Source organism: Ostrinia furnacalis, unplaced genomic scaffold (genome assembly GCF_004193835.3).
Source record: "Ostrinia furnacalis isolate ACB-3 unplaced genomic scaffold, ASM419383v2 OfSCF2780, whole genome shotgun sequence".
NCBI classification, from domain to species: domain Eukaryota; kingdom Metazoa; phylum Arthropoda; class Insecta; order Lepidoptera; family Crambidae; genus Ostrinia; species Ostrinia furnacalis.
This window is the reverse complement of record NW_021133019.1, coordinates 451,836-523,924: the sequence shown is the minus strand read 5'-3', so window position 1 is coordinate 523,924 and position 72,089 is coordinate 451,836. Positions and strand designations below refer to the sequence as shown.

General features: G+C 35.0%; 1 protein-coding gene across 1 annotated transcript; it reads right to left on the bottom strand.

Annotated features, from left to right (window-relative positions):
- Positions 1–52,868: 52,868 nt before the first annotated feature.
- Positions 52,869–54,608, bottom strand: LOC114356321 (cytochrome P450 6B7-like). Its single transcript, XM_028309426.1, has 2 exons — positions 53,220–54,608; positions 52,869–53,132 (listed from the first exon to the last, which is right to left on the bottom strand). The coding sequence occupies exons 1-2, from the start codon at positions 54,556–54,558 to the stop codon at positions 52,969–52,971; spliced, it is 1,503 nt and encodes a 500-aa protein (XP_028165227.1). The 5' UTR covers positions 54,559–54,608; the 3' UTR covers positions 52,869–52,968.
- Between the last annotated feature and the right edge of the window lie 17,481 nt (positions 54,609–72,089).

Here is a 72,089-nt window from a genome sequence, read left to right as displayed (position 1 = left end):
GGTAACTGTCAATCAGTTATGTCATGTCAAGTGTGAGCAAGCGGCTACAGGTTATCTTTGAAAGCGTATTGAGTTTGGTGGAACGTTAAATTGTAGGGAAAGTGATTGTCAATCATCCAACATATTCACTTAACTCCTTGCCCGCTAACCCACGCCAATGGAGATTCCACCCCTAGAGTTCCTTCTGATAGAGACCCCGTGCCTTTATACTTATGAACGGTCCGCACTAGCTGCATAATAATATTAAGTACATATCCTAAATGATAGTAAAAGGTGTAATGATATTACAGCAAGTACCTATGTTTAGTCTGATGTGTCGTACTAACCCAATGGGTACCATAGGCTCACTAAGAGACTACCTACAAAACCTAATTAAAACATTCTCCTAATAATTCACCAGTCATATTTTTCTACTTACTTTTAATACGAAACCTTTTTAATTTGAATTATATTTTAAAAGCAAATTAAATGCTAATGATAAAAATCCATCAAGGAAAATTAAAAAGCTCTACTAATGAATTTCTCGGAGAAAACGAACATAATTAATTTAATGTTAAATCAATTAGGTGCCTTCTAATTGGCTTTCGTGAGTAACCTATTGCTATGCGGAACTTCTCGTTAACCTGCAGATTAGGCTCGTGTCAATGTCAATATTGATAATCATTAGTAGAAGGATTATCTTAATCCTACTAAGATCATAAAGGCAAAAGTCTGTATTGATGTTTGTTTCTCTTCCACGCGAAAAATTCTGAACGAATTTTGATGAAACTTTACATCATAATTGTATAAAGATCAGAATAAAAAAGCTATAATTTTTAACGATAAGTATTGACTTAACAAACCTGCTGGGGAAAGTCGGGTACCTAATCTTATGTCTGTAAAGAAATTTAACCCAAACTGCAGATCTAAAACGAAGATTGGACTATATTTTTTTTTCGTTTTTTAAATACTTAGTAAGTTTTAACATATTGTTAAAAATAAAGTACCTACTTACAAAGGCACGTATAAAACGAACTCATTCTTACTCACGCTTACTTACTAGAGTACCATTATTTACCACCTATGCTACTAGCGATACTTAGATATTTGTTAGGTAATTTCCACACGAATCTGATGACAAACCCGAGGGAGGCATTTTCATTTCACACATCAACTAACAATGAGATTGTGTTATCACTCCATTATGGCATTATGGGTGTCGTCTTTCATACAAAATTTCATGCTCCTAGTTTTATGTTGATTAAAAATCTAATAATGTCAGACAACAAGAAAGAATAGGCGTTGATTAATGTTAAGATTATTAAGTAGGTAGATTGAAATAGTATTATTCCTAGCGGATTTTTAAAAAAATAAGTAGTTTTTCAATTCCCAAGTCGTTTTTGGTAGTCTATAAAAGTTGAATTATTATTTTTCTATAAGAATAATAAGTAATGTTTAAAGATTTTTTTGCCTAAGTAATCTAGACGTTGAACCACCTCAAATCAAAACATAATGTAGTAAAATAATTTTATTTTATTGTGTCGTTGTAAATACATAGTAAACTACACGTTACTTATAACGGTAGTAACGTTACTGTTATACCACGTTACTGAACATACTGTGTTGCATGGAATAATAGTTCATAATTTAATAGCTTGAGAGACTATTTCACGACACCTGAGGGGCCAATAACCAAGATATTTGCTATCATATTTTAAAATAGCTACGTCGTTCAAGAGCTTAGATAGCAAGATACCTACTCGTTTAGTACTTTGAAACTTTACGTGCCTAAATTTCGATAGCTCTGGCCTTTGTTGAACTCTACGAAATAAGCTAGCTGAGCAAAAGTTTAATGAAGTATCTAAGCTTGAAACTATATGAGATCTAGGGGTCTATTAAAATTAATTACTAAGCGTTTCAGATCTTAATTATTATAATAATAGCTTTTGCCCGCGGCTTCACCCTCGTGAAATTTAATTTGTCACAGATCGTCATAAATTATAGCCTATATTATTGTAGATTATAAACAATAATATTGTAAAGTTTCGTCAAAATCCGTTCAGTAGTTTTTGCGTGCAAGATTGAGTACCTAACAAACATGTTGACATCCAAACATCCATACAAACTTTCGCATTTATATTACATAGTAAGATTAACGAAATAAAGTCTAAGATACACTTACCTACAATGACTAAATTACTAAATTATGCTCTCCAGCTGGATTTGTTCCGAGTCTACTATATTTAATACTGTTAGCCTAAGCTTATGAACTTATTCATTATTTCAAGACATTAATTTATTTTATTTTTTATTTTACTTATTTAGGATATTTTGTGAGTAAAGATAAATGGTTAGATATTGTATTTTCAATGCACAAAAATAAGTCAATATTCAGTAAGTTGACAATTGAAGAGCACTTTTACACGTCCCAACATTTTTTAACATCAACCACTGCTTCAAGACACTGAAGAAAGGCTGAAAATTAGTCTGTGCTGTCAGCCTCTTTTTAAAAAGAATTACAAGATCATAATATATCAATGAACTTGACAATATAAATCCCACATTGCCATCCCAAAATTGAACAAATTAAAGATGCTTGTTACATCGCGTGGTTTATTGAACTCTATGCGGTAACGAGCGAGCGTCAAGCGGTTGTTTTGGGCACAGCAGCCGCCGATTGAGCACGTTTGCACAATTCCGCGTTATTAATGACTGTAGACGTCGAAACTATTGCAAACTCATATGTTTATGGGATTAGAGAGATACAAGCATCTGTCCTCTCGATACAGGGATACCTACTCGTATGACTTATAAGTCATAACATATACTTATAAGTATATGTTGTCAGTTTGATTAAATTGACTGTACCTACGAGTACCTACAAAAAGAATTTGGTCTGATCGAGCCGTCAAACGCCTTAATCACGGCACATTCAGCCTGACATCAGTGTTGTGACTTCAGTTGAACGAATCGTATGGTAGGAGAACAAAAGTAATTGAATGATTCTATATGACTGTTTTACGCATCGCATTATAGAAAAAGATTCTAATTTTATTCTACAAGACTATTTACCTACCTAATAAATTAATGGTCTTATTTATTAATATTGTAATGATAGATATTAAATAAGTACGTTACAAAACTAACGGTACTTATTGAATTATGCGGTAACGAGCCCAAATGTCAAGTCGCTCTAAGTTACATCGTCCACCGATTAAGTCTTAAGTCCGTTTGCACAATTCTGCTTTATTATGGAGTTTTGTAATAAAGCTCATTTGCACGAAGGTAAATAAAGATATTATGTTAAGTCATATCTTTTTATAAGGTTTACCTACCTAATTGTGTTTTGTTATCCTTATACGATACACAAAACAAATCATGGAAAGGGAAATCCTAAAGTTTTCCATTATTGATGTTTATGATGAAAATCTATAGCAAGAGCAGTGAATGTATTTCTGACTTAAAAGGGAATAATAATAATATTCTGGTAGAATACACGATACTGACCGCATACATTTTTCGTTGTCTAATGCAAAAGTACTCTAAACACCTGAAGCTCTTTGCGCTGCCGCGCTGTGATCTTCCTACCAAAAAGGCAATATGCACCAAAAGTAGAGTACCCACGTACTGGTATCAAATCATGACATACACTGGTACTCAATCATGTACACTTTCCCGAAAATTTTGCACGTTCTCTTAAAAAATCGGTCCATAGTTGTGTTAGTAACTATGTTCACTATTGCATGTATTCACAAACATTACTATGAGGTCTCACAGTGCGCGTGGACATACAGGGTTACACACGAACCAATCACAGAGCTTTATTCAACGCTGTGCGTTCGATTTGCTGCTTCATTTAAGCAAGGATCGTTTTGAATAGTACGGGTGTTAGCCTAGGTATGTTAGTAAGATACAAAAGTTATAGGACATAAACAGAAGCGGGAGCCGCTTACATAGCACTGATGACGTGCTGAGCCAGCGTCCCAGCAGCGTCAAGTCCCAATATTACAGTTCTCTTCCTTTAAAAATAAAGGAATGTTTTCTTTGAGTAAAATTTTCTATCTACAGTATTAAGAGTACTTTGCCTCCAGGTGGCATTACAAAATTCCACCCTGTAGATCTTCCTGAAAGCATACGGCAAAGAGCGAGTCTATGATGATACAATGCCATACATTTAACCGTGTGCATAACGCATACCAACACTAAACTTCACCACCGAACGGGTGCAAGCCATAATATTGGTTCAAACGTTAAAATTCAAGTAGCGAATCGTATAATCAGACGTTTTATTGAGCTTATGAAATTCATTTTTCATAAAACATTGAACCAGGTCAAACTGGCGTAGAGCTCGAATTCTTATGAAAGTTTTAACTGAAACCATTATAGAACATCTTAAAGATTGAACTGTAATTTTTTAATCAAGTTGAAGGTTAACGTCTAATGCGTACCTACGTTTTTTACTTTTATGTGAAGCAAAAACAACTTTTTCGCAAGATTGCAATAATTTAAAATTGAGCCACTTTTTAAAAATCTTTTCAATATAATAAACAGATTTTTTTTAAATTAAGGCAAACCTAACTCTAAACAAAATAAAAATATAAACTTATTTATTACTCAAAAATATACGTGTGTCCGTGAGGCAAAGAGGCGAGGATGCTGGCTGCATATTGTACTTATTCAATAATAACAGACTAAATTTCCATCACAAGATGTTTCTTTAAAAAGGTTGCTTTCATAAAAATTCAAAAACATAATAATTTATTGCTGTAATAATAACAGCTCTATTCCCTAAGACACAAGCGCAAGAATGTTGACTCCTTACAAAAACATTTTAATTAATATTAGTTTAGGATCTGTTTACCCAATGTCCGTACATTCCTACCATGGACTTACGCAAGTTATATTATTTGTCAGGTTGTGGTCATGTAGGCTTACAAGCCCTTGGTAACTAGGTCGTAATAACGTTGTGCAATACAATTAACAATTAATTTTGTCGCCTGTGGTTTTAATGTTTCGTAAATTAAAGTACTTTTCCACCTTTTATTGTCTTTTTGACCTGGAAAAACCTTTGAGAAAAAAAGTACACTGGCTGGTTTTGACTAGTAAGTTAAAAGGGGAAAAAATAACGAGACTCGTTCGTATTCCAATTATTTCACTTAAATAGAGCATTATTAAAGTTCTTACTTAAATAATTGTGAGACTTCTAAATTACTTTACTTACATACGAGTATCTCTAATGGATGTTTATTAAACGAGCGATTCGTAAAAATTGTGTTTGTGAAAGACAAATATTATATACCCACTTGTCTTATTTGTCTAGCACTCTTCACAGCATCTTTATATTTTGGGAATCATTTGAATACCAAGGTCAAGTTCCATGTATGGCTTTGGCTCATGCGTATTCTAAATCTAAACTAAGTAAAGTAGTAGGTATCTACTATTAATATTACATATTTAATATAATTACCGCAAAATATAGGCATATTTTTCTACAGCTGTCCCGTGGAAAAATCTTGCCTAAAGCGAGTCAATTTTCAGATTTAATTTTCCTCAATTATCTCTTCTTCATTTCAGTATTGTGATCCATTTTGTTGTGACATAATAGACATAATGAAAGTAACTATTTTGAAAACACAAGCACCCAAATTGCTAAGGAATATTTGTTTCCAAAAATAGATAATCATGTAAAAGGTCTAAGATTGAAACAATTAAATCAGATCTCAAATCTTTAAAAATGTATTTCCCGATAAGAATAAAAACTTTTCTTAGTGCGGTTGTCGTACTTAAAACTGTTAGTAGAAAAGTTGGGAGTCAACATCAAAGAAACAATTTTATTCTGAGGTACCGATCAACGAAGTGAAGGAAAAAGTAAAGTAAAATGGAGGCGTAAAAGTGAAGTTTCTAAGTGCTTATGATTCTTAAGAAGTTTATAACAATGTTTATGATAATCGAGCATGTGATTATTCGTGAGTGGCGGTAAATGGAGGGGGAAAAATTTCGTCACATAAAAATACGTTTTCCCGATTATTTTCATAACGTTTTAGAGGCTTACTTTCTGCGACACCCACAGACGAACATATTGCTAGGCAATATTCCATCATTGTGATTTATATATTTCTGCCGAAGTATGCTTCTAATTCGAGAACTGGTTGAATTTGGTAATGATTTCGCGGAACTTGACTATAAATACCTCAACGTTTTAAATTCAAAGAAGGGCTTGTAGACCTGAGATGGGTTAAAACGTATCTCCGTTGAATTGTGAGATCGGTCACACAATGTAGTTTTACTAATATGCTCTAACTTGTAAGGTACTTAGAGAGCAAAACCGCGTAAGGCTCCAAATGGTACAAACGTGATCCTCATCAAATTCTAAAGCCTCATGGCCTCTACTACGCAGAAAACCCTTAATTTTGCAACAGCTCTGACATATTAATTTGTCACTCTCACTCATTCTGTGATGCTGGTACGAGTAAAGGAGATAAGTAAGATAATTATATCGAAATCGTTTAGCGCGAAGTAGACCGCTAGTTTCAAATATTCGAATGATCGCGAAACTCGACTGCATCGCGCTAATTTCTGCAAATCGCATAATACTGGAACATGGTTTAATTCAGTATGCTGTTGATTGAGCGCCAAATTACTGCATAGCGCAGTGATAAATGCACAATGCGTCATACTTAGCTATCATTTCTGGAAATGTGGTCGGAACTATCAACGAGATTGGAAATAAAATGTTGCCGATCTTTCCAACAATGGCTTCCGCAGAATATCAGAATACAAGTGTTATGTTCTGGGTTCTGCCTCAGAGCGTGACACATGCTGAGCGGTTGCCATTTTGGTTCTAACAACATAAATTATTGTTGACTTATGTTTTTAAACTGTGTTACTTAAAATTTTACATTACAAACCAAATAAATGTTTAATTTCTTTCTAAATAGTAAACAATTGGAAAAAAAGCGACCCCTTCTAGAAAACTCGGAGGGAGCATAATTGTTTCCCAGTAGAGAGGCAGTGGTAAATATCGAATAACCTTCTTTCCACTTATGAAATGACTCTAAAACAAGTTTAATTAATAATCAACTCTCTCATTGCATACTTAAAGCGCTGTTTCTCTTATCACTTAGTTTTCCTTCCACTGGAATAATAATTGCTTAATATTTTTTGCTCCATCCAATTTGTGTCTGTCTGGTAAAACCCATGCTTTTTATATTTTTATCGTATTTTTCTATTTAAATGATAAATTAAGTGATTCATAAACTTGTTTTCAGACAAGTTATCAGGAAATGGACAAGTTTCCAAAGTTAATTTGCTCAAATTGCAAATGGCTTAAAGATAATATTATTAAATTCGTTATTACTTACCTACTTAGATCCAAAATCGTCATCTCTTCGTCACGTCTCTAAAAAATTTACCTACAGTAAAAATATACGCAAGGGTGATTCAGCTCTACTTAAAAAAAAAGGTAAAGTGCATAACTAGCAACATTTTCTACTTAAATTTCCCGAATGAGAATCTTAGAAAGTTTCCATAGTTTTTCAGTTTACACGTCGTATCTTTTGTAAGCACCCGGCCCATTCATTCCGGAGTCTATCACAAGTTTTTGTATGGATGACAGTCAAGCTTTACGTTTTGTTGCAAAGTCGCCCCTATTGCAACGAAATAAGGTGCCACGGTGATTACCTTGATGTGCAGTTGTCTGTTCTTCAGAGTTGAGGAATGGGTTGCTGGTGAAAAATAATATGTACAACTTTGTCAGACTCGCTAAAACAAACTCTCTGCTTACATTAAAGTAACTTTCAGTATTACCATCTAGCTAAAGTTTGGGAAAGTATGGATGATAAAGGTGCCTGAATATAACGGATATTTTAACGGTTCGTTTATTTTTTTGGCGGAAAAGTATTGTTTGTTCTTTTTTGTTTGCAAGTAGGTTTGTAGTATTAAAGGTAATAAATAGGGATACAAAAAAATCTGTTTGAACAACGCAGCCAATATGGCAGCACAGACAATATGGTGCGAAATAGTAGGTACAAGTGCGTGTCTTTCTGACGTTTTGCAGGAATTTATTTCCGAAATAATAATAATAGTAAAAACTTTATTTCCGAAAGATACACAACAAATTCAAAAATTTTTTTTTTTAATTTATCTGAAAATTAAATAAGCCAGGATTTCAGTTATCATTTGAATTTGAAAGCTTTCCCATGGAGATATCTTATTAATTGCAGGATCCCGTTAAGTAGTAGGTATTTGTGTTTTAAAATAACAATCACACACCAACATTCCGTTTGCAGAGTCCTGCAAAAAACCGAACCGTTCGAATTTGGAATTCGAATTTCAAACTCACACAATCTATGTTCACAGGACAGTCCAGTTTTGCGGGATACAGTAATGCAGGATCGGGCTCAAATCAGATGTCAAGAAAAAAGTAGCAAGCATGCAATGTTCGAAAATTTCTACAACATATTACTAAGTACAAGCCCTCATTAGGTCAACATCTTAATTCCAACATCAAGCCTCAGCTTTTGTTGTTAGCCCTCAGTGCAAAGGGTCATATTATAAGTCGTGATTGTCCGGGCGAGGATAAAACGCGAGAGGTCTGAGCAAACAGAGTGGGAGGAAGTTACCCTCTTGAGCACTGGAGTGTTGAAAGGGTGTAAAGGACGCGACCAGAACAATAAACATGGCTCAAGGGATGTTATAGTCAAGTGAACCGCAATCATGTACGATGTAAGCCTAAAATCGCGTTTATTTGGGATTCTCATTCCATAGGGGACTGTACAACTGGTCATATTTATTACGCAGTTACTATTGAAAAGTTTTTGTGTCCAGTTGTTGGGAACAAAAAAAAATTAACTTAAGTTTTATAGCAACTTAGGCTGATGTTGAAAGGCGTAAAGTAACAACCAAGTTTTAAGTCAGTAAATATTTCTTGCTCAGTAAATTACTTAGTTTCGTATGACAGCTTAGCGTAAACTTAACCTACGAAGCGTGCCAAAAGTGCCGGCCCAATTATTAGAGCACACCAAAATCAAAATTGCACCAACAATTTTTGGAGAATGCTCTACTCTTACAAAACTTCTACTGTACGAATTTAAAGGGCAATATTTCACAACTTTAAATTGAACGAACAAAAGTCCACAACAACAACACAACAACGTCTTCTGAACTAAACAGTAACGCAACTTGACTAAGCTAATGTTAGCCCAATCATTTCGAAATCAATACCGATATTAGCCAAGTATTTAGATTAATTTAACTTGGTGACAGTCAAGATTGATATATTGCTGAGACGCGTGCAACTTGCCCAGTTATTCCTCTAGCGAATACATCGTTCTGCCTAAAGTTTGCTTAAGTTCAGCAACAGAGTCGCCTAAAGCCGATGGGCTAAGGATTATAAACTGTGATTATTACGAGACCGCAGGAGAGTACACCTGCTCCGACATCTGGTCCGTATTAAATTGCAATACACAGTTTAGCCGGATTATAATTTTGCCCAGCGAAAACGTCGACAAACACAATATTAATTTAGATTCCACCAAGCAGACTGTGGCTATTTGAAATTCAATTCATGCTGCAGAATTAGGGCTGGTGCTTCCATCTGAATTCTGAGAGCTTAGGTTGAGACCTAAATGACTTTGGGCTAGAAAGTCGGTAGTTAATTTTTAAGACTCTACTATAATCAAAGATGTAACGGTTAAAAAATAACGCTCCTAATTTTGAGTTACACCTGTCACAATATAACATTCATATAAGAAGTATTTTATTAGACATGCGTATAGTTCACTTATAGATGCCGCTGACCGCACAGGTTTATTGAATATCATATTAATAATTCTATATTATTTTCAGTCTAATCATGATTTTCCAGTATATAATTTCGCTAAAGCGGTGCCAGGAATCGTTGAAAAGCTTTTCCGTAATGAGCACATCGCCCTTACACGCTGAAATGGGGTTTACAGGCTGCTAACGTGAATTGTATAAATATTTACACATAAATATTTTTAACGCAAAAAGCAAATAAGACCTACATAGTCAGAGTAACATAAAATAAATGTACCTAGTCTGTCATCTTTAACATTAAATAGATAGCGATAGGTACTTAAGTAGGTACGCGTCGTCTTTCACCAAGTTAACAATACCTAAATGATGCAGTACAATCATTATATTTACATCCTTGATTGGGGGAGTGATAAGGTCCTTTGAATTATACCCAAACATGTTTCAAACAACAAAACAAAAATAGAAAAAAAAAGCCCTTAAAATATCAAATTATTAATTCAGTCCTTATCAAATCGCTGCAAAGGTCTTTTATCAAAGGTCTTGAATTTTTTATCAACCAAAAAGGATAATGTTCAAGTTTTTTCGTAACTGGCGTCATTGGAAACTTGCTCGTACGTCACGAATATAATCTGGGCTATTGACTTTTGCAATCTTGCGAATAACTTTTCTTACACTTGAACATAAATAGCTAGGTATATCTAAGTTGGTACATGAATGAACTGTTAAGGGCGTCATTAAGAAATGGCGTATCCCACCAAAACTAAGTTTTTGTAACCAAAAGCGCAAAATAAAGTTTGCGGCTCTTGCTACCCAATCTAATTGGAACATTCCCGTGCAGTTTTCACTTTCCTTATTCACTTGGGCACAAAATCCAATTTACAGAACGCGTGCCAAAACTGGTCCTTGCTTACTTCCCCGCGGAAAGGTCGACATAAGTATTTTTCCAATCCCCACTTTGGAGGTCCGTTAAGTCGTTTCCCTCTTGTCCAAATATATTGTCCGAATCTGTTTTGTACCGTCCGGTGCTTGAAAACAATCCGTCCGAAACTAAAATTTGTTCCAATGTATCGGCGCACAATCTAAGTTAATGAAAAACTTTTTGTTTAGATTTTTGCTGTGTTGCCAAACAACAAAAATGGGGTTTCGTTTCTGTCGAAATGTATCCTCCTATTTTAGTTTCTAACATGCGTAGGATCGTCGCCTACTCGTATTAGTTTGCTCCAACTCTGGTACGAGTACACGAGTAGCTTTTCCAAATAATAAAAGAGCGTGTGGATTTTTTTCATTTTTACACACCCGTTTTTATCCTAATATCTCTTGAACAATGCTACGAATATAAAGTCTGTGAATAGAACTGAAAGTGGCCTTAATAGAACTGAAAGAAAATGCTTAGTTTAGTCTCCATAAGCAATTTATAAGTTAACAAAAAAGCCCTAGTTTTTGGATGTACGCAAAATGCTGTCCCCGTGCATTTCGCGTTAATCCTCAATCTAGTAGGCGCTTCGCACGAGAACAATAAGGGCCTATTTTCCGCTTTCTAATAATGAGGATGAATAAAAATAAGGACGCAGTATATTAAAAACTTCCCGGGTAAGCTTCTTCAAACTCGTGTAAAAAAGAATCAAAACTTATACAGCTGCGACGACTCTTGCTAATTATGCTTATTGTTTATGCATAGCATTAAGTATACATTTGATGGTTGTTTTTCGCGTATCTCGAAATAACTCAGGTACTTGAGATGAGATTTTCGAGAACACACTGTCATGGTTCAAAGACTTTCCTTGGGCCCACTCCAGCCCGTGTGGTCTACTGAACACTGAGCAGTGAATAATAACGCTGACCCGTTTGTGTACAGACGACAGCACATCAACCTGAGCACTGCAGTATCTTATGTAGTCGTAATTTTTCCTATTTTGCAACAAGTAATTATGTGCTGTCGACTGTACTTGCTCTGAAAAATACGACTCGTGTCGTTTTGAGGCCACGAATACTTTTATACTTAAAGAGAGCATAAAGAACTACCTATGGGTTGGGTACTCGAATCAACTTGAAACAGCACAAAAATTATTATCATTTTATACACTTCACTAAAAACATTATTTTTATTTCAGAACCGTAAACTAGTTCGCTATTTTATTTTTGTAGGTCATATCCAATAAAAAATAAAATATTTTATCGTTTGCTCATTTATAATTTTGAAGCTACATTTCTCGTTATTAAAGTGATAGCATAAATCTCCTGAAATATTTTTTCTCATAATAAATGTTCAACCATAAGTAGTGCAACATTAAAATTTTAATAGTGTACTAATTATAATAATGTTTGGTATTTTTTATTTAAATAGTTAAAAAAAGAAACAAAACAAAATAAGTATAGTTTAGTCTAACCCACAACAAAAACAAGTCTAGATTCCCCAACATTTGATAGTCATCAAACTTTGAAAGTAGAAATCCGGTGAAGTTGTAATACGATGTGTGTTACGATCTTAGGAATAAAAACGACAATGAAAAGAATAATAAAAACTGGGAAAACTAGATCAAATACCGCTAGACCGTACTCGTATGTTATACGGAAGGCTTATAAGAAAACTAATTTAAGAAAGAGAGTTTCTGCTAAGTCATTGTTTTCACTGGTGCGGGGCGAGAACAGAAGGCGTAAAGGCACTAATTAACATAAGTTTAATTGGCTCAATGTGCTTAATCATTGTGTCTGGTTCAGCAACTTTGCTTGAATATTTTGTTAATAATATTTAGAATCTATACTTAATGAACTAGAAACTACTATTTGCTTGAACGCGATAATCTTAGGAACTATTGGTCCAATTTGAACAATTATTTTTTAATTTGGATTTCCCATTTATCAAGGAAGGTTTTAGGCTATATACGAGTACATACACCCTACAGCTAATAGGGGCGGAGCAGTAAAGAAAGATGTTGCAAAAACGGAAAATATTATTCAAACTATTGTCACGCGTACGAATTCGCGGGCACAGCTAGTAGATTATATTGGGTTAATTCAACGTTTATTGTTATAGGCGCTGTTGATGGAGTGAAAAACACGAATGACAAGCAGCATTAATATGATAATGTTAAGCATTTGAAATGAACAAGAAAAAAGGGACAAGGGATTCGCGGAGTTTTATTAACGTAATTACATGAACGTATGTCAAGTACTTCATGAATAAAAGGACGAGTCCGTGTTTTGCTTTTCGTAACGTTAATATTTTCACAAAGTCGTTAGGTAAAGCCTAAGCGGTCTGCGGGAGTTCGGCAAGGGTCCCGTCACATTTAATTATGGATGACATAAATCATGCACTTTGCCGCCGCCTAAAAATAATTACCCACAGGTAAAGTTAATAAACACCCTTTTATTCGGGTGAAACGCCCCGTAACATATTGTTGAAACAAAAAATCTTGTCTTTTATTTTAATTGTATTTAAATAAAAAAAATATCCCATACCTTCTAATGTCAATGTTTTAATGAAAGTTTGTTTTAGAAGAACACTTATACAACAAAAATGTACTTCTAGAATATTTATAACTTATCAGTTTGTTTCAAGTTTTATTTACCTTTCTTAAACTAGGTTAAAGTTAAGTTTCAGGATTGCTTAAGCACAATTTACTCAGAATGTTTTAATTTACTGTAAGATCTAAATAAAATGCCTACGTATTTCTATTAATCGGTGTTAGCGAAATAACCGGAAGGAATAAATAATAATCGAAGCGGAAACAGTTAAGATTCTAAGGAAAGATTATAAGAAATACTCAGCGGTTTTGCCCTCAATTCAATTTAACAGAAAATAATGTAGTTAGGTACTAAAATATTTTCAGCAAATATCAAAGAGCTAGCCCAGTCTAGGTCTTAAAAAAAGAAGACGGAAATTTCTCTATTAAGTATCGGAAGCCTCAGTGAATAGCCAAGCCTTAATAAAAAGTAATTAATTTCTTCATTAAACTACTAGTTAGCACAATATTTCATACCCACTTGGCTTTTCCTGTTTCGTTTTATTGTTGACTACATTTTAATAAGTTTTCAAAAAAATATTATTTGCGCTTGTTTCTAATTATTACAATTCCCGTTTGATATTCAGCATTTTAAAAATTATAGATCTATGTTTATCAATGCTATGTTACTAAAATCATTCTGGGAGTGGGTAGTCAATGCGAAAAAACGCTCAACGGTTGGAATGTGCAGGTGTCAAAATGTCCATACGGACCGGCTGTTAGTGTGGCAAAAAGTATGAACGTCAAAAAGTCCCAGTGTCAAAATGTACATTATTACCATGGTAACAATGGTTTAGTGACAAATGGTACACATCACAAAATACAAGTACAACAAAAGGTGTGATAGATAAAATGATCAACTGATATATTGTGCTCAATGCTCATGATTAAATTAATAAAATTAAATGTCAAAATGTTCAATGTTTTTGTAGTCCAGTCAATAAAGTTTTTTTGGACATTTTTACCTTGATGCATTTAAACACGTGTTCACGTTAGCTATTATACAATAAGACGCTTGTTCGAATAAACCCGAAGACATTGTAACTTCAGATCATTTTAACCATTGCTCATTTCGACGTTCATACTTTTTGCCACACTAACAGCCGGTCCGTATGGACATTTTGACACCTGCACATTCCAACCGTTGAGCGTTTTTTCGCATTGACTACCCACTCCCAGAATGGGAAGAGTGGTTGTGGTCCTATTCTACTCTTCTGGAAACACAGGACATATTTTTACACCCGTATTCACAAACATTACTATGAGGTCTCACAGTGCGCGTGGACGCCCAGGGTGACACACGTACCAATCACAGAGCTCTACTCAACGCTGTGCGTCCGATTTACTGCTTCACGCAAGCATCGTATATGAATACGGGCGTTAGTTAAAGCAATTCTGTAAGTAATCGTTTAGTAACCTACTTTACCATAATAATGTTTTTGTTCCTGAAATTAAAACTTAAGTAGACTATTTAGCACGAAAATTACCCTTGTAGAACAGTCTGGTTTTCATTACCAGCAAATTGCTAATTGAGATGTACAAATAACTACGATTTTGTTTTATCGCGTTATTAATTACTTTCCAGATAAGGCAAGAAATGTTTCGCGTAATTTCCTTAACTCGGTTCTGCTATTTTCAAAGATTTTTCGTTTTGTTCAAGCACTTGAAAACAATTAAGGGCCCTGTAATTGCCACTTGTAATACTTTACTTTTATTAAACAACTAGCTTTCCGCCCGCGGCTTCGCCTGCGTGGAATTTTCGGTTTTATATAACCTATGACACTCAGCAATAATGTGGCTTTCTATTGGTGAAAGAATTTTTAAAATCGGTTCAGTAGATCCCGAGATTACCCCTTACAATTTAACAAATATACAAACACACAAACTTTATCTCTTTATAAATTAGTAGGTATAGACTAGCTTTTGCTCATAGCTGTACGCCTTAAGTAATGTAACAATTAATATAGCCTTAAACTACGATAAGCAATATTAAATAACTACTATTATATACCAATTATTGTTTATTATGTCCCAAAAGCGTACGTGGTTAACGCAGTGGTATTGTAACAGGATGTGTCATATTTTAGTGTTGACATTAACTGTAAAAGTTTTTTGTAGACATGCGTGTGATGCAAACATTAAAAACTATTAACTTTTCCTTCATAAACTAGTGAAAAGATAAACGTTTTCATATTCGGCAAACTTTTCCCCTTCTTGATCAGTTCATCTTCGTAACAAACGTTTGTGAGAATACCAACACGTGCTTCCTCAAGCTAAGGTTTGTGTTACGTTTTCATTTTTGTGCTTTTTTTTTTCAAATAATTTTCATCAATTATGTAGTTACCTCTGTGAAAAACTGGTAGTATTGTTGCAGTTCCATACTGCAAAATCGGCACAAAAAAATTGCATATTTCCACTCAGCGTGTAGTTGTTAGTTAGTTAAAAAAATGTCTTTTATCTTAAGTAAAGTTCTTGCAACTCACAAACGCGAGTGAGCTCTACTTGTGTGTGTACGGTACGTGTACATGCACATAGCGATAATATAATGTCTATCAAAATGTTTAGCGAGCCACCACACATGTAAAGCTCACTCGCCTGCGTGAATTGCAACAACTTAAATTTAAAAAATGTGATACGCCCTTATTCACAAACGATGCTTGCTTAAGTAAAGCAGAAATCGAACGCACAGCGTTGAATAGAGCTCTGTGATTGGTTCGTGTGTCACCCTGTGCGTCCACGCGCACTGTGAGACCTCATAGTAATGTTTGTGAATACGGGCATTGGATACAAGTGACCACGTCCTTACTTAATATCAAATATTAATAAAACTTTACATAGTAAGTTACATTGCAGATAGCAGGTACTAATTGCATGACAATCCTATCAGTCCATCACTGCTCCCTGATAAACTATTTATGTATGAAGCCACAAGGTGCTTTGGTCCCACATGCTGTGAATTTGAATCAATAGAGAATAGGGAGAGGTGTGATGCACTTCGCCGTCGAAACGGCAACATAATGGTATACAGACTAATTCCGTTCGACGCTTGCATAAGACGATGCTATAAGACTTCGCAGCATACTATGGCACCTTTAGTCTACATCACAGCATCTGCACGCTTTGTGTGACTTTGCGATCACATAACGCTGAAAACTGAATTCAGTGTCAGTCATAGATTCAGTCTTGACTAGTCTCAACCAATTAAAAGCGTCAATTTATGCTTGAAATTGAAACGAGTTTCAAACTCTAAGAGCGTTGTGAATTGTGATACAATTTCACAAATTAATACAGGATATAAAACCACGCTGTGATAACGCACGCTATAATGAAAATATGTCAGCGAGCGCCAACACAGCACTCGTGTGTACGCACTGATGAAACCTGTATTTTTAACGCATTCAGTTAACGCATTCAGAAACATCTACCAACAATCACTCAGCCGCGGTCAATTCATACAGCCGTCTAATAGCAGCCATTAAATTATGATGTCACTGCGCACTAATGTATGTGCATTTTGACGTGCATTCCGCTTTCGAGCATTCGAAACAAGGCTGCGGTAGACAGGCGGGTCCAAACGAACTCGGCTTAATGGATCTGATCGGTTTATTGACAGTAAACTGACATTATGATCTCTAAATTGGGGTGCACCAATAAAGCTTGCGATAAAACTGCTGGATGAAAGGTTATAAAGACGCTGTTGAAAAGTTTTGATGGTCAGAAAATGGAAAACGAATACCTAACTTAATTTAATAACAAGGGCAATTGGTTAAGTCGTTTTCTTTTCTGATGTTTCTTCGTAATAAGTAATTACTCGTACCTACTCACATTAGCTCGTCGTAAAAACGTACTACCTATTTGATATTAGAAACTTTTAGTAAACTAGGTAAGTACTTATTAAGAACTTTATGCTTTCGCTTAAGGTAGCTTTTTACCAATTCTTTTTCATAGTTATTTTAGTATTTTCGGTTTCAAACTGCTGCTTATACTACTATTATATTACTTCCTGGCTAAGCACAAAAACTAAGATTTAAAAATTGCAAGAAATCCAAACCTCACCCCTCAAGTTTTGTTTAATATTTTAATGCTTTCCAGGACAAACGGTAGATCTCAGCATTCCTTCGCAACACGTTTCACTGTACAAAGTGAAGTAGACCTCCTTGGAATTTTACTTTGAAAAACGGAGTTTCTGTAGTAAGTAAGTGCCACAATTTTTCATTTAAAATGAGAAAAACAGTTCCCAGTGCACCCACAACCGCAGATTCAAACTTTTCTCTATCCATTATCTTTCTACTTTGTTAGGTTCTTTAGGGAAATTCCTCTCTATTTCGCATTGTGTCGTACACTTCAAGGCAAAACGACAAAACAGTCTTTTTGGTGCACTTTAACGAGGATATAAAATAGGCAACAATTTAAAAGGTAAAAATATTTTAAGTTCGCTAAGTTAAGTGCAGTGAAGTGCAATGAAAAGGTACTGAATATTAGAAAAGTAACATTAGATGATTTTTTTTTATATTTCATCAAAACGCTGATTCACTAAACATCCATCAAAACGCAGTTGATGGATGTTTAGTAAATAAAAATCTTGACTTGTTACCATCCCATAAACATGAATTAATCAGCATTTAGAGACTTCGTGAAAATGTTAATACCAGGTAATTCCGCGAGATAAATAATGAAGCAAATTCAAATTAACTGAAAAAAATAAGTTGCTGAAAGATGAAGGACTTGTGTAATCTACCCAGCACTGAAGTTGGAACGGAATCTGAATTTCAGACGGAGGTGTAATAAATTATAAATTATTTGTATGAGATGTCGCAACCGTTATCAATCTTCCGGGCATTCGCAAAGGTAGCATGACCTGGACATGGAAATGCCGGTTCATTTATTTTTCTGCTTGTTTTCTCTTAAGAATGTTGTTATTAATGATGATTATGAAATGTGCAAAAAAGTTCATAATATATTTTTTATGCAGGTTGGAAGGTGAAAAACGCAGCATCGACGTCTTGGACATCCGTTCACAAGGTGGCCCGACGGCCTCAAAAAGGTAGCAGGAAGGCGCTGGATGCAGGCTGTTACCAACCGGACGATGTGGAAATCATTGGGCTCCCCCAATAATTGACAATCCGCCTATGTTCAGCAGTGGACTTCCTGTGACTGAAATGATGATGATGATGAAGACAGGTATTTAACTGCAATCATACCTAATGTTAAGTGACATGCAGTCTATGATGGTGTACACCTGCCCTGTGAGTGTCTATTCACTCTCGCCTTGAAGAGGCTCGGCTTATAGTGTTGGGGAAAGACAGCAACAAGCAGCGAATCCCAGTCCCTAGCTGTTCGCATTAAAAGTAAGTTTTATGCTAATCTACAAGGATACTTTAAAATATTTTAGAAGCAGTTTCTTTGGACTATTATAAACGGATTAAAAAGAGAAGGTAAAAAGAAAAGGAAAATATAAGTACTTTTACTCTAAGAGGCAGCGAAATCACCTCTGAGAAAACATGACGGCTATAAACTTTATCGAAGTCGAACATGGATAATAATATTTAAGATCAAATAATAAAATAACTATGCAGTGGTAGGAAAATAATAATTACCTACTGTAATGCCATCGAATTGGTAAGAAAATGTTAGTAACACAGAATATTAGGTACCCCTCCTCCAAATACGTCGACATCTTGACAGATAGTGTTATTAAATAATATATCCTACCACTCTGTGATCCTTATTGGAATTCTAAGCTATCAAACATCCGCTACCGAACTTAGTTTCGTACATTGTAGGTAAATGTAAATCATACTAAGTTACCCGGAGTTTACAAGAGCATAATTTAACGGTGGCTGATGCGTGATACAGGCGACTTGTGCTCTTGATGTCTTTGTATTTAGCTCATAAATATGACAATCTAAAGAGATATTAACAAATCTATATATTAAGAAACTATACCTAATAAAGCCTCCAGAAACATTAGAAAGGACAATGGACCATTATCTATCACTTATATTCATATTTCATAGATTAGTGGCTATAAATAATAAATTGGTCTTCGCCAGGCAGATATTGGCTATCAGAAACACAGCTTCACCTAATTGAAGTTAATGTGAATTTGATGAAGTCTAATTACTATAACTACTTTAGAGAAAGATCGTACCATCTGTCATTATAATTATAGGTAACCTAGGGTCTAAAATCACATCAATTAACCAAGTCATCATTTTAGATTTTTCATTGAATATAATTGGTTCGTCATCGCTTGCAAAACCAGGTATTCTATAACGGTCTTAAATTTTTGTTCTATATCAAACTTTGTACCAAACTCAAGTCCCCAAAAGACAGGACTACCTAGTTTGGGGACTACTAGTAAGTCACCTGAATTCCTATTAGTATAACTACTTTGTAAACTTATGTAACTAAAGTGCATTTTTCTGGAAATAAATTTATTACCATTTTATTCCATAGTAATCGGGATAGGTTGTGTGATTCCTTCAGGCAGTGCATTTTCGCATGTCGCGTGCGCTATCGAAACCGCTGGGAAGGGGTATCTTTGTTTAGCAATTACGTCGAAACTAATAGACGTAGACTAATAAATTTACATTCGTTTTGTATAATAGCTCAAATACTAATAATAAAATGCAAATAAAACATACCTTAACGACCTGGTTTTTCTTGTGTTGGAAAATAACTGAAAAAGAAGTGAAAAAAGTCATGTTTTTTTCTAATTAAATCCATTCTTACTCCCTTAAAATGTATGAAACTTGTATCTGTTTTCTAGTTCTACTAATAGATAATTTTATTGGCTATTACATGATATAAAATTTTTGCTTATTAGTGTTAAGCTACACACGCTATCACTTGTTTTTGAAGGAAGAGGTGAAAACTTAAAATTCAAAACTTAAATCCTTGTAATTTTGCGAGAAATGGGTCAAGCCCCAAATTTGAAGTATTTTCATCGATAAAATTGTCCATAGATTACGCCCTTAAAGTTTGATCATTACATGCCCGGACACACTGTATATGTATAGAATTCATATTAAGATGTCACTAGAATTTCAAATCTAATTTTCCTTTGTGTTGTGTGGTCCATCTGAGAATCGCACCCAATGACTAACAGCTATCAATTCAGTCACCACACTAAGCCATAGAATCTTCTGTTCATACAAATCCCCTAATCAGAAACATATTGATCGCTAACTGATGACGGACTAATCAAATCTTGCTTTCCGCATATTATGATGATGTTTTGATTCGTGGAATACTGATTTGGCTCCGTAGCCTACTCTAATTGGAAAATATCGTGTTTGAACAATAATAACAGCAGACCTAGCTTCATTGTTCGCTCGTAGATATTTGTATTAATTATTATACCTACAGGTTTGTACGGAACCCTCGGTGCGCGAGTCGGACTTGCACTTGGCCGGTTTTTTATTCATCAAAACACATCATCAAAATACAATGTCATCAAAACAAATTATTCGGGACATAAGATGTAAAGTCCTGTTCTTTTTCTTCATCGTCTGCATTTTCTTCTAGATTTTCTCGCCAGTTCCTCATTCTGAGGGCTCATTTCCATCTAACGTATTGATAAATCATGTATTGTGACTATTAGATGCTTTTTAATCACTAAAACCATAAACATAACCGTAATATATAAAAAAACATACAATAATCATAAAATTTGGACACCGCGGAAGCTACTTAAGCGCACAGCACTGTATTCGCGTATTGAAAAATACAAAACAGTTTCACATGGAGTCCCTGGGACCTAACATGCAAATTGAGGGTTCAATGACAAGTGAAGAAAGCCGAAGTTAAATCACCATCATTAAGCACTGCACTAGCCAAGCTTCATTATTAACCATTTCACACTAGCGATTGTACCGTCAAATGCGGCAATATCTGCGGACGCGTCCCCCGGAGCCGGGGCAGCACAAAGTCAAAGTCAAAATTTCCTTATTTGTTTAGACTAATAAATAGTTCTTACAAATCGTCATTTTGCTCTTAAGGAGCCTCTACATGTCTCATAATCTTTTTACCCTACCAGCACTACTTTACAGAGCAAGCCCGCGAGTCACTTCTATTAATGATGATCAATCACAAGCGAAGAAAGCATTATATCATTAAGCACTTCACTAGCCAAGCTTCATTATTAACCATTTCACACTAGCGATTGTACCGTCAAATGCGGCAATATCTGCGGACGCGTCTCCCGGATCCGGTGTCAGCCAGAGCAAGCCCGCTCGTAGTCACTTGTATTAATGAAGATTTAATCACAAACAAAGAAAGCCTTATATCATTAAGCATTTCACTAGCCAAGCTTCATTAACCATTTCACACTAGCGATTGTACCATCAAATGCGGCAATATCTGCGGACGCGTCCCCCGGAGCCGGTGTCAGCCAGAGCAAGCCCGCTCGTAGTCACTTGTATTCATGAAGATTTAATCACAAACAAAGAAAGCCTTATACAATTAAGCATTTCACTAGCCAAGCTTCATTATTAACCATTTCACACTAGCGATTGTACCATCAAATGCGGCAATATCTGCGGACGCGTCCCCCGGAGCCGGTGTCAGCACAGAGCAAGCCCGCTCGTAGTCACTTGTATTAAGATTCAATCACAAGCGAAGAAAGCCGAAGTTAAATCACTATCATTAAGCACTGCACTAGCCAAGCTTCATTATTAACCATTTCACACTAGCGATTGTACCGTCAAATGCGGCAATATCTGCGGACGCGTCCCCCGGAGCCGGTGTCAACCAGAGCAAGCCCGCTCGTAGTCACTTGTATTAATGAGGATTGGGATCTTGGGACGCGCACCATTAATGATTTATTACTCTAGTGCACACTGCACAGGAACACACTAATTTATATTCATATGAATAAGGTTTGTACGATATAACTAGGCTATCAGTGGCAGAATAAACTTTTTACTTATTTACTTAGTATGAAAAGTTTCTTGAGGAGCGGAATTTCAACTAATTTCTTTACACTCAACATCAAGCTAATCTATTTGAAAACGTATTTAACGTACACATTTTGGAATTTAAAAGTATTTTTTTATTAGAGCCTAAGTTAATACTAAATTGAGGAAAATCAGGATCTTAAATTATTACGTTGTCTTCTTAAAACACGTTTAAAAAGTCGTCTTCACAATTTCTCCGTCATTTCCAAAGACACTAATTACTCCTGTCCACAAAAAGAAACACCGTTTTATATTAATGTACTTAAAACGTCCTTAAAAACTTTAACAGTCGAAGAAATTATTATTCTCATAATAACCGCTTTTTGCGTAACAGAAAAGCAACGGGCATTTTAAAAACGTAACTTTGATTAAAAATATTCGAGAAAACGCCTTGAGGCTTTTCCGTTGACGTTTTTCTCCTGCGATTTGTCTTGTGAATTAATTCAAGGCTTCAGAAAAACGGCCGGAGATCGTTTTTTGCTCGAATAATCCTGATACCTATTTGGGACTTTGTTTTGTCATATTCAAAAACTAGACGATGCTGTTTTACAAACTTTTTATGAGGATCGGATTGTTTGATGAATTTAAATGATATTTGTATAATTTAGTCTTGTGACTTGTGTTGTGGGAATAAATGTCTGATATTTGCTAGTAAGTATAAAATGACAGAAATAAAAATGATGTTTGTAATGAACTTTAAATTCTGATAAGATGAAAGAATAGGAACTATACTGTCACCAAAATAAATGTCCATAATTTTGCTAACTACTAAAATCTGGTATAAATATAGGTCAAAAGATAACTTTACAACTTTTACTAAAACTGCGCTAGTTCAGTAGGATTTAAAATATCCTCCCCGTATATTTGGGTTGGAAAAGAAATCAAGAGAAGCCAATCATAAATACTTGTGAATCACAGGTATAAAATAAATCATTCAATCTTATTGGAGCAGATTTCCACAGCATTATCCTTTTAAAAGTTGATTTTATAGCTCCATAGAGTACCTGGACTAATAGAAGCCTTTGTTGTGTATTTCTTAGGTTGAGTTCCACCACCTAACTTTGACCGTAACTTTAACGTTAACGGGTTTTTTTTGTATGGAGTTTGACAGATTTTTGACGTTTGTCAAAGTTAGTAAGATGGTGCAACCCAGCCTAAGGGCAAACGTGGAAACACAGTAGCCATAGAGGAGAAGAAGAAGAAGAAGTCTACCTAATGACGTAAATAATTTACCTCGTTTTAAGCAAATCTTTTCACAGTGTGTTCTTCACTCTGTGAAAAGCTAATAAAAAAGGCTAGATAGTTGCAATTTTGGAAACAGTATTGTTATGTAAGTATACGGAGGACAAACTTTAATGAAGCACTATTGTAGTGTAGTCTGACATGGCTCAATGCGATTGACAGCATCATGTAAATGGGTGAATATCCCAAACACGTTTTTTACGCGGCGGAGCTGAGAATCGATGGGAGAAATGTAACTAGAGCGATGATTTTTTTTCTGTATATAGTTTATACAGCGTTTTACACGATAGCAAAGTCTTCAGGACAATAGGTAGTTATTTTATGTACTAAAAAAATTTTCAAAGACCCAAAATCTAATAGCGGTGGCGCGTCCTAACTCTATTTCTACTCATAAATTGTGTTATTCCTTCTTTCTCGGGAATTCTAGTAATTTAAAAATAGTATAGCCATAAAATACATTAAATAAGACTTCCAAATGATATGAAAGAAATGTGATATTTCATATTTTAAGTGTTTTAAATAGCCTTTCAAAACTGTCCCACGAAAAAAAGCAATTACAGTGGCTCAATTTCGACACTCTCTTACTTCTCCAAAGAAGCTTTGAGAGACGTAGAGTTCTTCTTCCCTGCATCACTCAACTGTGTCCTCCTGATCGGGCTATAAAAACTTGCGACTTGTGGTATTGTTTTTCCAGCAGACCCATTTGATGCTTTTTTAGGGTCACAACACAGGCCTGAATATTGTTTTTAATTATAAACATCTTTACTGGATAATAATACTTAATTGATTACAAATAAATAAGTAATTTGAGACAATCATCCGTAACATTCCGAAGTCCGCTGTATAAATAAATTTCGGTGGATTGGTTCTTAATTCCGGTGGCTCAAATACAATTTCGGTGGCTCTTGATAATTTCAAATTGACATATCTCGAGAAGTATTAATAATATTTTGATCTCTACCATATCATTGAATAATACAAGTTATTTACTATTATTTCTGCCACAAAAAAGTTTTGGAAAGTGGAAATTAAAATTCGCCACCGGAATTAGGCAAAAAACCAGTTTGTTGATATTCACCCAAATAATTTCTCTAAAATACAATTGGCACCTAACTTTATTCAATGCCAAATAAACGCAACTCCTACTTAACGTCACCTTCATAATTTCAATCTTGATTTACCTTTCCAATGCCGTATTGTATTACTTCGTCTTGTCTGTGCATCGCTTCCAGCGGTTTACCGTTTCCGCCTTTACATTTCAGTTCCTCGACAGATTTGATAAAACAGCGACTCAAAGGTGAATTTTATCGCTGTTTGATGTTATTGTTCTGTCAGAAAATCTGAATTTCTGCTGAGCTGGCTTCATTTGTCTTATTCTCTGTGAAGTAGTTATCCTCAAGAAGCAAAATCAATAATTCAAAAACTATTAGGTGAGTAGCAATCGAAAGTAGACCAATAATTAACTCTAAATAATAATAGTATGGATACGTGTTAACAGCTGATTTGCGCGAGTACATTTCCCAACAGACCAGTGAATTGGAAAATAACGAACCTGACGCAGGAATCGAATTAAGCAGTTACTGTCAACAAGAACAGCGCATTCACACTTGTGCAGCGATGACAATCATAGCATTCTGCATTTTATTCGTAACTCGTGCCCTATCCTAATCAACCGGCACTGCTCGCATCAATGTAACGCAGTAAACGCCCTTCTGAGCTCGCGGCTAACCGAAACATGTGATAATTTCGTTATTTATCCTCCTTATAAGATAAGTCGCAGACGAGTTCATGCTCTCACGGGCACCCGGCCACGGTTCTAGCGGGTTCCGCAGACAAATTGCACCGGCCCACTCCGGATTAATCCAGACACTCGCTGACATATTACCGGGATATTTCTCGCTGGATGTTCAAAGATACTGAAACTGAGATAGTTTAAAAGTATTTCGCTTTTCATTGTGAACGAAACTTAGCGAGTGGCTTCACAGATGTGGATTTATATTATTCTTCATAACAGACATTCATTGAAAAATGCAACGTACTCGTACTTCTAATTGAAGCATATAAAACTTGATGTTAATCCACGTAGTTATGGTAGTCCAATCACTATCTAAAAAAAGAAATATAAATAATTCCCTAAAAAGAGAGACGATTAAACAAGTATCCAATTTTCAATAATAATTCACACACTATTTATTTAATAGTAAACAGTCTGAAAATGTTTCTGAAAGGACTTGTGTAATATAACATAAGGTATTTAAAATTAAAATAAAAGAGTCCCGAAACATATACTTATAATATGAATGTTTTTTTTTTCCATATTTGATAAGTAATTACTAATATTGTGTTTCTGAAATGAGAAACACAAACAAATATTTCTTTGAGAAATCTAAGTTATTTCAAAATATCGTTTCATAAAGAAGTACCTAAATTGATGTACGTTTTGAGAAAGGAAAATTTTCTTTGAAGTTTTATAGCTCTGACTGAAAAAAGCGAATCGTTTTAAAATGAGTAAGAAAGGGAAACGAGTTCTACAAACGACAATACTTGCAATTTGCTTTTGTGTAACATTACACGATAATTACATTAGTTTTTCCGCTACAATTAAACATTTTTTTCTTGAAAAACGACTAGTGCAATGAAAGACTTTATTTTCCAAATGTGTCGTGATTTTATGGGACAAAATTTATGATATTTTATATTTTGACAGAGTACCTAACCTAATGATAGAAAATCATAAATTACATTTTTCATGTCAGATAGGTATTTCTTTTATGAATCCGTGAAAGATATTTTTTTAGTCAATGTGTGTATAAATAGTTTACCAACTGTTTATTACATTAAATTAAATTAAATAACAATAATTATTTTAATTGCTTTTCCCTGAAGTCAATATTGTAACGGATAGCCCTTTTAAACTGTTTCGCTTTTAGTAATTCGCCCAATTATTTTGTTGCGGCTCTATTATATAAACTTTGGATTGATAAATATTTATTAGACTTTAATTAAGCCTTTCCAAACTTTCTATTAAATAAGTACAAGTTCTTTGGCTTTGTTACAAAACCATAATTAAATAAGCTTTCATTTAAATGTTTCTTGTTTCTCTCGGGATAGATACTCCTATTTGGCTCGGGGCACGATACTCACTTGGTTACTGTTTTTATTGGTTTAGGCTCTAAGTGAAGTGTAAGTTCTTTGTTTATTCGTAGTTATAATCTATTGCTAAAACGTAGAATAGTACGAGATCCTATTATATCATCTGTATGGCGTAATAAATAAGGCATTCTTGTAGCTTGTAGTAATCAGTAGCTATGTAACTGTCGCCGGTCCCTTATCTAAGGGGATTAGGTTACTAAAGTTTCATAATAAAGTATGCAATTATACCCTTTGTTATAATTTTTCCTATTACTATACAGGATGTAATTAGTTAACTTTTTTTTAATAAGCTCTACTTACCAATTTAACAATACCTGTATCTTAATTATTTTAATCGTGGTATTTTTCGCAAAAAATATATTGAAAATCTAATTCACATATCTTAAGTTTTAAAGGCTTATATTCGCGCACCATTGTCTATTAAGCTCTGTAGTTACTTGTGTTAGTACGAGAGCCCACGACCAAAACCATGTCTCATAGCAATACGGCAAAAACCCTATAAAATCGTTAGATTGTATGATTATGAACCCGACTAGGTGTGTAGTAACGGTCGAAAGTGTAGCAACTGCGTGGGAGGCCATTTCTGCTGTGTCAAAAAAAAAAGACAGTCGGTATTATAGCAATACGTCTGATAGTGAAAATGTACATAGATTTTATAATTGTATTACGAAAAAGTTTGTTTTCAGACGTTTTTCGCGTAGCATATAGCCTGAGCGCATTTTTGAAAATGTCAACAAATTTAGCCGACCTGTATCATAGCAATACGGATAAATTAATTTTTCAACTTTTCGTATTGCTGCCATGATTACCAAAAACCTGTTTTCAGACACTTTATGTGTATCAAAAAGTTGTATGATAGAGAAGGTGCTACACTTAATTGGTCTGATATAAATTTTTTGCACATGTGGACAACTTATTTTATCATGTCCAACAATTTTCAGACATATTGCTATGATACCGATCGGTAAAATTTGTTAACATTTTCAAAACGGTCTCAAAATTTAATGCGTTCACATTTCCGTCTGAAAATTGTTTTGTTCGCATCAAATAACCAAAATTTACTAATAAAAAAGATTTTCAGACGTATTGCTATGAGACATTTTTTTTGTCTCATAGTGATTTTACGGGTTTGCGCTACGCCACTAACGTCTGAAAATAATGTTTCCGGTATCTCAGAACTATCATTCAACTACAGTCTGCAAATCAGACATATTGCTATGATGCAGTTCGGTAAAATTCTTTGACAATTTTGAAAATTCGGTCAGATCAAACGCTACGCGGAAAATGTCTGATATTGGTATTTTCGAGTTCAGGATAATCGTATCTATCGATTTGATGCGGTTTTGGCCGTATTGCTATGAGACAAAAATTTTGGTCGTGGGCTCTCGTACTATGTGTACCGTGTATTTTTCTATGAACGAAGTAAATTATCCACATGTGCCAATTTTGAAACCGCGTGCAGTGAATAAATATAATTAAATATGAAAAAAAAATGTTTTCTTTACGTACATCTATTTTGTTACTTATTCTGAGTCGCTCCTAAACATTTGGACACTGATTGCAAATACATCCTGTATGTCGAAGCATTCAGCTTCGATGTATTCAGTAATATTTCTCAAAGCTTTTCAATCGCTGCAATCCAAGCAAGACTTCCTAAAAGCGTCTGACCATTTCATACAATGTATCAGCCAGTTCGCTTCCACAGTCTGTGTACATTGGTATTGTAGTCAGTGCTATCCGAGAATGTTCAGTCCAATCTGAACGAAATTGCAGATCTCGGTGAGTGCCTCGCAGTTCTTATCAGCGAGGAACGATCCGTTTATGCTTAGGTAGAAACAACTCTATGAATATAGATTTTAAATCTATTTTAATTATTTAGCTGCGACATTTCAAGTTTATACTTTCAAAACTTCTTTGCTTACTTTTAATGCTTCATTTCTCCCTTCCAGATAAGATTTTTTTGAAACTCGAAAACACGCACGTGACAAAATACCAAAGTTCACGCTCCTTTTTCCTCAATTGTGGGTAGATATTATTTTTCTTGATCGCTTTTTTCGGATTTATTGTAATCCGAATGTTTATAAGATATACATACGATGTAGATGCTTAATCAAAATTCTCGTTTTGATGTAGATAAAATTGACAAATCATAGAGTCGATAGGACTTAGGTATAGGGTTGCACGTTTTGTTAGTACTAGTATTACTTACTTAGGTTTATAACATACTAGCGGCCGCCCGCGACTTCGTACGCGTGGATCCCGTTTTACCCCCTTCATCTAACTTAAGCGGTTTAGATTTTTCATACAAATGTTTTTTCTCGCTAACTCCCGTTCCCGTAAGAATTTTGCAATATCCTATTGTAACTATGCTTTAAGTTTACTAAGGTACCTGCATGCCAAATTTTTAAGAGTCTAACTTAAGCGGTTTAGATTTTTCATACAAAAGGATTTTCCCGCTAATTCTCGTTCCCGTGGGATACTCCTAAGTATACTATAACCTGCCCAGGAGTATGAAGAATAATTGTACCAAGTTTCGTTAAAATCCGTTGAGTAGTTTTTGTTTCTATAAGGAACATACAGACAGACAGACAGACAGACAAAAATTTTACTGATTGCATTTTTGGCATCAATATCGATCACTAATCACCCCCTGATAGTTATTTTGAAAATATATTTCATATACAGAATTGACCTCTCTACAGGTTTATTATAAGTATAGATTAGAAGTGTGTTGATGAAAAAATTAAAAGTATCTACTCGTTTCTGGGAATAAAATTGACGTACGCCAGTCTAACTAAAGACAATTTTTACGCGATTCTAGCTCGCTTATCACAAACTTTTTGTACGTCAACGCATGACAGCGAATGATGAAAGATTCCCATGGGTCGCGATAAAAATATTGTAAGTTTATCTGAGGACGTTTCATTCCATTAATATTATAGTGCTTATCTTAAACGATATACGAAAATCTACTTATTATTTCACAAACTTTGGTGACGTTGAAACTATTTGATTTTAGTTTTCTTTTAATTTTATTTTAATCAAATTTTCAAATTCAAATTCAATTCTTTATTGCTCCAATGTTGTTATATGTATTAAATAAAACATGAGCAACATAGAATGGTAACAATGCCAATTTCTGTAGCTTTCTTTGGAATTGACATGAATTTAGATTTCTTCTGAAAGTCTCACTCATGGTACTCACATAGTACGAGTATAATTAATATGTTGGTAGGTATCATGAAAGCAATTTTCTCTTTAAACTTTTTACTTCATATGGTGAATGCTTTATTGCTTTATAAGATTAAAGACTTAGTTTTCTTCTAAGTATCGCTTAACGCCGCGGAGCTTGGTTATTTTAACTGGATTTCTCAAACGCCCCAACTGAACTGCAGGTGTGATGTCATTAACTCCGCCATATTGCAGCGTATAGTGAATGCACTTGATGCACTCGTGAGGCGTTTGAGCGCGACCCGGCGCTTTGCCTTGCGAGTTGGTTTTAGCTAGCTTCATTAGGGCAAAGTACGGGGTTTTTTACTTTGAATTTAGCAGAAATTTATTTAATATTATGTAGGTATGTGTGCATAAATGGTTCTCGCTTTTCACGCTTAAACACGTCATAAACAGTTGTATTTTGCAGCAATTTAAGACTTTAAATGTACAGACACACTGCAGCATCTTATTCAATAGGTGCTTTATTGCAGTTCACTGTACTAAACATCAAAGCGAGACCTCACCCAGATGTTGAAAATGTTGAAAATGCACAAAATGATCTCATCTTCATGAATTGTAATTTCAGTTTAACTCAATTATCTATTTTATGTATGTATTTATTTATTATATATTTTATATATTATTTATGTATGTAGCATATTTGTTTTTGTTTTTCTTTCCTGCACTAGAAGTACCGCCAAACAAATTTCTTTTCTGCTCAACCCAAAGGTAAACTGGTCGAGAATGCTTTAGTGCATTAAGTTCGCCTTATGTTCAAATTTATTTTGGCATAAAAGTTTAAATAAATAAATAAATAAATAAATGTTCAAAAGTTTCTTAGGTCATTCGAAGTCTTAGTGGAGTGACCTCGGGTAATGGATTTGTAATGGTATTGCCTAGGCATTAGTGACTCTTTACAACTACAAAATATTTCGGTAGAAAATGATGTGTAGTGTTCTTGGCTGTTGCACAATTATTATTTTATCTTTATACTAACATGATTCTGGAGTGGAAGCCATCTACCAGAAAACGCAGCATGAGACGTCCACCTGCAAGGTGGACCGACGACCTCACAAAGGTAGCAGGAAAGCGTTGAATGCAGGCCACTACCAACCGGGCAATGCATATGTTGAAAAATCCTGAAATGATGAACATAATTCGCATTTAAAAGGCAAATCTTAAGTCAGCACAAAAGAAAAAGGAAACTGATTTAACGTTTTAAACAACTTTTTGGAAGTTTTTAACTGACCTTAGCCCAATAATAGAATCGTCTGGGTCGGACCTTTCATTTCTGCAGCAATTTATGCTTCAAAAATTCAGAGACATTTCAAACGTAAGTAGGTACTCGGGTATTCTTTTGATCTGCATTGCACAAAGTAAAATAATGATTTAAGTTACTTACTCTATGCTCATGACTTGAGACAAACTAAATGTACACTTTTAAAACCATTTTAGAAAGTTTTGTTTCAAAGAGAAATTGAAATCATGTCAATTGCACTATTTACTCTAATTTTCTTATTTTCTACAGTAAACAAACAATTTCTAGAACTAACTTCCAAAGCTTTCAGAGAGGCATTGCATTCATTTCTCTTATAAAATGTAACATTATATTTTTAATACATAAATCATGTCATTTCAGCTGAATTTGCATATGGAAAGCTTGAAAACTTTTCTTATAAGCCACAATTTCAATTGAATAAAATTCAGCTTGTTGATATTTTATTTCACTCGAGCCCAGATGATGGGGTAGCAATAGAAAACAGCTTTATCGGTATTAAAACTGCTTTTAGCAACTACAAAATAAGGTTGAAACTGCAAACTTTGCCGAGTCTCTTATAAAGTCAATCTTGGGAGTTGAGTGGTCTAGGATCAGGCTTTAATCCAATATTGCTGGCTTTTCAAATCCCTGATAGGTATTTAAGGAGAACGTGTTGACTCAAAGTTAAGTAATAATATAGATTTTTAAAAGATTTTGCGACCCTTTACGAAAATATCTAAAATTCATATATTTTATCAACTGTAGTGAATTATGTAGGTAGTTATAGTTCTATGTTAAAATCATTTCTTAACATAAAGTATGAACAATTGAATGTTTTTAAGTTTTAAGTTTCATTGTTAGCTCTCTTGATGTGTAGTCCAGTCAATGAATGCTTTAACGACGGTGTAGAGAGAAATCCGTAGAACACAAATTAGGAGGTGAACATAGCAAAAGTCCCCGCCCTTAGCCCTTGAGCCGGCGGAGAGAGGGGGGCTTAAAGGTACTACTTTTCGGTTTTTCGCTTAATCCTCGGAAACTATGCGTCCTAGTGACATGACTGCTATGAACCAAAAAAAGCTTATTCAATTTGCTACAGGTGAGACAGTCAAGTTTTTGTATATCTTTTATAGTTTTCACGGCATCTGCTCAAGAAGGTCTGTAATATTGGAAATTTTATTTTTGTCTTACATGTTCCTATCAGGAGAAAATCGACTAAATCAACATTAAACTAACATTTTAGACATGCGGGAGCATTTTAAGCCTAGTTCCAGTGAGGGGACTGCACCGTGTGTATATTTAGACGACCCAATTGGAGCCACTTTTGACTCCTCATCACTCAAAAACTACTGTGCATTAACACTTCAAATTTGGCTCATGTGTTGAGACTTGCAAGATAAACATCAGCTTCAAATTTCATAAATATACCTCAAACGGTTATTTAGGTATTGACGTTCAAAAATCGACATTTTGAACACTTAAATCTATCTATCACCTGTGAAATGTTAAAATTTACTGGATTTTTATTTGTTCCTTTGTATTTACACATCTACCTATCTGGATGCCAAATTTGAACTTTCAAGGTCATCTGGAAGTTGTTAGAATTTGGTCTATAGGTCAAATATGTAGATTTTTGGACGTCAATACCTAAAGAACCGTTTGAGGTATATTTATGAAATTTGAAGCTATTGTTTATCTTGCAAGTCTCAACACATGCGCCCAATTTGAAGTGTTAATGCACAGTACTTTTTGAGTGATGAGGAGTCAAAAGTGGCTCCAATTGATTCGTCTAAATATACGCACAGTGCAGTCCCCTCCCTGGAACTAGGCTTAACATGCTTTTGCATGTCTAAAATATTTGCTCAATATTGATTGAGTCGATTTTCTCCTGATGGGAACATGTAAGGCAAAAATAAAATTTCCAATATTACAGACCTTCTAGAGCAGATGCCGCAAAAACTATACAAGATATAGAAAAACTTGACTATCTCACCTGTAGCAAATTGAATAAGCTTTTTTTGGTTCATAGTAGTCATGTCACTAGGACGCATAGTTTCCGAGGATTAAGCGAAAAACCGAAAAGTGGTACCTTTAAACCCCCCTCACCCCGCCGGCTCAAAGGCTAAGGGCGGGGACTTTTACTATGTTCATCTCCTAACTAGCCTAAATAAAGTCCCGAAGTCAGAAATTGTGTTCCACGGATTTCCATCTATAATGCTTTATTGGCTGGACTAGTGTACACGTGATTTGAAAGGTTTGAATCGTTTAAATAACGATTCTCTAATAAATTATACACAGACAGGCTGTTTGCCCTTTATGGCATTTAGGCAAGTTTAGTAAATCAGAAGAAAGAGATACAATAGAAAAATATTGAATAGATTTTCAATGCTGATGACACAGCTCGCGTTTAAAATTGAAAATGACAAGGTATTTTAAATTAATTATTTTTCACCAAAAAGCAACCTTATGTCGTGTTCTGTAGGGTAAGCTACAAAACTTTCAATTGACAACCCTGTAAGGTGTGGAAAAGCTCCTAACTGTCAACCCTGGCGTCTCCATAAAGAGAATATAGAGGTGTTAAGGATGTTATCACCCACTCAATTTGTCCAGAGTGTTTATGTAGCAATTATGGTGTGTTCCTGAAAGTCGCACTCTGTAAAGTTACTATTAAGGGATTTTATTGGTAGTCTTCGCAACCACTAACTCTTGGGATCCATTAAAGCCTCGCTAGCTAGAACTGTAACACGCCTTTAAATTTTATATGGCAGTAATGTGATAGTAATTTTGAAATGAGTTTTCACGCAGTAAGTTTAGTTATCAATAGCCTTTGATTTATTTGTCTAGACAACGTTACTTTGTTAATATTATGTTAACCCGTCTAGGTAGCTTCCCGGTACTGGTAAATATTGGAACGTCTAGCACTCTTTTATCGACTATTTGTAGTTGCTACGACAAGAGATTTGTCTACAGTGCTACAATATCTCGAAATCAGGTGTCTCATAAAAGCAGACACTTTTAAAATCTGTAAAGCTGACCGAGCTATTAACCTTTACGACGCAAGAAAGCCAAGGCGTCCGTAGTTCTCTTCATTTAAGTACCTACAAAGTACGAAAACCCCAGAAATATTGTAGCTGAAAACTACTTCATGAATTATACAATTATGGTCAGCCTGTTGAGGGTGCGACCTCTAGTATGGAATAAAAGATACGTTTGTTGCCAATTCGATCCCACACTTTATCTACCACATACGTCTCGCTAGAATGTACCTAATATACTTCAAATAATCCTTTAGGGTGTGACCCTAGGATCACGATTGTCACTTAAATGAAGAGTAACGTATCGAATCAGCTTTAACTGAAACAAAAGTCTTGGGTCGGATTTGGACAAAACCTTATAAAGTTTCGGATAAAGTTAGCGATAAATAAAACATTCTTTTGGGCTGTTTTCGAGCGAGATATACCTTTTTAGTGAGTGCGAAATAATTTCCTGTCAGAGGCTATTATTGTTTCAAATTCGATAGATAAATATAATCTTCTAGACTACGTACTTAACTATGAATTAATTTTATTATTCAGGTGTTATAACGTAACAACAGTACATTCAGCCACTCATTGAGAAAACGATATCAGAAGACTTATTTTGTTCTAATAAAAAAATAAAATGTTTAAAACAACTCATAGTTCTAATATCCTAAAACCTGTCGTTAAAATAATGAATAAGGTATAATGCACGATTTAAATTAATCCAATGTGTAAATTGGTTTAATTAAAATTTTAGTTTAATCAATCCAGTAGTGACAGCGCATTCAGAACACGTCAGAAAGTTAAACCGAGCGATCATTACGTAGTTGATCAACTAACAGCAAGTTTAAATCGCTGTGGTTTCACATCTTTGATAAATTATGTAATTTGTATTACAAACATTTTCTCATGGGCAATTTTAGCACAGATTAAATAAATAGCAGTTTCTGCCCATTATTTCGCTCGCGTGATTCGCGTAGTCGAGGATTATGATCAGAATGGATATGTTTAGGCAGAATCTTCATTATTTTTCTTAAGTAATTTAATATTCATAAGATGTTTTTATAACAAAGGCAATCTGCCAGTGAGATACAGTAAAATACGGAGAATCGCTCGAACAAACAGAAATACACATTAATTAATTTATCATTTAATATTTAAAAAAGTTTAATCATAGGCTTAGTTTGAACAATTGCAATAATATAATTAATTGTCGTAAACTTGTTGTTTCTTCATTATTTAGACGTTTCATTCATAAAAATGTACCGCAGTGTGTTTATACGAGTTACTTACGACCCTCCTTTTAATTTTATGTTTAAGTTTAGTTACGTATACTTATGTATGTTCCCGTTGTTTATGCTCTATACAAAATAAATGTACCTCCCACAGATTACAGAGGGCGCTTATCTTACGCGCCATTGTGTTAGCGCTTTATTCAATGAGCTCAAAGGTATAAATCGTCAGACGAACCTTAACAAAAGCCCCGCTGTATATCAGTTAGTGTAAATAATTATCTACCAAATGATTTAGGGGTTATCCTTGCAACAATGTCCCTATATGAGAAAATAATTTTAAATTACTCTTCTTACTCAACGATAATAGGAAAATTAACATTTAAATAGTCAAAATACCTACTATTGTGGTGAACCCACTGTAACACCAGCTTACCACGAGAGGTTAACGGGACTATTAGGCTGGGTTGCTCCGTCTTAGTTTAACTTTAACAAACGTCAAAAATCAGTCAAAATCCATACAAAAAGCAGCGGTTATCGTTATAGATACTGTTAAAGTGGTGCACACCTCAACCGTAATTTGTATTTACAAAAAATGATTTGAAGCTGAAATAGCGCTTTAACGTCGCATCAGGGTACTTAAACAAACGAAGAAACCGCGTCCAGAAACTAAAGGTATAATTTAATGATTTTCCTTTCAAATTCAAGTAAGTATTAAAGCTAAGAACACTCTATAATATAACCCAACCCAATTTTCAACATTAATAAACATGTTATCCCATCATCCCCACTGATAATCCAAACAATTATCGCTTTATAATGCACAACATTAAGCCGAAAAGCTATCTCCTCTACAAGCTATTATCGTATCAAACCAAGTAATTTCCAGCGATCTACTCGCACAATTTCGCATGAACACCTAATCGAACCATCGTGCCCACCCATTAATATCCCATGGAACGGGGATTACCCAGCACACGACGGTCAATACCACTCAACCGTGGTTTTGTAGCGATCAAAGCAAAAACCTGGTTTGAAGGTAATCTTGATTAAGTGCCACAGTGCTTAAATGAACGCTAAACGCGCTGGAGAGAATTTATTGTAATTCCATAAGCTGTGCTAGTTACATTTCAGTAACGTTTCGTACCATTGGCTATTGTTGGAGAATAAATAACTTTTTAAAAAAATAAAACCGACTTCAAATGCGTGAACACAAAAAAAAACTAAAAATTAAAAATATTGCGTATAAAAAAGTTCAACCACAATTTTCCACCCTTGGGGGTGAAATATTTTCTTCAAATTCGCATGAAACCACCCTTTTGATAATACCTATTCAACAAAAAAATAATTGTTCAAATTGATTTATAATCGGCGGAGATATTGCGTATAAAAAAGTTCATCCCCAATTTTCCACCCTTGGGGGTTGTTTTTTCTATTATTAAATTTAAATGGGACCACCCTTGAGGTATTACCTATACGCCGAAAAAAGATTTGTTCAAATCGGTTCATAATTGGCGGAGTTATCGCGTAACAAACATAGAAAAAAAAAAAAAACATACGGGTCGAATTGATAACCTCCTCCTTTTTTGAAGTCGGTTGAAAACAATTATTGCTATCGGCAACAGGCTTGTCAAAGTCAGTGAGCTTAGCATTATATTCTTTTGAGGGTTGATTTTAAATGACTTGTATAATAATATTTCGAAAGCTTCTAGTCAAGTTATCCTGTTTCAAATTCTAATAAACAGCTAAATTGCGAAGACAATGTAATCCACTCGAAATGATATTTCTCATACCTAACTAATTTTCCTTGAAACATTCATCTCTTGTTACTAATTACCACTGTTATAAAATGTGACAACATCAGCCTTGAAAGTCTGAAATAAGAAGAATGTAATTTTTGTAGACATAAAGTCATAAATATTTTCAATTAATTTATCGCCAGAACAAAAATCATAGAAAAACTTTGATAAAGAAGATAACCAAAAAAAAATATTGTGTGCATAAATACGACTAACAAAGCAAACCTTAAGTTATAAACTCAATACTTTACAGAATAAAATTATTTGAAATTTTGTAATCCCAACAAGCCATATCGAATAACAGCGGTAAACTGAGCTATGTGTTAGGTTCGGCTGGTATGAAGGGGTTAATTAAATTGAGTCGGTAGCGCTGTGCGCCGAGCGCGCCCAGCAAATAGTGGCTCCTTTGTCGCTGAGCAGTTGCTGCGAGCGCAAACAGACAATATTGTTCCAGAATCCCAGCTCACTCAAGAAAGAAGTAGGTTTTTCTTACCTACCGCAAAGCAAACATTCAAATATAAAACAACATTTGTAAAAGCATTTACCTATTTAAACCTTAATTTGTAGATAGTCCCAACACAAAATAGCCATATCGAATAACAGCGGTAAACTGAGCTATGTCTTAGGTCCGGCGGGTATGAAGGGGTTAATTAAATTGAGTCGGTCGTGCCGCTGTGTGCCAAGCGCGCGCAGCAAATAGTGGCTCCTTTGTTGGTGACCAGTTGCTGCGAGCGCAAACAGACAATATTGTTCCAGAAACCCGGCTCACTCTACAAAGAAGTTGGACCTTCTTGCCTACCGCAAAGCAAACCTTCAAATATAAAACAACATTTGTAAAAGCATTTACCTATTTAAACATTAATTTGTAGACAGTCCCAACACAAAATAGCCATATCGAATAACAGCGGTAAACTGAGCTGTCTTAGGTCCGGCTGGTATGAAGGGGTTAATTAAATTGCAGCAAATAGTGGTTCCTTTGTTGCTGAGCAGTTGCAGCGATAGATTAACGAGGAGCTTGCAATTTACGCGGTGCGCAAACAGACAATATTATTCCAGAGTGTCTTCAAGAAAGAAGCATTTTTAGGGTTCCGTAGCCAAATGGCAAATAACAGAACCCTTATAGATTCGTCATGTCTGTCTGTCTGTCCGTCCGTATGTCACAGCCATTTTTTTCCGAAACTATAAGAGCTATACTGTTGAAACTTGGTAGGTAGATGTATTCTGTGAACCGCATTAAGATTTTGATGCAAAAATAAAAAAATAATAATAAATATTGGGGGCTCCCAAGCTCAAAATTTTTTTTTCATCAAACACATACTTGTGGGTTATCTATGGATAGGTCTTAAAAAATGATATCGAGGTTTCTAAAATATTTTTTTTCTAAACCGAATAGTTTGCGTGACAGACGCTTCCAAAGTGGAAAATCTGGAAGTGGTACGGAACCCTTTGTGCGTGAGTCCGACACGCACTTGGCCGGTTTTTTTTTTCTTAACTACAGGTGTGTCGTATTCGATGACGGAAATAGAGCATAGTGACAATTTGGATTGTTATTCGATAACATCACCGCCACCAACCGGCCATAGTGGAAATCATTGGGGGAGGCCTATGTTCAGCAGTGGACGTCCAATGGCTGAAATGATGATTATGATGATACGATTAACACATCTGGGTAAACACTGTGACATGATGGCACATGATAAAGACTGTGACATCTTTTGCAGATGTATTAGGTAGGTGTTATTTTGCAACATAATGATAGTATGTATGTATACAGGTATACCTTTTGTTATTAATAGATACCTGCAGTGTAACACAGTACACAAAAACCGATTTTTAAGTCTAATTGAAATTGAACTTAAACAAAGTTATTCACACAAATGATACCACAATCGTTAATTTAACCGGTATCAAAATACCATGCGTTCCATTACAAAATGCATGTATCACTTAAACAAACATCAACAATACAGGATCGTTTATTTATAATTTGAAACGGATTGCGAGTCTTGTATGATTTTCAGAAAACTCTGTTATCTGATGATTTGCATGCGATACTTACTGCTCAGATGAAACTACGTTTAACTTTTCAAATAAGTTTACTTTCCTTAAGTTTTTGGAGCTCAACTACACAGCAGCTTCAATAAGCAACATAATTTCAATAAATGAAGCGTAAAAATATATTTTTTTGTGGCAACCAAACCTCTCTGGGAGGTTTATTTCTGCCAATGTCGAGTGAAAAATATTGACATAGTTATCAATAGAACGTGGATGTTTCAGTTCTATTGATTTTTCATGGATTCCGTGGAGTTAAGTATGCCCGTAAGCAGGTTTCGAGACGCCACCGGGTCCAAAGCGGGTTGTTCATACGACAACCCACTCGACACTCGATGCGCGCTCAAATTCGAAGTATTTCAATGTTTTTTATAATTTATCACTTCACTGCACTTTAGAACACAAAATAACACCAAATTTGTACACTAAAGTCCATTAAATAATAAATTGAAACCATTAAAACAGATCGACCATGCTTCCCGTTCAACTACCCTCCACGGAATCCGTAAAAATATTATAAAACATAGTAATATGATTAGTTTTGACGTTAAATCATAAAAGATAAGTGGTGATTAACCTTTAAAGTCCCAGACGGCCTACATTAATGCCATAACAATTGATTATCTATTGTGTCTAGATTCGCGGGCCTTGAAGGATTAATTACTTAATCCTTAAAATTATTGAAGAATTCAAATAAGTAAGTAACTCAAAATAAAATCCCATCTATTGTGGGAATACCCTTTACAACTTAAGCAATCTTAATTATTAACAAAACGTAAAAAGATAACGATCCCTTTTCGATTTACGTCATCAACAGGTCAACGTTAAGTTAATTTATTAATCCTACCAACTCAAAATTTTCCACACAACTCCGAAACTTTGGCAAGAATAAACGAATGAACTATAACAAAAGCTGTTTAAATATGCAGAAACGACTTGAGATTGATATTTCCCAAGAACGCTTTGGCACCTAAAATGTTTTAACTAGCAGGGCTGAGACCGATCATTCCTAAAATATTCGTTGCGGCTTTACTTTACTCCACTTTTTTAAACCGGGATTAATTTTCCTTCTCGATATAGAAACTTTTTAGTCAGTTACGGCGGTTTCTTTTTTTAATGCGCTTTTAATTTGGCGAGTTTTAATGACTGTCATTTTAAGACGTAATGTTTGAATTTATATTAATTTACTAACCTTACTATGTTTCTTTAAAATAGGTGATGAATGTTCTAAGTTCAAACCAGGTGAGACTAATGAGAAGGACGAGACAACAAGTCAATCTTTTCAAAACTATCTTTATCTCAAACCTAATAAAATAGAAATAAAGTTCACAATCTACTTATGAAATTTGCCATTATAGCAGTTTTATATGCTGTCGACTGTACCCACAATATTTTACACAAATACTTTAACCGAAAATTTTACGAACATAAATTACCTAACGATAAAGGTCACTAGTAAAATACGACACAAAACTTCAATTAGTTTTAATTTAGGGCCGTATTTCAGAACCAACCGTAATCTCACCAAGAGCTATATCCAATGAGTTCTTTTAGGTTTCTAAATGGCTGAGGGACTTCACAGATAAGGCGTTTAAACTTGCTCTATTTATTAAAGAATGTGTATACTTATTTTCAGTTAAAAGGCTAGTTATAATTTTACTATCTTTATTCATTTATAAAGTAAGAAACTACAATTTTCCGATTACGGGTCAGGAATTAAATCCGTGAAATCTTTGGCCGCCTATTTGATTAAGTCGTCAAGACAGTGAGCTATAAAAACTTAATTCACTTGTAACAAAATCAACGAGCTACTTTAATTTATCGAAATAACAAAGTAACACTCGTAAGCACAGCATACATTTCACTTACCATGAACAGCAACGTTGAACAATAATGTACAACACGATGTGCATTCGCAGAACGTTACAAACGTTACATTACTAGGAACCTGTCCCCTTAATTATACCGGTTGCAGATAGGGTTGTCTCTAAAATTTAGCAACTGAGCACTGTGTGGCAGTGATCTTATCTGGAAGTTGGTCTCACTATATTGAGGTATACTTTCTCTGAGCTTGAAATCTTGTCAAAGGAGACGGGTCTCATTGAAAAAAGTACAGACAACATGACTTCAGATTATACATTTTTATTGCAAAATGGGACTTATCACAATTACGCGTGAAAGTAAGCTAAATTAGTTTAGCTTGGCTTGCATAGTTGGCGCAGTTTTCCATGGTGTTTGCATAGTTTGTAGTCTGCGCAAAACTATGGAAAAAATGGTCGGCAATGCGAGTTCGCAAAACTAAATTAGTTTAGATCTTGGACTACAACCCGCATTGAGTTTTTGCTTCTGTTATTCCTTCCGTATAACATAATTGAATACATGGAAAAGTTCGTGTGAATATTTTAGGTACTAACCTATATAGTTCAGATCTTCATCACGCCTTTACACTAATTAAACTTCTCTTCAGAAGCTACTACTGAGTCCAATAAATGACAAGGCGTGTCCGTTAATACCAAGAACGTGTAGTACTTTATCTAGGCGAATTGCATCCACCCACAGCCGCTATGTCTCCTCAGGGCTCTTTCAAATAACACGTTTTGGAGCAGGACGTTAGTCACCTGTTTCAGTGCAGTGACTCCATCATCAGACCAGCTCAATGGTACCATAATATTGCATTGTCATCGTACTTACATAAGTATACCAAATTTCAGCTCAATCGGTCGAGGAGAACTGGTCTTAAATTCAGTTGCAAGATTTGTCCCACACATACTAACAAGTGAAGTCAATATAAAGCTTGTAATTAAGTACCAACAGTTACCCACAAGGTGGACCGACGACCTCATAAAGGTAGCGGGAAGGCGCTGGATACAGGCCGCTACCAACCGGCCTTTGTGGTAATCGTTGGGGGAGGCCTATGTTCAGCAGTGGACGTCCTATGGCTGAAATGATGATAATAATGAACAGTTACAGAGTCAATGAATGACATGTCCATTACCATAAAGATGTCGTTACGTAGCGTTGTCTAGGCGAATAACATTTACCCGCAATCTCTCTAGACACTAGTCGATGGCGTGCAAGAGTGTTTGCACGAACATCAATCATTGGACCCGGTATCGTATGATCAGACATCGGCTCGAGCTCAAACAAGCTATGCTCATAGCTTAAGCGATTTGACTACAAATCTTCGATCAAAATCTTAGTTACATTAAATAACCGAGGACGTGAAAATAACCCAACCGTGTTCAGTATCACAAGCGTACCTATTAGTTTAGCTGGAGCAGTCAATGATCCTACTAATTAGTAATTTATGGAAAATATAACATATTATGACAGAACAGACCTACCAAATAGTATTACCGTGTTTTCAAACATATTAATGTAAGGTACCGAGATAAGGTAATAATTTATCGACAGCTGATGATAGTAGAACTAGATCTTATTACAAATTCACATAAAATAAAAATGTATTTTTAGAAAAATGGTGGACTAAGGCTGGGTTGCACCATCTTACTTTAACTTTGTCAAACGTCAAAAATCTATCAAATTCCATATAAAATGCACCGGTTATCGTCATAGTTCTCGTTCAATTTAGGTGGTGCAACTTGAACTCAGCCTTAGAGTTTGAAATACTTTAGGCTTTTATACTCAGTTCTTACATCAAATAACGCCCAATCTGTAAACCCTTAAGACTTCGTTCGTTACACTGTTGACTGTACCGGCATGATAAAAGAAACGTTTAACGTTTGTTCCGAAGCACAAAGCTTGGGGAACTTAAAGAATTTATTGCGGTTCTGTTTACGAGTGGCTTGCACAAGAAATATGCAGTTTCGTACGACTGATTTTCTTACTTACAAAACTTTGCACATATTTAAACTGGGTTTCACCATCTTACTTTAACTTTAACAAACGTCAAAAATCTGTCAAACTCCATACAAAAGTACCGGTTATCGTTATAGTTACGGTTAAAGTTAGGTGGTGCAACTCAGCCTTAGTGTTTTGTTGCATTAATTTTATTAGAAAAAACATTTTAGTGACCTTTTATGGAGTAGCCATGTCCATCTTCTCTCAAAAATATTGTTGTTGCAGAAACCCTTCAAATCATAAACACGGGCTTAAATTCTTATAATAATCTCTGTAATAACAAGAAAAGGCAGTATTTCTAAGGTCTCTAATTTCTTAGTAGGTATACCAAAATTCGTAATTTATATACACTGCACCTAGAACCGTAACTTCAGATAATTGTATCATAATAATATCTAATTTGTATTTTATTTACGTATAATAATTGGAAGTTTAATTGCTCCAATGATCGTTTTGTTTTTGTTTCATTCACAGTAAAATGGTTCACAGCTTAGAACAGGGTTATTTACATAATTCAGCTTCCCCGTCGGTAGGATATTGTCACAGATACTGTACAGAAATGGCGGCCACTTTCTTGTTATGGAGATTACACACAAACATCTGCTGGTATCTGTTTATCACTACTGAATTTTCATTTCATGAATAAATTTTCCATTCTGTTCATTACATATTACACACATTAAAGCCTTTTTAAAGCGAAAGTGAATATGCATTTACTGGGCAGATAATTATGTACCATCCTAGACTGCATCATACTTAACACCAGATGCGATTGCGATCAAATACCTGCCTTATTGTAAAACATAGGAAGATTTTTAGATCACCGCTCATACTGATACGCCACTTAGGTACGTTATCCCGATTAATAGTAACCAAGTAAATTTTGTATTTTTTTTATGCAAAACAAGGCAGGTATTTCACCACAATCGCACCTGATGTTAAGTGGGATGCAGTCTAGGATGGTACATATCTGCCCTGTAAGTGCCTATTCACTCTCGCCTTGAAAAGGCCCGGATTATAGTTTTCGGGAAAGACAGCAGCGGCAACGAATTAATATTTTAATTCAGTCTTACTACCACAGTCAGTTCCTTTCCCACAGTAAAGGAAACGCTAAGTATAAGACAGAAATACTTAAACGGCCTGCCAATCGTCCCCTTTCATCACAAAAACGGATACGTTAAAGGATTTACAATTTCTAAACAGATGTTACTAGAATCGATTTCATCACAATCCACGTTGAAACGCAGACATTTCGGAGCAAGCAATGCCTCTCGATGCCAACGTAATGCTTTCACATCACGTATCCAGTACATCCTAAATACGTGACTGACTGATGTATCTGATAACCTTGCGCTCTAGATTATCCCAGAATTTTCGGTAGATTCAGAGTTACCAGTTCATCAGAATCACTGCTTATGCTTAAGTCACATATACCTTAAACCCTGAATTTTATTACTTACACAGACAGTGTACTCTACACAGATAGAGAGAGAAATACCACTTCCGATCCGAATAATAAAAGCAAATAAACTAACACAGTTTCTAATACTAATATACTAGGAGTTTTAAAGTATTAATCCTGCGAGTTGTGTTTGAATGCTAAAACAGACGTCAGCTAAGCTACAACTACAGTATTTCGAAGCTACAACTTCAGCCAAATCCAAAACCTAATAAAATGATAAATCCTTGGTTGCAATAAAGTATAATACGATTATAAACCAAATACAGTTGCGATGTTAAAATACGGGATCTATTTCTTTTTCTATTCATAAGTTACGCTGAAAGCTCTTTTGACTGCCAGAGTTAACTAAAGTTAGCGACGAAACTATTCTGTTTTTAGCGTTTAGTACGTACACAACGCTAAAAACAGAATAGTTTCGTTTAACCTTTCAGTGTCGGTATACAATGTTGCCGACCAAAAAGATTATTGTTACAGATAAAATATTTGTGGTATGGACACACACATAAGTGGTATGGTCTAACAAAAAATCAGTCTGTGACTTTTTCGGCCATTCATCAATCTGACATTGTGAGTGTGACCTAATAACCTTTAGTAGCGGCCTAAAAAAACAGAAACCCAAGTTAGGCCGTAAAAATGGCACAGGATTTCTGTCAGCACTTTATTATCAGCGGCCTTAGAGCAGACAGAAACAAAAGTGCTCATGCGATTTTCATTCGTATTCATAATGGAATAGGGAATAAGATATGATCTAGGCTCAACATATCTCTCCGTGAAAAAGGACCAGAAATGACCCGGAACTAATGACGCAGTCATTAGCACTCCTCATAAGCGCCAGGAAATTAATTCTGATCTCGAAAATGTGAAAAAGCTTGCCGAGAATATTATAATTGAAACTGAATGCAATACGACAAACATCTGAACTGTTGAATTACTTATGAGTGTACGGAAATATTTCACGTTTCACATTATATTTTCATGATTCATTACATTTTATGAATCCTCAATGTTTTCATTGTGTGATGTATAAAAGGAGCTTTTATCATGATATTCTTTTGTGTTTTTCATTTAATTATTTACGTTAAAATTATAGTATTCTACGTCTTGAATGGGAATGGTAGAACTACTTACTTCAGGTAGTTGGAGTGACAAGGATTCTTTGTGCTTCATGTATTTTACAAACGTATTTTCAGGGAACCTCTTCCAATGGATACGAAGTACCTACCTACTGCTGAAATAAATTTCTTCTTTCATTTTGAGCCAGCAAAGAATGCTATGACGCCATTTTCTTTCTGTCTGTGACAATAAAGAGCAATTTGCAGACATTTATAAATATTCTACTCATAATCAAGGTTAGTAAAAAGTCAAGCAATATTACGCATTTCAAATAGGGTCCAAACATTACTTGTTAACAAAAAATATAACCAACATCATGTATTGGATTGAATCTGGAGTGAGGATATTCTAGCAAATATACAGTGATGATGATACTTATCTATAGCCCTGATGAAGTAATAGAATAGGGAAAACCATCATGAAGTGAATAATGCACCGTAAGACACTGCACCGTAAGACTCCAACTACAGTCTAAGTTAGTCTAATTATTATCTGATAATGATGCAGGACATTACAAAACGGTTGCTTGCTACGAGTTTTATCTTTAGCAGAAGATGATGATGTATGTGTAATGTGTATAGTATAATAAAGATGTAGTAGTAAGTTTTATTTTATCACCTCATGAAAGCACTGCGAATTTTCCTTCAGTACTTTTCTCGCTATCCTCAACACCTACAGAAAGTTGAATTAATTGCTTTCATTTGAATTTAATTGCAGCTATCTGAATTAGTGCACGGATGAAAGTGTGAATATGATTTAAGCGGCTATAACTCAAAACTTCCATCGTTCACGACACTCTGGAAACTAGTGCACGCTTGTGGAGATTGATGACACGGTCGAGGTATAGCGCAATTTCAACGTCAATTTTTTAACCACCCGCAGCTTATTCATTTCAACTTGAAATGTAACTTAAGGCTATTAATAATAATGAGATTTTCTTCCTGATGTTTAGTTCTATAAGCATGTAAATATTTTACATGAACTGTGTACCTACCTATATTCTTTCCTCCACAGGACAGGCAATGCTTAGTGTGGAGGTCTGTCTTTTAGTTATTGTATTGTTTGATTCTGGCAATAAATATATTTTCATTTTTTTTTTCATTTTTCATTTTCATTTTCACCTACCATGGCGATAAGTAACAGACGATATCATATCAAACTAAGCACTGTATTATCATAATTAGTCGTTAAATAAATATGTAGTCTGATTTAATTTTGATTATTGCAAATAAACCGTAACACGAGTCTTTTGATGGCTTCTGGTAAAATTTAAACATTGCCATTATTGTTGATTCTCAGAATTTCTAATGTAGCATATAGATAACATACCTACACAAAGAATATTTTATCGTGTTTATTTCGTTTGTGTAAGAGATTTCTGCGAAATAGGTATGCAAAGGAAAACATAATTCTCATTTCAAATGTACTGATTCGAACATTGAAAACAAAATAACATCGAAAAGTGTGACAAAAGATAAAGTTAATAAGTTGCCAGCTGGAGTTTCATAAGCGGCTTCGACAACAGAATAACTAAATATCGGGTACTGTTTTGTTTGGCCTTTTTACAGGTATTTTCTCATTGATTAGGAAAATTAATTCTGGGTACACAATATTTAAAACATTGATCAGAATTATAGTGCTTTTTGTCATATTGTTTTATCCGTATTTTCTGGAAACCTTTAGATATTTTATAACATTAAACCTAATTATTGGATACAGCTTCTACGAAACACCTGTAGATTGATATTTATTTGTATAATAAAGTGTTTGTATAAAATTACTAGCGGCCGCCCGCGACTTCGTACGCGTGGATCCCGTTTTACCCCCTTCATCTATCTTACGCGGTTTAGATTTTTTCATACAAATGTTTTTTCCCGTTAACTCCCGTTCCCGTGGGAATTTTGCAATATCCTGTTGTAACTAAGCTTTAAGTTTACTAAGGTATCTACCTGCATGCCAAATTTCAAGCGTCTAACTTAAGCGGTTTAGATTTTTCATACAAAAGGATTTTCCCGCTAATTCCCGTTCTCGTGGGAATTCTTAAGTATACTATAACCTGCCCAGGAGTATGAAGAATAATTGTACCAAGTTTCGTTAAAATCCGTCAAGTAGTTTTTGTTTCTATAAGGAACATACAGACAGACAGACAGACAGACAGACAGACAAAAATTTTACTGATTGCATTTTTGGCATCAGTATCGATCACTAATCACCCCCTGATAGTTATTTTGAAAATATATTTCATGTACAGAATTGACCTCTCTACAGATTTATTATAAGTATAGATTACTTTTTAAAAAGTAGTTTTGTGTTTACTCTTTATTCGTTTTTGGATTAAGAACAGGATCAGAAACGCACCTTAGAGAGCATAGATTCACATCTGAGATCGATGGAATTTCAATCTAAAGACTATTAATAATACGATCTAGCTCGTATTAAATATATCGGTCGACTTATACACTAACACCATTTACAGTAGGAAGCCAAATGGCCAGCGCTTGTTTGAAGTACCTACTCGTATTTGTCGGCAGTTTGTTAGGACTTTAATCTCGTTGTGGGCTGGAGTTGAATGTTTGGCGCCGAGTGAGAATCCGCTTTTAATCGCTTGATGCATTTACGCTAAACAAATAACACTTTGTTTTTTACTTAAGATTCAGTTATCCGACGTCACCTAATGATTCTCTCTGAAACAAAACATATTATTTGACTGTATTTAATCATAACAAACAAATAAATTTTAATGCAATGAAATTTTCAGTAAGTTCAATAATGTTTGTGGTAATAAATAAAAAAAATAGTCTCTTTAAATAAACGGTTTGCCTTGGAAGATAGAGTAAAATAACTTACATGCGATTTTTTCACAACGTAGTTTCGTTAGAATATTAATTTTGTTTTTATAGTTAATTAATTACTGAAAGGATATGACTGTGGTTATAATTATTCTGTTGTTTTATTTATTAAGTACCGATTTTGTAATAATTGATCCACGTACGTAAATAACAGTTTTTTTAACAATTTTTATACAACAAATAGCACTATTTCCATCGCATTGATGACAATGTGATTGTTTGAACGCTGTTTTTTAAATAAAGCAATAAATTCCCGGACTTATTAACTGGACGAAAAAACATGTTCGGCGTAATTGAAAAGGCCATTCATATTACTAAAAATAAAGTATTGTTAAATAAATTTAAAAATAACTTCAGTATTTCCATTTTAAATGAATTCTAACAAATAACTATGAGCCGATTTTCAGTTTTTTTATTAGACTTTGTTAGATACTAAACAATTGAAATCTAAGCCTTGTTTAGTATTTTCATTTAGTCTCCAGAATTTGTTTGAAAGGAATGAACGTAGCTTTGAAGTAATTTTGTCACCAACATTTTCATAATCATCCAACCTTTGACTAAAATAAAATACAGCCCTTCAGTTGCTCGGTCCCGAAATTGAGACACTTGGAATCTCAAAACTCATACACACCTGTCCTTTGAGTTTACGGCTATTATAATGAACAAACATAGGTACTTAGGCCCGGTTTCCACCAAAGCGGAGTGGAGAAGAGCGGAGCGTTGCGGAGACAAGAGGATATATGTGAGCAATGCGTAGCTGTCAGCTGTCAGTCTATTGCTATGTATGAAACACCGCACCGCACTTCTCCGCTCTTCTCCGTACCGCTCCACTCTTCTCCGCACTATGCCGCGCCGCGCCGCCGCCGCTGTCAAATTATATAAAAAAACAAGTGCGCCCGTCACTTCTCCTCTCTTCTCCGCTCGATTCCACCGAAATCGAGCATCATCATCATCATTTCAGCCATAGGACGTCCACTGCTGAACATAGGCCTCCCCCAACACATTCCATGTTGATCGATTGGTAGCGGCCTGCGTCCAGCGCTTCCCTGCTACCTTTATGATGTTGTCGGTCCATCTTGTGGGTGGACGTCCCACACTGCGTTTTCCGGTAAGTACGCGGCCTTCATTCCAGAACCTTGATGCTATCCGATTGGTTATTCAAAAAACTTCTCTGCCCCGCTTCGCACCGCTCCGTCTTAGTGGCTCGGGTCTTATACATAGAGGCAAAGGGCCCATCGTAAAACGTTAACGCATTGTCCTAGAAACCCAATTCACATTTCAGCTATAACTCAATTCAACCTGGCGTAGAGTTTATTAGACATTTTTGAGTTTATGTCCAATAAAGCTATTTAAGTACCTTTAACATTAAACGTTTCATACTAAGTACCTACTCGTAGACATAATATCAAATTATAATATAAAACCTCAGATCATAGAAGGGAATAGATGTGAAACGGGGGCGTGGCGCGTGTCTCCGCGATATGCCCAGAAACGAACATCGGCCGCGTAGCTAGGTTAGTCGCGATTCAGTCGTACTAAGGAAATGTTCTCCGATATTTTGGATAATGCGTCGTTACGTGCAATAAAACAAGTGAAACGAAGAACTACAGGAACAATGGAGTCATTTACTACATGTAAGTATTGCAAATCCATTGGTATTTTGCTTATAAATAAAAAAAAAACTAAACTTTTTTACGAACGAATTCAGTGCCGTAACAGTTACTGCGATATCGAAATCAGTGGTGATAAAAATTCTAACACATTTGTACATTGACGATTTAGTTAGCAACCACTTTATGTCATGCTCAACTACTGCGCAATGTATTTAATTTCTTCCGATATCCACTGTCTTAAAAAGTAAATGCGTGATAGTATTTAATAATAACGTATAATAATAAAAAGGTTTTCATACATAAGCATTTTGTGAAACCAGTTTCGAGCCTTGCCCCTAGCGATTTAAAGTATCGATATCTTGTCGACTCCATTTTATCTTTCTTCTCTCCCTAGCGTTTTCAAAGTGTGCGTCACGTCACGCGGCCATTGATTGGCCATAAGGCACGCCTTCTGGCCAATCACAGCACTTTTAAGCCGGTTGCACATGTTGTCGTAGACTCTCAGTCGCTTTGTTTTTACACAGTTGAATGTGTGTGTGGGAGCTGTGGTGGGGGAAATGTGGGGACACTGGTTCTCGTTGTAGTTACGCGCGACTTCATATCTATTCTCTTTCTATGATCTTAGTATAAAACCTTTGAAAACCGTTCTGAGAAAAGAGATGTTAAACATCTCTGTATGTAATTAATCACTGTATTTTATTGTGCTGAAACAATGTCTTTGTTATTTAAATAAAAATACATTTTTAGGTGACTTGAAAAAGCAGAAGTTCGTGGAATCCCGTTGTTGATGTTTTTGTTGGTCAAATGCAAAATCAAACAATAATAAACCAACAATTAGGTAACGATGTTTATTTATTTATTTATTTATTTATTAATAGGTACAGTTACAGTACATAGAATACTACTTATTTAGTAAAAAATACAGCTACAAATCACTTACAAATCTATGGACCAATTACAACTGCACACAACTATGCCTAATAACTTAAGTGCTTAGATAAAACAACAAAAACTAATGTTAGCTACAACAACCACTAATCCAACAATCTAATCAGCATTTCTTAATTTATTTTTAAAAACAAAAAATGTATGCTGGAATATGTCCTTGTCAACGTCATAACCCTCTACTTTTATTTAAGCTTACTAACAGAAAATATACTTATCTAAACTAAGTTACTTCACGTCGTGAACTAGTTTTTGACGGCGCAGGTGAGCTAGTTGAAGTATAATCCGTATTTTCAAAGTTACTTAAGCTCTTGGTTATTGAAGCTATCATAGTTTGCTCAATATACGTTATTACTTCATGCGATTTCGTATAATTTATAACAATATCTCCTTCAATGGACGGGCTTAAAAGGAAGTATCTACATAAGTACTTACCCTTATGTTTATTTTTAGCATGGTAAAAACGTTTTCTGAGCTAGAATTATTTTAAACTACCAAAAGTGTTGCGGTATTAATTATCCAAAGATGCTCTCGTAAATTATCACAGGCGCCATGTTACTCGTAGGTACTGACCAGTCTTCTTTTTCTATCGACGTCAGAACCACCCAAGTGTCAGACTCTATTACTTTAAGACTATGCTTGCATTAGATTAAGCATGTCTAAAATTGTTGCGATGTGAGAAATTAATTCAAGCACCTACGATTAAATTCCTTTACACATGTGAGCTGGCGTCTCGGCGGAACTATTGTTCAAAGGCCTGGTTTCTCCGCCTTTTCCAACAATGGGAGTCCTCCCTTTGAAAACATCTTCTAAGGACATGTTGTTTTTATTTCCAACTTGTGTTTTCGTTAGGCTCAGCTATGGCTTAGGTGTGGATACGAAGTTTACTTAGGTCAGCAAATATTTTTAAGCACTTGATGTTTTTCCGTTTGCTTGCTACATCTCTTTTTATGTCAGTTATTAAGTTTAAAAATTTTATTAATGTGACATGCTCGAAAGTGAAAAATTATAAAATGTATAAAGTTAATCTTGTAGAAAGTTGGTTGGAAATCACAGCACTAATTGCTTTTTATTTATGGTTATGAGTAGAGATGAAACGGATAGTTGTTTGGCCGGATACCGGATACCGGATATCCGGCCAGCTGCTAGGCCGGATAGCCGGATATCCGGCGGCCGGATAGTTGGCCCATTGTCTCGTTGCATGTCGTGACGAGTTTAGCGCCGTACAAGTGCTTCGAACGCGATTAGTAGACTAGACTAGTAAATCGAATCCGTCCGAATAGAATGTCAGATTTCGTCACTTGTTTAGGGGGCAGATCAATTCGGGTGATTTCGGTTGCTATAGCGAGTGTGTGATTGAATAGCGGAAATTAAATTAGTTTACTTGCTGTGTAATCTGACTGAACTGCATGCATCATGTCACCAGACCATCAGTGAAAAAAAGATCGCCTTTTTTATTTGGAAATATTTCGACATTAACAGATGTTTACTATTTATGTATTCGTCATTAGAGTGATTAGCCCAGAAAAAGAAATTAGTTTTTTGAAAGGCCTTAATATGGCTTTTTCGTAACTTTTTGAACCTTAAATAAAAGCTGTCATTATTATAAGCCATTTCATTGATATTTACATCAAAGATTAATGTATTTCATTTTATTAATAGGAAAATGTCGTAGTTTTTTAATATCCGGTATCCGGCCGGGTAAATTTAGGCCGGATATCCGGCCTACCGGATAGTTACCGGATATCCGTTTCATCTCTTGTTATGAGTCATTTGTGACTCGTAATATCACAACCAGTGCGCCTTATCAATTAGCGTGTACAAATGTTGATTAATCAAGTCTGTATAAATAAACAGTATTTTATTTGCAAAAACACAGTTGAAACACAAATGCTAATACCTAATACTGTATTCAAACAATAGAGTTTTTATTTAATAACTTATCGTTTAGATATTTTTACCCAAATCCCACCTTTTGTCAATAGCACTATGCCTTTTGGGTCATATTCTAAATGAGTATCGGTCTTGGGAGATCGTTCAATTTTGAAATTTTTCAAAAACGCTGCGATGCCCATCAACGATTGCACCTTAGCAAAGCGCATACCTGTAGACAAAGATAAAACAACTATTAATAACCACTTATCTTAAGTACTGATAAGTCGCAGTCATAATAACAAAATGTTTTTCTTACCTATGCAATTTCGGGGCCCTTCACCGAAGGGCAAGTAAGTGCATTGTTTGAGAGTCTTGATATTTTCTGGCAGAAACCGGTCCGGGTTGAATTTTTCCGGGTTCGGGAAGTATTCCGGGTCAGCGTGCAATCCATTAGCCGATACCATAATCAAGGTACCTTTCGGGATTGTCACGTTAGTACCGGGGATCGTGTAATCCTCAAGCGCTTTACGGAAAAGAATGCCAGCAACAGAATGCTTCCTCAAGGTCTCGTCCAACACCATATCCAAATAAGGCATCTCTTTCAGCGACTCATAAGTTAGTTGCCCATTATACTTTTCGTAAACTTTACACACTTCTTGATAAATACGATCCTGTATGTCCGGATTTAACGCTAGCTCATAAAATAGAAAAGACATTGTAGCAGCAGATGTTTCGAAACCAGCCGAATAAAATACTAAAGCTTGTGCAGCAATAAGATAGTCATCCATTTCAATTTCTGATATCCCGTCTTCTTTCCTTCTGCTCACTTTGCCTTGTTCTCTTAACTCTATCATCAAGTCCATAAAATCTTTCCGTACTGGAGGTGTTCCCTCCCTCTCCTTTATAACATTACGGACTAAACCGAGAAAAAAATCTAGGATCTCGGTACTCGTTGTAAATAGTTTACGGACGCCTGGGATCAACATGTCCAAGATAGTTAGGAATCTTACATAAACCGTCGGCTTAAAAATTTTCTTAGCCATTATACTGAACTGATTTTCTTCATCTGAACATGCATCTAAATCTAAACCAAATGCACAGGAGCCTATAACGTCTAATGTGTATTTGGATGCTAACGATCTCATTTCATGATCAATATTGTTCTCAACCAGATAATCTACATATTTCACAAACTTGTCAACACATTGCTGCATTAAAGGGACCATCTCCTTGAGTTTCCTTGATGTAAACACAGGTGTGAGTTTCTGCCTCAAAATTCTCCACATTTCACCATCTGCTGAAAATAAATTCTGGCTCAGTCGACTGCCGCTTGAACTTATCCCTCTATCTTGGAATTTATGAAAGTCTTTAACCATCACTTGCTTAATTAAGTCTGGATCTCTAACCAAAAGCATTGGCTGGAATCCTCGGTATACTCCAACAAGTTTTTCACCAGCATATTTCAAATGCACTGTTTTTATATATTGTTGAACTGAGTCTTTCACTAATATCACTGATCCAAAATTGCCCACAATAGGAAACGGTGTTGGTCCTTTCACGCCTTTATCCGACCAGTAACTATACTTTTTTCGTGCGTATAAATAAAATGAACATAATATGACAACGAAAAACGCGGCAAAAATATAGACCGCCATATTGATGCACCGAGCTACAACTACTGAACGACTCGTTCAATTTATATGACCTTTATGTTGCGCGTTATCAACTAGTAAATAAGTTGTTAGTATAAGTATAGATAAACGCACTGCTCTCTCACAAAGACAATTGTCGATAATGCAATTATCTATCATAACCGTGTAATCTAGGGCAAAGGCAATGCACTGATAATAAAGTATACACAAGGGAAATAGTCCAGTCATTTAAGCTTAAATTAGGTAAGAATCTACCTACCATATGTAGGTTTTGAGACAACTTTTAGGGTGTCAATATACACGTATTTACAGACTTACAGCTGGGTATCTCGAATTCCGAGGTGAACTTACTATAATGACTGGACTAAAAAACTAACAATAGATTTGATAATAATATATCATCATTTGCATATTAATAAAGTAAGTTATAATAGAAGTCAATTAACATAATGTTAATTGTTTTCTTTTAATTTATCTGGGGGCACGGCAGTGCCCCCACCAAGTCGAGCAAAAAAGCGGCACGGCCGTACCATCCTTTTCTCGAAGCAATTCAGGCCATTTTCGACTGCCTGTAACTTCGTTGTGGATAAAACTAGAAGGCTGAATTTTCATTAGCTATGCAGGCATTGTAAAGACACTGTATATTTAAAATTTCATTCAATTTGAACCAGTAGTTTAAGAATTATAACGGGTCAAAGTTACTTAATTTTGTCACTCACTGACTCACTGACTCACCGATCATCAAAACTCTGAAGGCACTTCTAGCAGACCTAGAAGCTTCAAATTTGGAATATATGTAGTGTATGAATCAAGGAAAAACTAAAATATTTGGGGGCACGGTAGTGCAACCGCCAAGTCGAGTAAAATTTTTCAATTTCGGTCCAGTTTTCTAGATACATAACTGCTGTCTACAAAATACAAAAAGAAATGAGATCCCATCAAAAACAATACTTGTCAAAAAAACCAAGTCTCGCAACTCAGTTGTTCTACGGTAAAAAGTTGTGAGATCCATGTAATACCAAGTCCAGGCCAGGAAATCTTTAACGTTTTACATAAATATATTGACTTGGCCATCGCACTAAATAATTTAATTTACACGTGTTTTCATGCGATGGCCAAGTCAATATATTTATGTAAAACGTTAAAGATTTCCTGGCCTGGACTTGGTATTACATGGATCTCACAACTTTTTACCGTAGAACAACTGAGTTGCGAGACTTGGTTTTTTTGACAAGTATTGTTTTTGATGGGTTTTAACTTTTGCGTCGGTATTAAGTACTATCGCTTAAATAAAAAAGGGACAAATAAAATTAAATATCACAACATGGCCCATATAACATCCAACCATCATTATCATAAGTATTCAACCGAAATAAATCTTATCCTTTTACAAGAGAATACCATTTGGACATTACTCAAATTTATCATATGGGAATTCTCTGTAGTTAAATAATAGGATTTGTCCTCTATAAATCATTTCTAGTAACTTGCTTCAGGCATTGAACCGCATTATCTTTCACTTCGTTGAGAAACTTACCTTTTGTTCTATATTTGGAATTTGGGTTTTCTTGCTGCCCTAATACTCCTAAATGTGAATGTAACAGGAATGAAGTAGGTATTATGTACGAACAATGATAATAATATTACAGCAAAAGTATTCTAGTTCATCTTATATTCATCAACTCTACGATGAGATTGGTAACCAAACACCCAAACTTTCACCTAAAATAATGAAATTACAGATGAATAAACTGCGGAATCAAATTACCGAAAATTAATCAAATTTAAATCTCGGTAACATCTTTACTCCAGCAAATTGATCTGTGCGTCTAAAGTCAGAAGATTTGAATTCCGTCAGCTGGTTTTGAATCAATGGTCTTTTATAGGTGTTCATCAATAATTCAGAGAGTACTCGCAGCGTTTAGTCCTCCGGGAGGTCCCTAATTAACTTAACCCCGCAGAGCTGGCATTACGAATGCGCGACAACCGTCGGAGTTCAAAACAATCAATGGGGCTGTGTTGTTGGACAGACACATCTGAATGAACCATTAACCTTTAAACCCCCTAATGTCAAAACTTTTGCGTAACTGAAAGCTTGAAAACTTTGTCTAGCCGTTTTCAAGTCTCTGCTCTATTTATGTCACTTAGCGATATATAAATTGGTAGAAGAAACCCGTAACGTCAAAAATTTCCTGGTATCATGATAACTTTGCTTCAAGTTCTTTTTGAAGTCTCTTTTTCATCAATAAAATTACTTATTAGGCCTAATTGACAAATATATTTACCAATTTCAGAATTACAGTGACGTGTCGGTAATAAAAGCCATGACGTGCGTCGTGCGTGTGTGTTGTGGTGTGTGTTACATATTTTTTTAAGATGCATTATTTTATGAACTGGATACTACGTGTATATTTCAAAAGACAAAAACCTAGAATCTTAAATGTTTGATGACTAAGGCCCGGTTTTTTTATTCGTAGTTAAAATAACCAATAGTCAAATTTGACAGATGTCAAATGACAAGTGGTTAAATATCAGAAAAAAATGTTTTTCGAACAATGGTTACCTTGACTTTTAGTACATTTTTTAACTATTAGTTAACATTTTGTTAATATTTAACCATTAGTAACAAAATTTAACAATTTGTTATTTTAACTATGAATCAAAAAACTGGGCCTAAGGGTGGATACGACCAAACTTAAGAGTACATATTAATATCAATAGGTAATAAACTTGTCATTTTGATATTATTTCCTTGACGAAATAATCTTACAAAACACTTGACCAGAAAATAGTCGAGTAACACTTAGTGTGCGCCTGATTTTCCTTGTTTCGTAATAACGCACCTATTAACTTCTACTGTTATAAAGTTGATTAGTAAGCATGATCGGTGTGTTAATGTTATTGTAATTGTAATTATGATAGTGGTAGCAATTACCGACTTTATTATTCGAAGAAATAGAGACCATTTTGATGGACCTTCGATGGATTGCTGCTTTAATATTCTGCATCAGCTGCTCACAAATATTTGATTTATTAAAGTTTTTTATACGAGTAATATTCGTGAAATAAAATTTAAAGTCAAGTTTTTTGTAATTTTGCCAATGAAGTGATTTAGAAATTTGCATTCATCCACTCAATGGATTCGAAAACCTTTTGATACGAGTGCTAAATTAAAAACAGAAGCGAATGGAGTTGTAAAAATTTGCGACACGAATACGCTTTCAGTGCGAAACGGTGGATCATAGCAATGTTTGCCTTAGGCGTTCCTGTTCGTGCGATTTGCCTACACCCTGGTATGATAGGAAATTTTGAAGCTGGATCATTTGTTCATTCGTTTCAGCCAAAATTACGTCCACTGCCGGAGAGCCCTTAGCCCTTTGGGTAACCTTGACCCTTCTGGATTAAACTCTGGAAAAAAATGGAAATTATTTTAATAAGCCAGTCAGAACGATTAGATGGAGCTGAAAATTTCGAGTGAGATTGCTGTCTCTATGTTGTTAAATTCGTAACGAGTCCGCGTTTACACACTGAATGAAATGCATATCAGTTTTTGGTAACATACCGTTTGACTTTGAAAATGATTAGATTTATTATTAGTTTATTTTTATTGAGAGAACGTGATAAGTATTTTTGCTCTACTTTTATGAGTGTACATTTTATGAGTTTTTATGAGTTTTTACTCATCGAAATAACACTCAAAAAATATATCTTGCAATTACTCATATCATAGTAACAATGATGCCAAAATAGGCATCAGTAGGGCACATAACATTGCTGGCATACCTGACTGAACCACATAATGAACACAATTACAGGGCATGAAGTTGATTATGCTAATTAGGTACGTATTCTACGTATATAAATTATTAATTTACTGTACGAATCTTCTGTAAATAAACGGATTATGATTATCATCATAATTTACATTATCAGAGCTGGATTTGTAAGATTGAGATCGTTACAACTACCTACTTGATGTAAGGTAACGTCATAAGTAACGTGTAGGTATAATTTATTTATCAACTTTTTGACAGTAGCAAATGTATTATTTACATAAATATGTACACAGATATTATAAAAAAGATAAAATACGAAAGCCTAAGCCTTAAGCTTACAAATCTAATTTTATTTAAAATAGCTAGGTAATTTGCCCCTAGCAAGACTAATTCTTTGATAAGGCAGCCTTCGGATCTTAAGAAGCTAAAACCCTTTGACAACTTTCAAAACAATTTAACAATCTAATTTCAATATTCAATCAATCAACAATTAGTCGTAGCGGCAAGCGATACCGAGAAGTAACGTACCTATTTTACGTTTTAGCGTGATACAACGAATTATGGAGAATAATTTTCCACGAAGGACGAAGCCCTCATTCTCTGAGGACATGGGATAGATACGGTTAAATCAGAAGCATAACAATATTTTAGTAAAAGTTCACATTTATTTTTCAACATAATATTATTATTTTATTAAGTTGTTGTTCCTCTAGCTGAGCACACCTAGTCTTCACCCAACGTTTCTCAGACTTTTCGATCACTTCAATTTAATGAGATTTTGCCTTAAAAATTTGATTGGAGCTAAATTATTCCACTATGTGATTTTTTATTACGAAAACAGTAAAGTCGCAATGTGCTTAAATAATTATAAGATGCTCAACTATCTCACGCTTTTTTTTTAGCTAGACAGGGTTTTGAGCACTTGTAAACTAGGTAATGTCGGTTAGTCACGTGCACTGTCTTTGCATTTTGTCGAAGTTTTCGGCATTTCGTAGCTGGAAGTTGCTTCAAGTCACAACGACATCGCTTACAAGTTGTATGAGTCCTAAGACAGTAGAATAAACACTGCACTGCACTGGACTTTCGATAAGTCCAAGTGATAAAATGACAGTTTCAAATTAACCGGTTCTTTATTTATTTAGGTAGACATACCAAAAATTTACTGTTTGATTCGACAACTCTAATAAAATCCAGTTAGATTGCTTATTCAGAACCTCAAAAACACAGCTTATCCAACTCGCGTGGAGTTAAAACAAAATGTCCATAATTTAACTAGTTAAATGAGATTTTTTCCGATATTATCATGCAGTTGCTTTGCAATGCAGATTTTATTTGGACGCGGGAGGTGTAACGTGCATTTACATTTGCAGCTCTAAAGTGTGCTACGTATTTATCATCGGAAATGTCACAGGGTTAATTTTATAAAGTGTTACTGAAAATCGTTTTGGAACAAGATTATTTATTTACAAAATTGTGTTTTAAAAAAAATATGATAAAATAATTACGAATAAGTCCTTATTTTTTACGATACGGTCATTTGTAATAACTTATTTCTTCTTAGCATGTTACTAGGTCGAAAGAAAATGGAACATAAATAGGCTTTATTCCTAATGCTAAGATTTAATCTTTCGCTGGAACTAGATAATTATTTAAGTTTTTCAGTAGTGCATTTTAATTTACCTAACTCGTTACCTCGATTAGGTCTAAATCCAAACACATAAGTACCTAGTTATACAGGGTGGAAACGTTAAGTGATCTCACTCGATTATTTCTAAACTATACAAGATATCGAAAAACTGATTACTGATTCTGAAAGTGCTTCACAAGCTCTTTCAAACGGTACCAATAATAGGTTACAGAATAAACTGGATCTATCCGAAAATTCTATGTTTCCAGCTTCCATACATTTAGTAAAACCACATAATATTAAAAACTATACAAGATATTCAAAAACTGGTTATTGATCCTGAAAGTGCTTCACGAGCTCTATCCAACGGTACCAATAATAGGTTATAAAATAAACTGGATCTATCCGAAAATTCAATGTTTCCAGCTTCCATACATTTAGTACAGAAACAGGCATGGCACTCATGTCTTGATAATATTATAGCAAGTAAAGCCTTAAACCAATGTTTTCAAAGAATCATTTTGAATAAGAATGCAATTTACGAGTTCATTTTAAGTGTTTATTATTTAATAAAAAAAATTAATACTTTCAATATTGTTTGGCTGGCATACATTTAGTATGGAGGCTGGAAACATTTAATTTTTGGATAGATCCAGTTAATTCTGTAACCTATTATTGGTACCGTTGGATAGAGCTAGTAAAGCACTTTCAGGATCAGTAACCAGCTTTTCGATATCTTGTATAGTTTAGAAATAATCGAATGAGATCACTTATCGTTTCCACCCTGTATAATTTTTTTCTAAATAAATTTTCATATTTCATTCTTTTTATCGAAATTTCCAAATGATTCATTAACAATAGAGATGATTCTAGCGCTCGGCGGCCGCTGCCGCGGCACGCTTCGCTCGCCTTCGCGCATTAAGGGTCACTGTTCTAACCTAACCTAACCTACTATTTTCGACAATACCTACTTTTTGCAACCATACTATTTTCTGCAATCTCTCTGTTTTACATAAAATTATTGGGAAAACCATGACCATGTGCCTTATGCTTTGATTTGTGGGTAACGGTGGGTACTTTCAGTGTTGTAAGTATGTGAAGTGTCAATTTGACCAAGCAAATTATTTGGGATATAATATTTGGCAAAATAAAACATTTGCTATATAAACATTTGCCAAGTAAAATTTGGCCAAATGTTAATTTGACCAAATGAATTAGTTGCGAAAAGTACAGTTGCTAAAAGTTTATTTGGGAAATAAAACTTTGGCGATAAGTTGTTTGCGAAGTGAAATTTGGCGAAAAGTAATTTGGCCAAACGGAAGGATACCATTAGAAAGTGCTGTGAGTGTGACGCTTGAACGGAAGGAAGTCAACCTAACCTAACCAACTGCGTATTTCTAAACTGCATATTTCTATACTGTGTAGCCGCGAGAGCTCTTTGGCGCGCTGTCTTCGGCGAAGAATTGCGCGCGCAGATTTTGACAGCGCGAAATACCTACTTTAGCAGAAATACCAAGCCTTAAGCGGCGAGAAAGAATTCCCTTTTGAAGTGTCTTGAAACAGGCGAGTTGAGCTTAATTTGTGGGAATTTGCGATGTAAATAAGGAATTGTTTAATGGCTTGAGGTCTATTTAGACATTTAAAAAGGAATAATTAAAGTCAAAGTAAATCCAATTTCGCAATCATGTTGATTTAGTTCGCCATTCAAACGACCTCTACCGAAAAAATATGGTTCATGTTAGTTTGTTGATTTCGGTAATTAAAATGAATTTGCTGTATGTTTATCCCTTCGCAAAAGTTTTCAGAAATTGTACATTCAAAATGAAATGTTCTGAAAGTTTTGGCAATAAATTCTCTCTTGCGCTCGCCATACAAGTTTTTACAATACCTACAATAAAAAAGATAACTTCGGTGGTTTTATGTTTGGGCTATTATTATTATGTAAATTTTGCTTCTTTATTTTATATGAGAGTAAACAAAATGTAAGAAAGGTCGTTTCGGCAGGTAATATATTAATAATGTAGACTGTGTATTACTTACATTCGTAACTAGAAATAAGTAGGGGAGACCTAGGAGAGTTGTGACAGAGGTGAGTTGTGACAAGGGCGATTTCTCCTTACTTAATATAGTTAGCAAGCTGGTAAAAACGCTTGTTTGTTGCTTTTAAGACGCTCTTCTTGACTAAGTACCTGCGGGCGGCGCTAGAGGCACGGTTACGTAAATATGACGTCTGTGTACAAAAAAATGCGAAAAGTAAGTTTTTCTTCAAAATTTTATTTCAATTTATATCATGTTTTATTATATGTGCACTGTTGTGTTATTTTTTCTCAAGTTGCATGGTTATTCAGGTCTCAAAATGTAGCACTGATCTTTTGTGTGCGCATCGTGTTTAGAAAATAAAAATTATTATTCGAACCATGTCGTCATTTTAAACACCTAGGAGAGTTGTGACAGCCTGTCACAACTCTCCTAGCTTACTTAATTTTTCTGATGGGCCATTTCCACGATGTTTTTAGATGTTTTTTTTGGGTGTTAGTAGGTTCATAATTTATATAATTGCGTGCTGTTACTTTTTTGATTCAGAATGCCTAATAACTATACATGAAAGCCATATAGAGGAACTGCTTGCTAAAGTAGAAATCTAGGACCTAGCTTATGAAGTGATTAGGTTAAAGGGTTAAAGTTTAAGATATGCTGCGACCTCTTACAATCTAAACTTGTCAAGACATATTAAGAAGAAAGAGGCTTATCAAGTAAACCCAGAAGGCGAAGCTCCGTCTATGGATTATACCACCGCGACTATTTTATTTTTATAGAAGAGAAAGATAATACTATAGGTATTAAGTGACTATAATATTAGCTAAAAGATATAATAAAAAAAAATCCAGGGTCGTGGGAGAAAAATGAAAGCTGGAGAAATGTGGCTCAATCTGTGTAACGATATACTATAATTATTTGTTTTAACTGGTAGGTACTAAAGGATGATTAAAGTACTTTTTTGCTAAAAAATCATATTTGATTGAGTAATATGGTATTTTTTATATCTAATAGATGAAATACAATGCTGTCACAACTCACCTCGGTACCTGTCACAACTTACCTCTGTGCTAGGAGAGTTGTGACAAAGGGAGTGGTCTAAGATTTTGGTGATTTTCTTAGAAACCCTAATACTTTAGTTAACTTTGGTGATTGTTTTGAAAACAGAAAGAACGGCGCTACGTTAATTTATATGATTTATAGCTGTGGAATGTTTTTTGAGCGAGATATGGCCCCTAAAGTAAAAATTGTCACAACTCTCCTAGGTCTCCCCTACCTAACTTTAGGCCTTCACCAACGTCTGCGAGATTCTAATAGACAAATAAGTATTTAGATACTTCAAATCGCAGAATGTGATGAAGTAAAGATAAAAGGTAAATATAATTTACACATCAAGTCATATTCGACAAAATTTTCAAAACCAAATAATATAACAGTTACATTAAGAGTGATCAAACGTGATAGCAATGAAATGTATGGTAAAAAACAAAGGTGGAAAACCAACAAAACAAATATGACGGCCCAGAAAGCTGAGAAAGTGGGGCGGACGCCAACCACGTAGAATGTACTTTCTCGCACAAAAGAGCATACGGATTTTGAGCGCTCCGAATCCGAAGGTGTTTTAGTGTTTGAACTTTCCAAATGTGGCACGCCAAGAACTGATATAGGGCTTTGAAATTACATTACGCACAAGAATTAAAAAAAAAAGTCTTCAAAAAAAATTCAAAGCAAAATAGGCTTTGACAAAGGCTTCATTATTTTCTCATCGATATTTTTTGTGACTGACTCTCCAAGGATCTTGTTGACATTATTTTGATCAGCAAACAGACTAGGTATATTATGTTTTGACAGCTCACGGCCAATAAAAAGCAATCACTCGCGGGACTGTTTCAACAAACCAAAACGTTTTGTCAAATTGGTTTACTTTGTGTACAGATTTATTCATTCGTTCAAATATTCACATGACGCTAGATCTGTTTCACGGTTGCGCAATTTCATTATTGCCTGTACAAATGCCTGGGGAAAGGTCGTTGAAATGAAAAAATCGCAGAGAATGCGATATGCGTGCACTATGAGAATTCCAATAGAATTACTTAGCGGGTAAGAATTTTCTATCAATAAAGGTATTTTTAGATTAGCCCATAAATCGTAGCTATAACCAGGTTTCAAAGGTTCTTCCTGCAGTCTTATTTAAACCTATGAAAGTGTGCAGAATACAATGTAAAACTTGTTAAAAATCTTGGTATTTTTACTGTATTGAATACTATTGTGTTAAATAATACTGTCGTACAGTACTAAATACTTAACCATTGCTGTATTGTGGAAATCTAATCTAACTTTGATAGACAACTAGGCTTCTGTAATGTCTAGTAGATGATACGTCTACATAATTGCAATAGATTAACTATATGATTTGGGGTCAACTGACGATCGGAACATTTAAAGTTTATATTTTAAAAAAAAAACTTCACACATTATTACACTGTCCACTCAAACCGCGTACTTTTTGACAGTGTTTTTCACTTAATCAACGAAAATAACAAAATCATTGTGGGAAATAAATTCGGCCATACCGCTTATTAGCTTGACACAGCTTCTCCATTATCGGGGTCGTAGGTATTTGGCACTATGATTGATGAGGAACATAATTACGTAGCCACGTACCTGCGAGTGACTCGCGATAGTGGCCTTATGTATTGCCGAATGGACAGAATCGAAGTCGACCTTTAGCCGAAAATTCGGTCTAAAGTTTTAAAAATTTGGCCGAAAATATGGTTATCATCGCTATCCATTCCAGATTCAAACAAATTACGTACCTATCTAAAAAAAATAATGTCAGATCTAAGCAACATAATAATTTCTCTACATTTTTGGTAACTAATTGTGTAGCCAATATCCAACCAAATGTAGAAGGTACTCGTAAATAATATCATAAAATTCTCTTTGTGTCTGAATGGATGGAAAATTCCAAAAGCCAAACAAATTACAAGGCATTTACAAACACAAACATTAGCAACATAAGATCTTTGGGTAAGGAATTCATAAATAAAAAGAAAGCTCACATACGGCTCCACTGATTTTCGGGATAAAAGCATCTAACTGTGAGTACAGTTCAGACATACATAGAATATTTAACTTATTGAACCCGAAGTTGGGCTGTAGCAAATTGGAATTGGCTCATCCCTAGTTCCTATATCCTCAATATACTCGCAACCTAATGGTAATTAACTTATGTGACTTCAAGGTTTATTTCACTTTGTATAGGAACGTAAGGAGGAGAATGAAGGTATAAGTAGATTGATACTTATTTAAAATTCTATAGACGACAGATCAGGTGAATCTAAAGTTCTACTTATTACTGTTATAAATAATAATATTTCAGATTAAATAAAATAATGTTCATTTCATTTCCAACAAGGTTACTCCAATATTAACCAAATATGAAAACATTTGTTACATACAAAATGCAAACTTAAACAATATTTACTAACGATTGAAAATATTGGTATACCATTTTGCAATCGTAACCTACGGCCAATAGCTTGTGCCCAAAGCAGTGTGTTATTTATCAGTAAATTGATACCGCCCCGTATTGTGCCCGGGCAAGAGTCAAGAACTAGTGCTCTAATGCCATTGTATCGATAAGAGCATTTCAGAACACAATACGCCCGCTCTACCATGGAATTGTAACTTCTAGAAACCGAGTTTAAGGGCCGTTTTCACCATCAATCCCTAATTTTTAAGCGACCCCTATGTAATCAAAATTCATATTATCTGTCATCATAGGGGTCACTTAAAAATTAGGGATTGATGGTGAAAACGGGCATAAGGTTTCTTATTCCCACGGCAAACCATTTGCGGGATCCTGCATTAAGTACTGACTTTTGTGTTGACACAACGTATCCCGTTTTTAGCAGGTTCACGGTACGAGAGTTGAAAAAAAACTGTATTCTTTTTTACTGGTCCAGTCTAAATAATAAAACTGAATAGTAGATTCGAACGCATCGATATTTTGCAGGACCCTGCAAACTGGATATTCGTGTGAATGATTAGTATTAAAAAAAGGTACGTGCATATACTACTAAACGAGGTCCTGCAAAAAACGGGATGTCCCCGTAGGAGACAGCCCTAGAGCTCAAGAAAAGTGGGGCACTTCCAACTAAACCACTGTCTTAGTTTTTCATAAACATTCTGACAGTTGACAAAGTCAAACACTAGTGAAAACGTTGTAAGGTGACATTTGATGGCCTATGATTTTGCCTCACTTTAGACCAAGCGTGGCCGCCCGAAGCTTTGACGGCGCACTAAATAGTAGACGAGGCGAAGAAAATCGGTAAGACTTGGAGCGTTGATCAAACGCGAAGCTCAAGACCGAACGCGACGGAGGACTGTTTGTGGACGCCCTCTGCCCCATCTAGGGGACATAGGATCTTAAGTCAAAGGAAGTTAAGTTAAACCAAGCACTTGTATAAAGACTACCCATCTAGGTGTTAGTAATATAAGCGCTCTACCCACATGCCGGCAGATCACCACAGCAACATTAATAGAGTAACTTTTACCAGTTCTGCCACTCATTTAACCAAAAACGAACTAGTTTTAACATAGAACTATGTGTTCGTTAGTTAGAAAATAATTAATGTTTTCAGTAATTACTTACTAGTGCTAGGCACTCAAGCGTCTACGCTTGAACACTAATCTCATATCGATATCCACAAACAAACGCCCTGCCCTAGCTGTTCGCTGCATATGGTGCAGTTAACAAAACCGCGCGCATGTCGCTAACGGCAGACATAATTCACTTGCACTTTAATAAAAACTCCGAATTTCGGCGCAGATAGCACTGGCTCTGGACTGTCCGTAATTGCGAGAATTTGCTGCGTTCTGTTGCACTAACATTAGTCTGGATTCTAGTCATGTTCAGTCGAAATGAAAATACATACATAACTGCCAATAAACAACTTTTGAAAAAGAAACTACGGTGAAGTATTTTTCAGCTGGCTACATGGTTTATTTACTTAAGTTTTTTCACTAGATGCTATGAAAATGATCTTCATTACAATTCACATGACAACAGGTGAATTTTAAACACTAATTAGATTCATGATGTCGTTAATTCTTTGACAAGAGCGTCCTACACTACGAAAAATTACCAGCATTTAGGTAAACAGCATCAATAGCAAAAACATGCAATTTGCCATAAAATAAAGGAGTTCCAAAGAAGACATGAAGCTGTAGAAATGCGTATAACTCGGTTGCAAAACAGTAAAATCCAAAATTTGTAATGAAAACCGGATGCATTTCACCTCTCCATCCCCAGCCTTAACACCTTGTCAGAATAATACACTTAATTAATCCGTTGAAATAAATTCGAGCGTCTAACGCCTACACAAAGGGTGCATTAGTTCATAATAAAGGCTCCATACAATGGCGCTAAATCCTTTTGTTCCAGCCAACAAGGCGGTCGGATTGCGCCACATAATGCATCGGGTTGACACGTCGCAAATGGCCAGTCGTCTACGCAACTAGCAAGTTATTAGGGTAGGTCTGCGTGCATATCTCTATTGAACTGAACAAGGCTTGGTGTATCGTGTTTCATAACAGACTGTATGAATGACAGTAACTACTCGTATACTACACTACAAATAAACCGCACCTTCCGCGACGCGAACTTTAAAGATTTTCTTCTGACACAATCATGGTACCCCAACAATATTGGTGTTATTTGAAAGCCCAATAAATATCCTTAAAGAAAAATACATTTCATTTCTAAATAAATGATTAACATAGTTATACCATAAATGTGACTTATGTGTAATGAAATGAAGTTTAGAACTAAGCTTTTAAATGGTACCAACGTTGGTGGGAAGTGGGGATGCATACGTTTGATAAGTGCTTGTCGCGGGAGGTGCGATTTATTTGATGCCCACTCGGCATCTCAATGGAACATAAAATTCATTGACTCATTTATTTACTATTTTTTTTTTTTCAACATTTAATTAAAATTAGCACAATTTTGTGTTCTCACAATTGCGAAAATTTCAGGTCGTTAATATTCATTCTGAGATTAGTTCTCTGTTTTCTGGACTTAGTCTAGCTAGACCTTTGTCTCAGTAAATCAGCAAACATAATACAAAACTAAGTTACTTGAATACTGACTATCTGAAACTATCGGTAGCCAGAACCAGATAAACATAATGTAATTTTAAACTGAAAAGACATTTTTTGCTCACATCTGAATAATATGTCTTAAATACATACTTACGCCACTAAACCATTAACAAAAACCAACATCTCATTTTACGGGCACTTTAACTTGCCAAAAAGATTTTATATTCCTAAAGCCCTTTCAGTCTATGCGATCAGACAGTACCTCTAGTACAGCGCCCCCTATATTATAGCCGCCCTAGGGGGCGCTGTTTAATTTTTCATACAAAATTTTTCGATGACACTTTGAATACGCAACGAAACGAACTCGAAAGTTTTTCCTACTAGAGGTACTGTACTCAAGTCTGTCACTCAGAATATGTCCACAGCACCATAATAATATGAATGCACCTGCGTCACCTTTAGTTTGCGAGCGAAATCTTTTTCATTCGTCACTAGATCGGCATGATCTACGTTGGCCATTTCAAAAGTGGGATGCAAAGCGCCATCCCGCGAACGTGTCGTGAGTGCGCCGATAGCAATCCCGGCTGTTGCCAACTACAGCGCCAATATCGTGGGGGGAATGGGGATGTCAAAAGCATTTTAAACAACGAAAAGAACTCGGAACTGTGCCTGTTTATTTATTTATTTATTTATTTTATTGGGCTATCAACATGAGATACAGTATTATACACAATTAAAAAAAAATTAAGCCAAAGGTCTCTAACTAACTGCTCCCACACAAACGATAACCACAGCATGCATAATATTATAATGTAAGCAACCCGTGAACTTTACACAATACAATAACATAATATAGTAGGTACCTAATTACAACTTTGAATTTAAATAACAAAAAGAAAGCAACAAAAAAATAAAAAATAAAATAATAAGAGGCCTCCTAGATGCATGCCACCAGGGGCACGTCACCCGTCTTAATTGTTTTTAAGAAACCAGCGAGGCTTTGAAAATGTATATCAAGTTCTGGCAACTTCTTGCTGAGATCATTGTACAAACGAGATACACGAACAATTGGTGAATTGCGACCCATCCTCGTCCTACAAAATCTATTTCTGAACAATCCACAAGGGTAACGTGGTATTCTCAAGGGCACGTTATAGGCAAGCTGACCCAGCAAGACAGGACTATCAATGTGGTTGTTCACCAATTTATGGAGGTAGGTCATATCCATATATACACGTCTCACAGAAAGCGGATCCAAACCAAAATACTTTGCTTTATCTGGGTAGGCCTTAATTGTTCTCGGCATCCTGAAACGATAAGACAGACTGCGGATCAGTTTCTTTTGAATTCTTTCAATCCTATTGATATGCACATTATATCCTGGACACCAAACCGTGCTGCAGTATTCAAGCTTACTCCTAACGTAGCTATTATAGAGCAGGATGACTGTAGAACGCCTTCTAAAACCCTTTGTACTTCTTAGTATGAAGCCGAGAGATTTATTTGCTTCCTTAATTATTTTGTCAATGTGTTCCGTGAATCGCAACTGGCTATCCATTACAACTCCAAGATCCCTAATAGTTTTAACTTCTTCGAGCTTATCACCTGCAATTGTGTACTCAGTGGATAGCTTATTGCGTTTTCTGGTGAATTTGATGTGGTGACATTTTGAGGAATTCAAAAACATTTTATTTCTACTGCACCATTCCTGAAGGTTGTTAATGTCTTCCTGTAGGCAATTCGAGTCAGCTAAGCAAGTAACCGTTTTAGTTAGCTTGAGATCATCAGCGAAGATTATTAAACAGCAAACTGTTGCAGTTTAATTGAATATCAGACGATGCGTTTTTGTAATGAAATTATTTATCGAAAGTGCATTTAACGCCAACAAAAATTTAATTTTGGTAGCAAAAAAAAAAGTCGCACATTTTTACATTAATGAAAATCTAGTAAAAAAAAAATTGGTTGCGGCCAGTAGGTAGGTACCTTACACAACATTATTTCGAAGGAATATGACTAAATTCATTCGATGGTCAACTATACAAATAAAAAATAATATATTTCTTTCCCCAAGAATACAATCTCCTTCATGCATTGTGACCACTGAGCTCCCATCTCGTGGCTCAAATTTTCCTTTTAATATGATTTTTTAATTTATTGGACATAATCATATTCTTTAAAATATAACCGTCACTTTGATCTCCTAACTGTTCTTTGTAATCACAACATACATGTTTAAAACAACACTAGCAAAATAAATAGTTCAATTTTAGTCGGCTACATTCTTTTGCAAGTTTTAAATTATATCGCTCGGCTCGGACCAAACATACTTCAAAGGAGCTTTTTAATAGGCAATTTGCTGAGTAACTCAATTTTAAGAATGTTTATGAAGTTTACTTAGTATTACTGAACGAAAATATTTTCCATCGAACCTAACAGGGTGACCACCAGTATTACAAATGTTAATTTTGGCACTTCGCCTTCATAGACTTAAGTTGTGCTGATTTATTGTTTATTTTTTTATGTGCCAAATAAATTATTCTTTCTTTCTTTCTTCTTTCTTTCAACAGTCCATTGGACATTGAAAAAAATCTTACAGAAAATAAAAATTATTTTTACTTAAGACCTTTTAGATTATGTAAGTTTTAGCCAAGCGCTTTTCTTTCAAAATGATCACAATTTTTTCAGCTCTCAGAAATATATCAATCCAATGTTTAGGGTTGAGTAGTTTATTCACAATTAAAATTTTCTAAAAAATTTTTTTGTCACGCCGTCTGCGACGTGCGGTCTGTGGGACCGCTATACTGTTTACTCAAAAAGTCATATTTTTTTGTATAAAAGTATATTTGTTTTATATTTTTTGAGAACATTATAGTATTACAAATAAACATACGTATAATTTGCGAGGAATCAATGTAGGTATATTTTTTATTTAAATATGGCTAAAACTTTTTTGACCCTTTATTTCATTGAAATTACACTAGAGCTCAATAATACCTATATATCTTGTAAATTTTAATCAAAGCAAGAAAAACTATACTCCTTCCTAAATAAAGTGAACATAATGAATAAAATAAAAATAAATGACACGTACATTACATGCACAAAAAAAATGACGTAGGGTAAACATCAGGCAAAATCAGGACATTTTTTTTACAGCATGTCAAGCATTTTCGGAATGCATAATTATATCGTCACCGTCGTGGCAGAATTAAATAACTGACACTTTTGGCAAAAACCACTTTTTCCACTTTTTGTATAGTAGAAAGTGTTACCTATATTTTGATCTTACTCTCGTGGCAATATCTATGATATTTCCAAAGATATCTTCAGTTTAGTGAAACTATTGACCATAAATTACATCTCTGTTTGTTGTAGAATTTACGTGGCAAAACTGAATAAGTGACTTTATTTAATTCTGCCACAACTCACTGCGAACTTTGCTTCAAAATACTTGTACTAAGAAAGTCAACAAGTGACTTTATTTAATTCTGCCACAACTCAATCCGAAACATTGCTTCAAAATACTCGTACAATTGTGTTTTTGATTTATTTCATTTTTGTAACATTACTTTAAATGTACAGATAAAATTTCAAGCTGGGTGAAGTCCGGGCAAAAGCTAGTTTTAGTAGTTGATTGATATTTTTTAAATTATGCAGTATTGTCTTTGATGTGTCATTAAACAGAAAGTTTATTAGTATTTAGTTAATTGATATATCTTATATTTACTATTTTTTAAATAATATCCCTAAGTTTTGTGTTACTTTGTACAGAGTGATGTAAAATAAAATAAACATGTTAAATTGATCCCAAATGACACTGATCATTTAAAATTTTGTTTATTAATTATTTTAAAAATACACATTCATAAATATTCAGTTTTATTTCATTGAAAAAAATACTAATTCAAAACTGCCCCAGGCGTGTTCAAGGCTGCCCCGACTACGGGGCAGTTTTGAACGTTTACAGGTCTGTGCAAAAATCTAAA

Excerpts from the sequence above, each read along its gene's own strand:
- LOC114356321 (XM_028309426.1), bottom strand. The coding sequence starts at position 54,558 with ATGGCGGTCTATATTTTTGCCGCGTTTTTCGTTGTCATATTATGTTCA. Across the intron at positions 53,133-53,219 it reads AGGGCCCCGAAATTGCATAG|GTATGCGCTTTGCTAAGGTG; the intron begins GTAAGAAAAACA and ends CTTTGTCTACAG.